Source organism: Tiliqua scincoides, chromosome 8 (genome assembly GCF_035046505.1).
Source record: "Tiliqua scincoides isolate rTilSci1 chromosome 8, rTilSci1.hap2, whole genome shotgun sequence".
Taxonomy (NCBI): Eukaryota; Metazoa; Chordata; class Lepidosauria; order Squamata; family Scincidae; genus Tiliqua; species Tiliqua scincoides.
In genome coordinates this window covers 26,686,634-26,749,211 of record NC_089828.1, presented here as the reverse complement: position 1 = coordinate 26,749,211, position 62,578 = coordinate 26,686,634, and the positions used below count along the sequence as shown (strand labels likewise).

The window sequence follows — 62,578 nt, the reverse complement described above, 5'->3', positions numbered from 1 at the left end:
GGGGAGGGCTGTGAAACATGGTGGGGGGAGGTGGGAGAGAAGGCTGGCTGGGCAGCTGCAGAGGTGCTGCATCTCATTAGCACAGGGCGCACTCCAGGCAGCATTCAAACTGGGAGGGAAGAGTAAGTACAGGCAGCACAGCGCTTTCCTCTGCTTGGGAAAGAGGGAGCCCAGCCTGCAAGGGGGGGGCGGTGTCCAAAATGCCACAGCCTGCATTCCTGTCTTGCCTGGGAGGAGGAAATAAGGGTGGCATCTGCTGGTGTGTATGTGTGTGAGCATGCCCCATCTACTTTGGGTGAGTTGTAATCTTGCTCCGTGTGGCTGCAATCCTTTCCACACTTTCCTGGAAGTAAGCCCCATTGACTCAAATGGGACTTACTTCTGAGTAGACCTACATAGGCTTGAGTTCTGTGTCAGCTTAACCAAAGATCCTCACCTTTCTCTCTTTCCTCCCGCTTCAAAAAAGAAAAAAAAGCCACTCTTGATGGTTTTGTCTCCAAAAATTGATTTAAAAAAAAATAAAAACACCAATTCCTTTTCAGCCATTCCCTTTTTTCTTCTGCCTCCCTGGGAGGGGGGGGGTACTCTGTTGGCTGCTATTGTAAGACAAACGGCGCAATCCTAGCTAGGTCTACTCATAAGTAAGTCCTAATGTTCAATGGGACTTACGCCTAGGAAAGTGAGGTTAGGATTGCAGCCAAACAGTCTCTGGGTCTCAGTTTGCATCAGTTTGCAATTAGCAGATGCACACAAAACAAAGTCTTCCCCTCCCCCAGCAAATTCATCACTTCCCCCCCTTTCCCAAACCCTCCAGGTGTGCTGCTAACAAACTCAGGGCACAAGCCTAGCCAGGTCTACTCAGAAGTAAGTCCTATTTTGTTCAGTGGGGCTTACTCTCAGGTAGGTGTGGTTAGGATGGCAGCCTCAGACTGCTGGCAGCTGTTTTTTGCTTCTAGTGTATAATTATAACACCTTCATCCCCATTTTGGGGGTAACTGAGGTGAGGCATTGTAATGGGGAGCCGCAGCCAATAGCCACAAGAATCAGGGGAGCCGCGGGCCAGAAAAGTTTGAGAACCACTGACATAGAGGATTGCAGCCTGAAAGTCAGTTCCTTCCATTAAGAACATTTTCTTCCCACTAGAAGTGTGCATCTCCTGGAAGGAGGGGCTTGGGGGTCTTAGCTGTCTGGAAAGAGCCCATCCCAGGCAAAGCCTGGGGGATGAGGGGTGGGTAGTCTGGGGTGACTTTTTGAGAAGTCCCTGGCACAGTGGAAAGCTGTTAGGCACCCTCCCCCAACACACACGCATACACAACTTCAGTTGTACACAACTGATACACATTAGAACCAAAGCGTGAACATACGCCTTTTCAGTTCATTATCATGTTTAATGTTAAGCACCAAAAAAAGGGGTGGTGGATTGGGAAAATTAAAGGATGCTTCATGGTGAAACTGCTGGGGGGAGGAGAGAACAGAGGCAGCTCTTCAACTTCTCTTCTGTTGCTTTTGACATGAGAGAATCCCAGTCCTCCCAACCTTGAACTTAATTAGATTCCCATAGCTTCTTCCTGGTGCAAAAAGAACAAATGAATTCTTGCCTGTCGTAGAATGTCACTGTTAAAGGCATAGGAGAGGGGATGGGGCCCAAAGCAGGCTCCCACAGTAAGTGTGGTATGGCCTTGCCGGAGAAGCAGAAATCTGGCTAAGTGATCCTGTTTGGGCACAAGCCTAACCAGGTCTACTCAAAAGTAAATCCTATTTTGTTCAATGGGGCTTACTCTCAGGAAAGTGTGGTTAGGATTACAGCCTTTGCCTCCTAGCCTGGAGTTTCCTGCCAATTTCATGAGTGCTGTGTACATTTTAGGAAGCATGGCCACTCTGCCAATCAAAGCTGTTTGAGGGTTTTGTAACTGATCAGCTGCACCTTTGTTTTGTGTCTGATTTAAATATCATATGAGGGCACATCATTTTCTGGGCATATTTGCTTAGGAGAGATCAGTGTTTATGTCAAATGCAAAACTAGAAACATAGGGAACTATCCCCCAGAAAAGAAGGTTGTGTTTTATGACAGGCTTGCAGAATTAGATGCACTGATTTTAGTCCCTGAAAAATATCCTGTGCAAATGCACCATTCTGAGCATTACGGATTTCATATGATAATGATAACAAATGGTATACCTAACTCTATGGACCCAAACACCTTTGCCTTGTAAGTAAATTTAATTTATTTCAGATCTGTTTCCAAATAAACGTGCTCAGGATTATGATTTATGGGCAACTTCTTACATTGCATCTTAAAGAGACAGAACACTTTAGGATGCAGTTGTCTCTGAGAGAATGCTTTTGATCAGATATTTTCAGAGTTCATAACGCTACTTAAGACAGAACTGCATGTGTGGGAGATGTGCCAAGATTGTAAAATATTCACGACCCTGTGACAACTTAGGGCCCAATTCTATCCAATTTTCCAGTGCCAGTGCAGCTATGCCAGTGGGGCATGCACTTCATCCTGTGGTGGGGAGGCCACCACAGAGGCCTCCACAAGGTATGGGAACATTTGTTCCCTTACTTTGGGACTGCACTGCAGCTGCACTGGTGTTGGAAAGTTGGATAGGATTGGGCCCTAAGGCTGCAATCCTAACCTCACTTTCCTGGGAGTAGGACCAATTGAACACAATAGGACTTACTTCTGAGTAGACTTGGATTGTGCCCTAACAAAGTAATGTGGCACAAGTTTTTGTAAGCTGAAGTTATTTCATCTATCATTTTTACACTGCTATCTTCTATAATACAGTAATAATAATAAATTTAATTAATTAATTAAATCATGGGGGGAGCCAAAATGTTAATTTGCCCTGGTGACAGATGGGCTAGGTACGCCACTGCCTGTGGGCCTATGATGTCCTTGCTGCATTATGCTCATGGTCCTGCCTTGTCAGTTTCCTTGGGGCACAAATGCAGGTAGGATAAGACAACACAAGCACCTGCAAAAGCTTCAGTCTTCAATTTCAATGATAGCTTACCCTTGGGCTGAGAGCAATTATTGAAAATTAGCCATACTTAACTGCCCATCATTGCTCAATTAGAGACCAACCAGCTCATTTTAAAGGAGTTATTTAAATGGATAGTGAATCAGCAAGACTATTATAGTACTTTGCCTCATGTTATGATGATAGCTGCTAAATTAAAGTTTATATATATATGCACTCAGAAGCATGTATATATAAGGATGATAGGTATTGTTTGGCCAGCAAACTGGCCAAATGCACAAGTGCTGGCTCACACATGAACGGGCACACTTGTGTACCTGGGGGGAGTCAGGGGCACAGATGCCCCAGGGCGCCATCCAGTGGGGACTATCCATTTTGTTTGTTTATTTCTTCATGCCTGTTTACAGGGCCTTAGAAGGCCTTCTGAGGGCTGGGGAGCCTTTGCACAGCCTCTTTGGCCCTCAGAAGGCCTAAAAGAGTCACCTCTGGTTTTCTCTGGAAGGGCTTGGGGTCCTGGTTCCAGGTGGCACTGGCCAGATCACAACCAGCATGGCCTATTTCCACATTATGGCATGTAACACATTACAGCAGTGGTTCTCAAACTGTGGGTCAGGACCCACTTGGTAGGTCACGATCCGTTTTCTGGTGGGTTGCGAGAAGCTGGCGGCAGCCATCTTGGAAGATGGCAAAAGGCCTAAGTGGCACCATTTTGGAAGTGGGCAAAGCCTGGGGGTTGCCATTTTAAGCTTCCAAGCATTGAGACGTAACTAAGAGCGGCTTGCACATGTGCAAAAAAAGCCGTGTGCCGCTTTTCCCCAGAGAGCGTGCTGCTGCCTTCCAGCTGGACTTCCCTCTGCACTTGGAGGCTTCCCTCAGGGGGATCAGCCGCGGAGTGCAGGCTTGGATTGCAGGCAAAGAAGGACCGGGAGAGACGTGGACAAGCCAGCCAGGCTTCTCCCCACCAACCTTTGTCAACTTGGCTGCCTTGATGGGATGGGCTGCCTGGGGGTTGCAAGACAGAGCAGCTCCCGCCTCCCCCCCCCACAGCTGGACTGGGCTGGAGAGTGTAGGTGGAGACCTGAATGCAGGGCTTGGGTGAGTAGAGGCAGACCTGTGTGATCTCCCCTCTTGTGAGCCTGACTTGAAAACAGCATCGAAGCCACCACCACCCCACTGCCGTTCTCGTCCTCTGCATCACAACCTCTCTCCCTCTCTGAAATTGCCTGGAAGCCACAATCCTTTCCTGCCCTGGCTAGCACGTCCTCTCTTTATATCTTTGCTGGGGTGACGGGGGATCCCTGGTTGCCTGGCTGCCAAGAGAGCAGCCAGGAGGGGCAGAGGAGGGGGGGCAAGCCTGGCATATGGGGCAAAGCACCCAGGGAGAGTGCTGCTCCCCCAGCCGCTTCTCTGATGTGCACCCTTCCCCTCTTCTTATTTCTCTCTTAGGCTGCAATTCTGTCTACTCTTACCTGGGTGTAAGCCCCATTGCCAATAATGGGAGTCAATTCTGAGTAGACGTGCTTAGGCTTGGGGGAGATGAGGGGAAGTGTCCCTGCTTATCTTTCTTCTGAGGGGGATACTACTGTTTTTATTTCCTTTATTTACAAAAGCTCAGGCTACTTCTTGTACTGAGGTGCATGAGTAGGGTGCACTTGTTTCTGGCTAGTGCTGAGCATAGTATCAATAGCCACATCAAAGTTTGTTAGTTACAAGCGCAATACAAGATGTAGCTTGAGATTTTGTAAATAAAGACAGAAATAAAAACAGCAGTAAATAAATACACAAATATTTTGTTCCAGATGTTTTATTTTTTGCTTGATAGCAATGGTAGCGAGGGCAGGGAGAATTGGAAGAAGCTTCTGAACTGGAATACTTTCTCTTATCATTTACAGTTTGAGTTTCCAGACAAGAACTTCCTGCTTGATGACATCACTTCCGGCTCTGACATCACAGTGATGTCACTTCCTGTTTGATGGTGACATTTCTGACTATGACATCACTTCCAGGTTGCTGACAACTCTTCCGGTGGGTCCCAGATAGTCATTCTCAGAAGTGGGTCCCTGGCTAAAAAGAGTGAGAACCACTGCATTACAGTATTGTGGCAGGTCCCAGATTGCATCCTTTTAATGCTCTCATCGAATTCAGTGTGGCCATGAAAATGGAGCCTGCCCTTATCTGCATGGTTTGTTGGGGGGAAGGAGGGGTCATGCTACATTATGATAAATGGAACAAAACCCAGGCACTGATTTATATATTAAATAAAAACATTTGACAACAACCTTGGCTTTCATGCCTACAAAGCTGTTGTCCTGTTCGAGCAATAAGCATCAAGGCTCTAGAAACCATCCTACAGAATACTGTGCTTGAAGAGAGCCTAGGGGGTGGTGATTAAACAGCAAGAGACTGGCCAAATGCACAATTGCTGGCTCAGACATGAAACTCCAACCACATACTGTACTGTTTGATAATGCCTCCCACCCTCCATTTTGCGGACCCAATGTCCAGGCGTCACTGGTCATTTGACAAACTGAATTCTTCCCAGGACAGGGAGATTTTGCTGTTTCAAAGAGCAGATTCAAACTGCAATTTGGGGTTCATTTTTGGTACAGCCATCAGGTTTGTCTCAAAGGCATGACCAGGGAGCAGGAGGAGGAGAGATGGAGGTAGATGCCCCCAACCCACCCTGAAGTGACTGCCTCAAACGGCTGAATGGCTGAGCGAGCCCTGGTAACCAGAAAAAAGCAAGCAAAATGACCACAGTTCTGTTGCCTTACTTTGCACAACCCCCGGCAGTTTCTTAATCCTGTGGGTAATCTTGAAAGCAGGTATCCCTGTTCTTTTTCATAAACAGAGAGATAGGAAAGTATGTTAGAACTACGTATTTAAATTTTAAGATTCAAAATACTGTAAATATTTCTTGCTAATGTCAAAAATGTATTTGACAGCTGCCATGTTTAATTTTCAGCAGAAACGAGAGCAGTAGGTTCCACTTCACACAAGAAACCAACTCCACATCCAGCCAACAACATTACAGGCTAATTACACTACTCCAAGTAGTAAATAAGAATTGTGAGAGTTAGAAAAGGGATTCGTGAGATAAAAAGAAAGAAAACCCAATCAGAGTCAAAAGCAAGAGTTTGATCTGACCATCTTGCTTGTAAACACTGCAAAGTAGCAAATTTAACAGGGCAATAATGCAGGAATACAATTCATTTGTTAGCAGTTTCAACAAGGTTGCAATCATACATGTTTGTCCTGTCTTTTTTTTTGAATCACTACTCAGATGGTGGAAGAACACACGTTTATGTTTAGTACCATCTAGTGGCAAGTTTGTAAGACTAAAATTTGGAACCTTATTGAAGTCTAGAAGATAAATAATGGAAGTGGAATAATGAATTTGCTGAAGATTAATTTTGTCTGTTGCATATTGAAACAAGAATAATGATTTCATAATTTTTCTTGGAAACTCTAATCTCTTGAGATTTTTCATAAAAACCATGAAAAGAAATATACATCAGGGAAGCAGAGAAAATTATGGCAAATACAGGTGTCTGTCGCTTAACAACGGACTGCATGTATGACGATGGTCTTAATAAAGAGTCTCTTAATGAGTCAGTCAGGACTCCCATAGCTTGCAGCAGAGTGTCCGTTTACACAACAAAGAGGTCAATGCAAAGAAGAGGCAAACTATCTTCAGTAGCCTGTACAGCCAGCTAATTTCTGGCAGGGAGTGTCTGTTTATACAACAAAGGCACTAGACTGGGCTAAATGTTCACTTAACAACCTAATCGCATAACGGGGATTGGAGAACCTATCCTCATCATTAAGTGGTGCACACCTGTACCCCGGCTTGGACCAAGCAAAAGTAGTACAGGTAAGGTGTACACGGTTGTGTACATATGTATGCATCCATCTCACTTGGGGCAATCCTCAATACACTCCCCTCGTCGAAACACCTATTCCTGAAATATTCTGCTGCATTTTTAGTTGGTGGTAACAATTTTGTCTTTTATGCCCTCTATATACAGGCCTTCAAAAATGTAAGTGAACAGCTAAATGTTAAAGCGCTGACAGAAAAATTTGATTTTTAAGAGTTATACATCATACCAGACCTGACTGAGCTCTAGTGGCACAGATTCTGGGGAACAGATCTGGGGTGATGGAGAAGACACTAATTACGCACTGAGTGCATTCATGGATGCTTGTTTTTCATGAAATACCAAGATGGTTCATGGAAGGATAACTGTGTTGCTATTTGCCAAAGGATGCTCTTAAAACCCCAGCACCACTTTTTTGTTTTGTTTTAAAGGTTACAGATGAACACTGCTGTGCTGGAATTGAGCAGTAGAAAATGCTCTACCTTTGCAAAGGATAACTTATTCAGGAAAGACCCACCTTTAACCTTAACATTGTCATAGTTGGGCCAAATACATTGCATTCCCCTGAGCCCAACCATTGAACATTTGTGACAACACCACTCTGGAAGGGTCCTTGGGTATTTTCCTTGAATCATCATACGATATGAGAAAATGAGAGGGCTTTTCATCAAAGCCAATTGAAGCCTCACTCTCAGAAAGTGTGAGATCCCCTACCAGAAAATGTGAGCACCAATGCACATTTGTAGCTTTTCTGCTCTGAGTTCACTTGCTGCCTTGTGTACAGAGTAGAGGAAAGGTAACCTGAAAGTGGAAGAAAAAGTCAGTCGGTTGTCTGCACCATGGAAGAACAAATAAGACAGACAGAAAATGGCCAGAAGCAAGCCCTTGCCTGACGGGAGAGATTGAAATCCTAATAGTGAACGTAAATGAATCCATGCGGAACTGCCTTGGGTCCCTTCAGGGAGAAGGGCGGGATACAAATAAAGTAAATAAATAAAAGTAAAAAACTGCTCTTCTTGTATCTCACACTATAATTCACTCGTATATTGCATGCGGTGTATGGTGGTGTACAGAAGCAGTGGCTTGACCCACTTAATTAGTTCTTGAGTTAGACCAAGTTCCCAAAATTTTCCCCATTGAAATCTATATACTGCTGCCACTGCTGACTAAGATATCTGCAGAAACTGAACCCACATGTGTGCTGGAATGGTCCCACCACAATCAATTCAATTGCTTCTCTTAAATGAGCAATTTTCAACCAATGTGCCGTGAAGGGTCCGCAGGTGTGCCTCAGGAATTTGAGGGAAGATCATTTATTAGTAGGGCCACTGGGGGGATGTGAGCCCCCCACCACAGCAGTGTGGTTTGTCAATTATCCAAAAACTGATGGTGTGCCTTCACAATATTAGCATCTTAGCAGTGGGCTGTGAGATGGAAAAGGTTGAAAACTGCTGCCTTAGATGCAGGTTTTCGACAATGATTTATGAATTGTAGAAGTCATTAAAATGTGTGGACATTTTTTGAGATGCCCTGTGCATGCATGTGCACACACACACACACACCCACACCATGCACTGTGCATTGTTTTTTTCTTTTTATCAATCACTTATGAATATGCGAAAAGTGTCTTTTCTTCAAATAACCACAGGAGTGGAGTGGTACACAAACAATATTCCTGTTAGGGGAGGACTCTCATCTGCCTCAAACTTTCCTTCTTGCTCTTGTTATAACATCATGCTGTAGCCAAGTCCTGCTTGCTCACACCCATGAGGGGAACACAACAGCTGTTCAAGGCTCCAAAAGGTGCCAATGCGGCTTTCCCAGGCAGCGAGGGGCTACTCAGGCCATCCTCATTCCCCTTTGACAGCTCCGCCATTGTCACTGAGGAGGAGCTGCCATTGCTTCCAGGCCTGAGGTGGGACAGGGAGGGAGGAAGCATCCCTGAAGTGAGAGAAGCTGCACCTCAGCCTGGCCTGCCTGCCATGCTCCACCACTGCCCCCTCCTGGGCCTTGGTGGAAAAGGGCCGAGACAGCCTATCCATTGGGCAGGCGGCTATGTGGGAAGAGACTTCACACTGCAGCCAGGAGGCAAAATGACCATGGCCTGCAATCTTCTCCAGCTAAGAACCTAAAACAAGTCCTGCTGGATCAGGCTACAAAGCCTCTCTACTCCACTGTCATCCCACAGGGACCTCCCAGTGGTTTTCAGAAGCAGGACCTGAAAATAAAAGCCAGTGCATCCCCTCCCCAATTCTTGAACATAGGAAACAGTGCCTTGAATCTAGCAAAGGAGGCATATAAATCTTTTAAATCAGTGTTTCTCAACCAGTGGTATGGGTACCACCAGTAGTATTTGAGGTGGTGTCTGGTGGTACTTGTGGGCTCCCTGGACACCTGCCACCCAGCAGAGAGACCAGGATTGCGACACAACGAACATCGACTCAGTTTTCAGAGCTCCAAAGCAAGGGTGTCCAAACTTTTTGGCAGGAGGGCCACATCATCTCTCTGACACTGTGTTGGGGGCCGGGGGAAATTTACATTTCAAATTTGAATAAATTTACATAAATGAATATATTAGAGACGGAACTTATATGAATGAATGAATTTTACTGAGCTTTTTTGTAATACACATGAGATCCTGAAAAGGGGGGGTTGTTAAAATAATTCCTGACACATATAACACACCTCTTCCATGGGATCCACACTTTCCTGGGAGTAAGCCCCATTGACAGTAATGGAACTTACTGCTGAGTAGACATGCTCTCCAGCTGCATTCAAACATCCGGCGATTTCTCCCTTGCAGCGCCCGCCCCCTAGCACACGCAAGCAGCACAAATAGACCCAGTTTCCCATCCCTCCTCAGTGCCTGCCCCCCAAGCCAAACTCAAGCAGCACAAACAGACCCAGGACTTCTCACCCCCATCTGAAGCCTGCACTCAGCTGCAGCCTCCCCAACATAATGGGAGGGTTTCAGATGGGCGGGGCTCCTGCTCTCCTGTGAGTGCTTTGCCTTTTCCTTACTGTAGCTGCGAAGAGCAGTTGTGTCAGCGAGGGTCTCCAGCAGGCCGAGTGCCCACTGGAGATGGGGGGCTCCCTGGGGGGCCAGATTGGGGCCCTCTGCAGGCCACAAGTGGCCTGGGGGCCGGGGTTTGGGCACCCCTGCTCCAAAGCATGCGTTTCCGGGCTTGAAAATGCCCTCCTGTCCACCCTGAGCCCCTTACTGGTGTTGGTAGTGTCGCATGTGGCCTCCCAACCCAGAAGTAACTGGTAAGGAGGTCTGGCTCAGTTGGTAGAGCTGCCGCCTTGTATGCCTGAAGATCTGAGGCTGCCAGTTTGAAACAACTGGAAGTATCTGAGAACTGACAACACGCTGATATACTGATGAGCTGGCCCTCGGTGGCAGAGAAGAGTTGTGGGAGGCGAAGGGCCAGAGAGAGGCCAGATCAGGAAGGAGTCCAGCTGGAAGGTGGAGTTCTATGAAAGACTAGAATTATTCAATTGTAAAAATCTCTACGGGGGGGGGGGGTTTAGAACAGCCTGCCTATTGGATTAAAGTCTGAGGAGAAATCTGACTACCAAGAAAGGCGGTATATAAATACCTGTATAAATAAATACAATAAATGGTGCCATTGCCAGTTACTTCCAGTGGTACTTCCAATAGGTGAACAATGCAAAGTGGTACAGTGGAGGACAAAAGTTGAGAAACACTGTTTTACATATTCATCAATTAGCTGCCTCCCCAGCTATCTATAGAATAGATATAGACAGCTATGCTGGATTGGACCAAAAGGCCCTCGCAATGGCATAGGTAGAGGCAGTGCAGGGGTAGTAATTGCACTGAGCTGTAGGATGCCTGGAGGCAACAGCCTGGCTGCCGCCTGTGCAATTGTATCCTCCCCCGCCTGCAATTGCAGCTCGCACCTTTTGCAAAAGGTGCTGGGGGAAAAGGCACTCTTTGGGAGAGGGGCAGCGGCAATCGCAGTCTCTAGCTGCTTGCACCCCAGGAGGGACTGGGGGGGCAGGTGGCGAAGCAAGGGGTGCAAGCAGCCAGAGACTCCAATCACTGTTCATGCCACTTGGGGGGCAAGCAGGAGGGGGGTGGGGAGGCAGATTTTTTTTCATTTAATTATACGTATTTTATTAAGATTGTTCCCTTGGAATAAAATCATAACACCCCAATCAAGATATTGTGGGGGGAAAAAATCACCAAAACCCCCTACTAATACATATATGTCTTTCCCAAAAAAAAATTTGCATAGCCACAAAAATAAAAGTAAAGGTGGTATCTTGTTCCAAAGGGAATCACACCCTAAATAAGAGACTCCAGCAAACAGCTGAAGAGAACACGATGCTGGGAAGACCAATGCAAAATGGTTAAATGTGGTCCATGGCTTGACTATATGAAGGATTAACATTTTTTTTTGCAAAGAATTGCTTTCTACAATTGCCATTTGCGCCAGGTCAGCACAAATGAAAGAAACTGGATCTGCTGTCAGGCAGGAGGGAGAGCCACCAAAAGTCACCTTACTGAGCACCCCTCTGAGCTGGAACAGGCCATTACAAACCCCCCCTCCCCAAGACACAGACTTTAAAGTGCTGCAACGCTAAGATTTATTATGGCACACTGTCAGCCTACAAAACCTTGTGCTAGAATAAGTGTGTCCAGCGTTAAAAGATATCACAATCCTCTTTATAACCCTGCTAGCTGAAGTTCTGCATCTCTTGAAATACAGCCTAGTTCCCTCAGGGTTTTGTTCCCAAATTGAAGGAGACATTTTTTCTGAAGAGGAAGGACAAGTCTTAAAACTTATGACTGTAGGGCCACGGCAGTATGGTTATACAGTACTTGGCCTCTGCAGCTTCTTGGCAATGCTGCATATTAAGCTGCAAACTGGGTTACAACATATTTCAGATGTACTACTGAATGCTGATATACTGCAGAGGGTTTTAAAAGATGACACCAAACTAACAAAAGCCTGCCAGATCTTCTTGGCATTCACCTGGAAGGTGATACCTCGGTACAGAATTACAGAAGGGAACCCAATACAAGGGATGAAGCAGAAAACAGAGGCAATATCTCTTTGCACAAAGTTGTGTTTTGTTTTTCAAAATTATATCCTACTTGAAAGACCCACGGGGCCTGCAGAAGCCTTTCACAAAAGATCCTCACAATAAAAGTCACATTAAAGTAATCTAGTATCAGGAACAGAAACTACATCTAAAAGGGTGGCAGTAGTCATGTCAGTCCAATAAAAAGAGGCAAATCAACTAAAATATCATAAAGAACAAGCTTGAGTTAGCCAAAACTAAGGACATCTGCAAGAGGGATCTGCGATACAAGGACATCTGCAAGAGGGATCCGAAGGCCTTAGGAATGGACCTCAACAAGCGGGAAACCCTGGCCTCTGAGCGGCCCGCTTGGAGGCAGGCTGTGCAGCATGGCCTTTCCCAGTTTGAAGAGATACTTGGCCAACAGTCTGAGGCTAAGAGGCAAAGAAGGAAGGCCCATAGCCAGGGAGACAGACCAGGGACAGACTACACTTGCTCACAGTGTGGAAGGGATTGTCACTCCCGAATCGGCCTTTCCAGCCACACTAGACGCTGTTCTAGAACCACCTTTCAGAGCACGATACCATAGTCTTTCGAGACTGAAGGTTGCCAACAACAGGTTTCATGTTAAGCAAAACAATCGCGTAGCGGAATAACAAAGTTGGTATGATGGGAAAATGTCAAAATCTATAGTTTCTCTTAAGAAATTCAGGACATGTTATGCAGATTTAAGTAAATAAGCCTCTGCTAGGTGCAAGATTTCACCTTGCACCAAAAGGTACTGAGACAGACACAATCTGGCTAATCCCTCCCCCCATGTTTTTAAAATATACCATTTAGCAGTTACTCAGATCCATCTCCAACACTAAGTAGCACATACAGATACCTTGCAAGGCAAAGAGCAGAAGTAAAATGTGGTAGTCTTTACACAGCAGAGCGGGAGACCCACGTGAGGTGATGCTCAAATTTGGTAGTGTTACCTATTGCAAAATCTGCTTAAGTACAATGTAAATGAAGTTTCATATTTTTTCCGTCTCCTCTAGCAACACCCCCATTCTTCCCTCTGTCATCTTCCACGAGTCTATTTTAGATTGCAACTCCCTTATTGTAGGGGTCTGATATCTTTTAAGAACACCATGCAGAGAGATGCTACAGAAATAATTTTTTTAAATGCCCTACAGTGTTAAGGTCCCTCTCCTGGAGGGATAAATGCCATATTTTTTTTTTTCAAATCTGTCTCACACCTAGCAGAAGCCTACCTAAATTAAGCCTGCACAAGACCTCCCACAGAATATTTAAATTTACATATCCTGCTTTTTCTCTCTTAGCAAAAGGCACACAACACTAAGCACAAGAGAAAATGACAAATTTTAAAAATGAATCTACAGTACTTTGATATTTGGTTTGTTATAATTTGTTACAAATGTTCCTAAGTAATGCCCTTGTTAGGATTAAGCAAAAAACAAGCTACCAAACAAGAAGCTTTAGAATCCTACAGAATTATTCACCCCACTGGTTAGTAAACAAAAAGGGAAGGTGGAAATGGAGACATGATCTCTAGACCATCTTCTAGTTTGATCGAAAATTCTGTAAGATTCTAAACCTTGCCACTGTTTGTTTGACCCTAATTAAGGCCTTACCGTACTTGGGAATGTTGGTTTCTCTTTAACGGGCCCTACCATTTCCTAGTCTCAATGTTGTATTACTCTACTATGACTTTTGGAAATAACATGGTTTTCACATGATGGTAAGAGGACCACAAACAGTTCCTGAAAGTTGATAAGCATTTCCAGCATGGCAATAGGGAAGTTGCTCTATGAGAAACAAATCCAAAGTTCTCTTGGACTCACTGGGCAAATTACTCTGGTCTTTGAATCCTGACCTTCAGTTGTAACTGATGTCAGACATACATTATATGACTGAATTTATGTGCTCCAAATTCCAGACAAGATCTCATGCCTAGAAACCCTGGAGAGCCACTGCCAGTCAGCATAGTCAGTCCTGAAAAATAACTACTGTCAGAGTTCCCCTGCTCCCCACGCACCCTAACTTACCAGGGCAGGGGTCCCAGAAGGCAGAGACCAGCAGCCAGGGCCCCAAACTGGGTCAGTGGATACCAGGATACCAGCTGCCAGCAGGTGCTCCTTTTCAACTCCTCAGGCAGGAAGGGGAGGGGCAAGAGGAAGCAGGAAGCCCCATAAGAGGCGGGAGGCCAGTGATGACAAGCAGGGCAGAAAGAGAGGTGAGGGCAGGAGGTTGTGCAGTTGACAGCTCCTGTCCAAGACCAGGGCAAACCAGCCAGGAGGACCAGGGCGCCCTAACATCCTCCCTCTGAAGCAAGTCTGAGGCCTCTTGCTGGAGCATGCCCTACTCAAATCCCTACCACTACCAATGGTCTGATTGTGTGTACGACAGTTTTGTATCTGTTCAGTGGATGCTTGTGTCTTTAAGCACACACTAGAGTTACAATGCACTACAGCAGTGTTTCTCAAACTGTGGGTCAGGACCCACTAGGTGGGTCACAAGCCAATTCCAGGTGGGTCCCCATTCATTTCAATTTTTAATATATTAGACTTGATGCTATCATGGTATGTGACTGCATTTGGGGAAATGTTACTGACCTGTACTTTTAACAAGCTACTATGTATATGATAGTAAATGGGACTTACTCCTGGGTGTGAGTAGGATTGCAGCTAGGATTGTTAAAAATTTTCCTCCTTGATGTCACTTCCAGTCATGGCATCACTTCCAGTGGGTCCTGACAGATTCTCATTCTAAAAAGTGGGTCCTGGTGCTAAATGTGTGAGAACCACTGCACTATAGAACTAGTTTGATCACAAGGTATATTTCATACACAAACAGAACACTTAAGTATGTAATTTTATTTGAGACGAACATAGTTATAAAAGAGTTCACTTGAAATAACACCCCCCCTTGCTTTTTTTTTTTTTTACACAGTATCAATACACAAATGATTAGATTTTACAAGTTAACCACATGATAAGTCCACATTATCTGCAGGAGCTCTTCCACCTTCTGCCTTTGGAGCAGTGATAAGATGTGCTTCATATATGACAGTAGGCTATTTTGGATCATGCTTTACTTCTCAATTTAGTATACTGTATTAAAATTATAAGCCCAAAGAAGTGTAATTTGCACAGAAAAAAATAAAAGCAAGGCCATAGGAATGCATTCCAAATTCCTCAGAACTGAAGAAAAAAATACATTTATGTAGTCCTGTGTTCACAAGCATTTAGAAATGTAAAATAGGAGACTTGGAACATAGTAATGTGAATTTGGGGCCGCTTTTTTTCTTTTACACTCCTTCCAATCAGGCATTTCCTTAATTATCAAAACATTTGCACAATTTATCTACCATCACAAGCCTTTCAAGTTGTTAACCACCAATCTGTTGTCAAAGCTAAAAAAATCTAAAAATGCATCCATTTTGGCTAGCAGAAGTAATTATCTATTCACTGGAATCTGAAAGTGAGAAGAGGAAATGTACTTGGGACAGGGACTCACCCTATTTATAAAAAAATCTACGCCTCTCAAAAGAGCTGATAAATATTTTACATGTTTTGAACTTGGTGTTCTCTCTGTACAATAAAGGTTATTATTATTTTAGATGCAGGATGGAAGTTCAAATTTGTAGCTAGAAGATGTGTTAAGCTTAAAACCACGAAGTGCTGAGCTGTAAAGAACCCATTCAAAAAGACAATGCTGTGGTGGATCTAAAGATTTAGCAAAGCACTGAGACTATGTTTCAAATGGTATTTCTCATTTAGAAAAATCAGAAGTAAAACTGTGGAACTGGGCAGAAAAAGGAAGAGAGAACATAGACTCTATTCCTGAAAAACACCACATCTTGCCCTTTTAAAAAAATGACCAAGTTTTTACAGCAAGGCAAGGCAAACACGCTGTATTTAGTAGAATGCATCAGAGCTGGGAACCTAATCTTCTTCAACCAGTAGGTGATAGTGATATTTTTAAGAGTCCAAATATGAGTTACAACTTTGTTCTGATGTAAGAAAAGCTTGCATCAACCCACTGATGCAAAGGCAGTCCCATATCATTATCACATGTCTGCTTGTCTAAAGCACTCTAGAAAATAGTTTGCAGTGAAACTTTGTACAATCAGCTGATTTACACAGTAAGATACAGCACATCCCAGTTGTACAAGGCAGACTACTTGTAGAAAAAAGGTCTAAATCAACCATTATGTAAAGCTCAAAGTGCAGCCACAGCACCCAATACTACTGCATGAAGCCGCACCAACCTTTTCTTTAAGACTTTAGTTGTTACTGCATGAAACCTTTTTCAGAACTTCAGCAGGGGACAGACAAATTCTGCCACTAACCTTTTGACAAGAAAAGTTAACATTATGAAGGAACGTGAACTGTAAGTGGCATCATTACACCAAGCTGAAAATGAATTTCCTATGGACTTACTCAAATTATGTACATTTTAGCACAGCTAGAAGTAAGAAAATAGCAAGGTTTTTAATAATAAAAACAGAGTCGATACCCCAAGTTGCTGCTGCTTCAACAAGCACTTCATATAAATTCAACTAGTTCCAGGCTCTCTCAAAGGGAAGTTCATTGAGACTAAACTTTTGTACACAGACCCAAGATGTGAAATGTGATGCAAACAAAGAAGAAAATCTGCAGAAGGTAAACTACAGAACTTGTCAGTTTTGGCTTTCAGACAAACCCCTGAGATGCAGATCAACATGTTACAATACCAAGAAGCCAGAGGAGATAGAGATAGACATTCAGCATCTCAAGAGCATAGTCACTCTTGCTATAAAGAAAGCACTTTTGTTACAAAATAAAAACCACAACACATTAGCCCAAGTGTGAGACAGTTATCAGGCATACTGTTTCTGTTCAATATTCCTGTCCAACACACTCCTCTTTCCTATTGAAACTAGATGGGGGGAACAATACAGGATGGAATCTGGGAGAACACTCTTTGGATTATAAGGGGGGGGGGGCAGAAGAAAAAAGCTCCCAGCATCACAGGAAAGTTTTTTCTAATCTTTTTTTAACCAACTAACAAGATGCTCTCTGCTGACCACCGAGAGCCAACTTATGGACTTTCAAAGATATGCCTCAGATTACAGGAAAATCAGCACTTGAAACTAAAATGAAAGGGTTGTGTCTACTTGGCTCATTAGCAACTAGTGGTGCAAGTTTGAGCCCAGTTGCAGCTACTGCTAGCCTGCTGGCTCCTGAGGTGATGTTGAGTTAGGAGTTGTAACGTGCAAAAGGGCCTGCATTTGGCACATCAATAAACTAAAGCACCTGTTTTTGCATCACTCAACATTTTACAAAGAATTTAAACAGTGGTGGATAACAGATGTTGAAGACTCAGCAACGTGACAAAGGCAGTCAACATGAGTTGCCTCAATACTCAAGAAAGAGCATCATCAGACAAAAAAAGCAACTCTTTCGTAAAGCTCCTTTCTTACTGAAGGGGATTAGAGAGGCTGATTACATACACTGTGCATGCCCTTTCTATCAATATCTGGCAGGTCTAAATAGGAGCCAGAAATTCTGAGATTCAGAAATGGTCATTTCATTTAGCAGAGCCAACAATTTAGCACTCTCATTCAACTGAATGCAGCAAGAAGTGAAGTCATAGGTGAGGTGGATTAAGGAGCAAAGATCAGAAGTAATTAAAGAATACTTTCTGTATATTAAGACTATGAATCTTTCTTTGAATTTTTAGATGTAGTTAACAAGAAAAGCAACCCCCTACATTCAGAAAAAAGGCATTTCCATATGAACAGATTTGTATATCAGCTGAACAAATTGTTAACTGTTGGACAAATTGTTATGCCCGTTATAACTAACATTCCCACTTGAAGCGCCTTAGGCATTAATATGGCTTCCTAACTCAATAATGAAATGTTATGTTGCGGACATGTTTGCATGCCTGAGAAAATACAAGAGGCACTTTCCAGTTCACTATGGGATGCCCACAGGCTCACAGTCCCATTTTTTCTGACTTTTCCCAACTATGCAGGGAAAGCATGATGGGTCACAGGGTGGTCTACCTATGCCTCCCAAATCAAATCCAGACCTTCCTCTTGCCAGCTACAAATAATTTATGTTCCAGTATACATGCATCCTGCACCAAGTGGAGGGAGAAGGATTATGAGAACTGTGTGCTCATTAACAATGCTTTATACTGTCTGCAGAATAAAAGCAAGGAAGAAAGAAAACAGGGCTCTTCTGAGTCTATGGAAACCCTCTGCACGTAGGTGCTCACCCACAGTAGACTGGATTGTGCACAGTAGGATTCAATCTGATCATTTTATACTAAAAGTGTACAAAGAAACATCCAAATTTGTTAAGGAACACCTTTCAGACAAAAAAAGCTGTGCAAATACAAGTGTAAGTTTGCTCTAACAGGCAACAAAAGGCTAGTCCAGATGTGCAAAGTTAAAAAGAAACTTAGCAGCTTTTGAAGCAGGCATGAAAAAGTGATGAAGAAAGAAGAATTAGCTCCTGCACACGTGTGTGTGTGTGTGTGTGTGTGTGTGTCTCAACTTCATGGCTTCCACATTTAAGGAGGAGGGAGCCCAACATGTTGATAAGCAGAGTGGACCAAATCCGTTCTCTTTGTTTAGCACACTCTGTTCAAACAGAGCTCTCAGCAGCAGCCTGGTGGTAACAGCTCTGAGGCTAGATCAGCCTCTGCTTTCTGAGAAGCAAGAAAAGGGTTTTTTTTCTAGGTATGCTGCAGTCTATTATTTGAAGTTCATCAAAGCAGCGTGCATCGAAAGAAGCTGCTCTTCTTTGATCTGTTTTCTGTTATTTTCACTGGTCCACTTGGACCTGCCGAACTGTTGTCGTTCTGAGGAGAAACAAAGATACAAATTGCATCATAATGTGCAAAGAAAATGATGCAGAACTACCTCTTTGCTCCAACATATCAAATCCAACACAAAAATTGGTACAAAGCACTGTGTAATTATGTGCCTCCATGTTTTTACACACCAATAATTATTCAAACTGTTTGCTGAGGCACAACCTGCTAGCAAGGCTAGCAGCCACATGAAGCATGAGGCTCCTGTGACTCTGAAGTATCTTTCCACAGAGGCTGCCTACTGCATCTCTTTAGGATTCATTTTTGTGGCAGTGCCTCCCCTGGAGTAGTACAACTCTGCACCATCTCTGCATGACCAACTGATACAGAGATGCAGTATCATCATTCGTCCTCAACGGAGGAACGCTGTTTCTTCGTGAGTCACTATTATGGGCTTGCACCTTTCCAGTCAGGATTCGCACCCAGATCAGCAACTCATGCAGAGACACAGGGGACAGGCTCTTCCAAAGACAAAAGTTTTTGCTTTTTGCTTAAAGTAAACCTCATCAGGATTAGAGTGAAGCAGTGCCAACAATTTCAAGTCTGGAAATATAATAGTAGAACTAACAAGAATAAAAGTGTTCAGGCAGTACAGTAAAGTGCCTTCCAGAACAGAAAGGTCTTCAGTCTCCATTAGAAGACAGCAAGACGGGGGAGCCTGCCAACTTTCTCTGGCAAAGGCATTCCATAACTGAGGAACCAGTACTGAAGAGGCCCTGCCCCTCTTTCTCACTGCATTTAACTGACTCTTACTTCTGCAGTGGAATCCAAGCAGCATACAAATGGCTCCCAGGCAATCTGCTACCCAAAACCAAACTTGCTTAGACAGTATTGTGTGCCATCATGCCACCCCAAAAGCAGAGCTGCCTCTGGCTCCTATCAGACTTAACAGACTAAAATAAGTCTGGGAGGGGGGGTAGAGAGATAAGTAGCTCATAGGCCTCTCATGGATCAGTCTTTAGAAGTCCTCATAACAGGGCAAATTAATATAGCACAGAATGCCTATATCCTGCAAGGAATCAGGGGCTGCTCTGGATTTACCTTGAAGAGGTAAATGCATATTGCCCGAGAGGCAATTAACCTTGTAATATCTAAAATGTCAGCTGAAAATCCAACACGCATTTTGCAGAAAACATTCAGGAGGCCTGCAAGATAGCCTCCATCTCTCCCGTCTTTCGTTTCATCTTTGAGGCCCAGAAATGGGTGTGGCTGGCATGAAGCCTCCATGTAGGGAAAGGGGAGGATTTTTTTTAAAAAATACACATATTTGCAGTGGTGCTAGCCAAAAGATAAAAGTTACTGGTTCATCCTAGATAAGCCAGTGAAAGCACTGCAGGCCTCCTACAAGCTTTGTAGGCTAAATGAAGAACTTCAGCAGAAACTGCAGAATGGTGCTTCTGAGAATATGGAGCACCCAAGGGGAAAAGGAGCACAGCCTCCACAAGAGCAACATCAGCACATACTACATAATTTTTTCAAAATGTTTTTTTTTTCCAGCTCTGACAATAGTAAGAAGTGTTTTTGCTTCATGTAAGTTCTGTGCCACAACACTGATTCCACATCCCATTTCATTTACTTAGGCACAAAACAGAACAAATGCTTAAATGTCAGAAGGTTCAAGGGGCTTCTTGCAAAATATATTGTCAAGAGTCCAGAAATATGCTCACCACAGTTGAGGCAAGCATCTCTCCCTCATTTTGGCAAGCATGAACCTGAGAGCAACAGGGACATGACTCTATGCTGGGAAAGAAGATGGAAGCTTGTCCTGACAGTCTGGTACCCCCTCCCCTGAACTATTGTCAGAGACGACTCCACTCTTTCCCTCTTCAGGGTCACTAACACACACTTTGACAGGCCACTAAGGCGAGCCAGAAATCAGTGGATCTCCACATTATGTATAAGCTATGCAAATAAGAAAAAAAACTAACCATTTTTCTGTTGAGTTTTGTCATAATATCCCGTGCAAGAGTGAAGAAAGCCTAGAACCAAGAAAAGTACATTAACAGGACTGAAGATTTTAAGATAGTTACATCCCAAGCAGCTAACTTGCAATGTAATCATCTCACTTCATGGGGCCTTGAATAGACACCTTGGAAACTGATCACTCAAGACCTAAATATGCCTCATAGTAGAAGCACCATTTTCACAAACCTCCAATCACTCCTGCCTAAAACCTTGGCTAAAAAATGTCCTCCTTGAGCAGTTCATTCCATTCTCACTGATGTGAGACCCACATCCTATTGAGTAATAGGGGATCTAGTGCAAGTGCCTGAAAAATGGTGCGTGTGTGAAAAATGGTGGACATCCTGTGACTAATGACAAAATTATGGCACTGCTTTTGAAAATTAATGTTTTTGGAGACTGTTTTAGGACAGAGGTATAACAGGTTGCTCAATTATATTTATCTCAATTCTACAAACCACCACACATGGTTAGAATTTGTTTCTAACAGTCTCAGGAACCAACCTGATTCAATATTTAAGCCCTAGAACCTACTATGATTATAAACACAGAAACGAACCAAGATATTAGAGTCCTGTGTGTCAGGACATTTGTTCCCTACCTTGTGCTATACTTCAAGAAGTTCTCAGAGCCATGTACTCTGGGTATGTATTCTGCTCAAAGCTCAGTCAACTGGTTACAGAGGAGCAACTAATTAACAGATGATATCTTTGGCATTTCATGGCCACTTGATTCCACAATTTACAACAATATTTTCCTTCTCTATTTCTGCGCTCTCCTAGGATAACACTTCATGCATCTGATGAAATGGATTGTAGTCCACAAAAGCTTAAGATTGTCCAAGGTGCCATGATACTGTCATTTAACAGAGATTGGGTTTGATTCCACAGTCGAGAATTTCAAAAGGTGCTGATACAGGCTTGTTCCCCCTGAATCAGCAACTTTCTCTGTACAGACAAGAACTTACAACCACACTCCCTTGCTCATCAAAAATCATCAGTTCCTGGCCATGTAAGCAAGTTCTGAGATTCCTGCAGCAGCTTTCCTCCATGCAAGTATTTTATCATCTGAATGGAAACTGTATGGTTCATTTGAATCCATGTGGATCTTTTTGAAAAGCTTCTACAGCCTCTGGTGACACCAGCTTCCTAAAGGTAAAAGCCCTATGAGAGGCACTGTTTATGCCTTCTGTAAGTGCCCCATGAAAAGTGAGACAAGAGCCACTCCTTCCCAAGTTCTCTGGTATCTGCAAAAGGGATGGGGAGGGAGGAAGGAGGAGTGTGCAGGGTCATCTTTCACTTTGCCCCAGGGGAAGAAGGAATAGCACAAGTCCTCCTGGTTGCTTTTGTAACATTTTCACATGCTGTGGAAAAAAGGAGAGGAAGTAACAGCACTTCTAAGACCTCATGTCCCATTCCATCTCTGTGTCATCGGATAATTTGTGGTAGGGAATAGCAATTGGCAACCACATATTGCAGGTGGGTAGTAACTGAAGTCAAAATGCGCAGATCCCCAATGACTACTTGGATCACCTGTACAAAATCCAGACTTTGTTTGGTGTCTATACTATTACAGAGATCCTATGTGAATACTGTAAAGTAGAAAACATTTGTATGACTAATATTGTAACTGAGATATGCCCGAGTCAAACCACTCTTACCTCTTCCACATTTATGCTTGATTTTGCACTTGTCTCCAGAAATTTGATTCCGTAATCAATGGCTAGCTGTAAGATAATTTTCTTTGCGTTAAAAATTCATTAGTACATTTAAAAGGTACATTTTCAACAAGCAGTCAGGTCATTTCATGGTTGTATTATTATCCATAACATGCTAAAATGCTGTATGCTGGGTTTATTGCAAGGTCAGTGCTGCTTCTAACCTCTCCAAGCAACTGAATTCTCTGGTTAGGATTCCAGAGAGGCCAATGCACAAAACCACATATGGGAAGAGTATATTGGCTTGTTTTTTCTTCTGATTGCAGCCCTTCATATCTATTGGCATTTTTCTCTATGATCCCAAAACCTTGGGCTAGGTTTTTTGGTGGTAAAGGGAGATGAATGGGTTGTACTACAAACAGTAGGGCTTTAAGTCCACACAAACATGCACAGCCTTGGATTCACTGAATGCTTTGGATTCTGGCCTCTGCATTCAGATGGTATCTACTGTTCTCCCATGTTATGCAGTTGGACCCTGGTATTCACGGGGAATCCATTCCCGGACCAAAGCAAATCTATGCGTCCAGTCCATAGGACCTCTAGATGTGATCATAGATGTTCTCAGGCCTGCAAAGGCCTCTGTGGGTCTCAGAAAGGCCTCTGGAGGTGCCAGACACAGCTTTTCTGGCATCTCTTGAGGCCTGTGAGGTAGCAGAGGCTGCACGCAGCCTTTGTAGGCCTCAGAAAGGCTCCCAAATGCGAGTAAATAACGCTTCTGGACATGTCCATGAGCTCAGGTCTGGTCCTCCACCAGGGTTTGGAACCTGCAGTGAGTTGAATCTGCAGGTCCCGAATTCATGAATAAAAGGGAGGACCTGTGGTTTAAGTTTTAAGTTGCAATGTAAAAATAAAAATTGAAAATATATTAATGTTTAAGTGAACACAGGGAGCTCTCATGTTGAGTCAGTCCACTAGTGCATCTACTTCAGTACTGTGCATACTTCCCAAGATGCTGGAGAGCTGCTGCCAGTCAGAGGGATTTTCTTAGCCTTACCTAGAAATGCAGCCAGAATAGAGTCTAGGATTGTCTGTATACAAAGCAGGGGCTCTGCTACTGAGCTATAGCCCCAACCCCAATTAGTTTGCCGTCTGCATTTTCAATTCTATTCCATACAAAACGCATACTTATTGAACACAATAGTAAGCTAGAAAAATTATTATTAATTATGCTGAATCTGGTATTCAAGTAGAACACCAGAGCCAAAACTGATTCGGAAAAAAAAAATGTAACCAACTGAATGCACCAACAACAGAACTGACAACTAAAATGAATTTCCCTGAGGTTCTTCTTAGTGGTCTGAAAGCCACAGCCATTTTACCCCAAAAAGGAACACAGTCTGCTTCCTGTGAATATAAACTGGATCCTCGAAGTTATCCATTTCCCAAAGAAAGGCTAAAGCAGGTGAATCTATTCAAGACTGCATGGCAGTGATGTCTTCACCAACAGCTATTGCAAATCAAGCTTACTGATTAGGTCTAGGGCAAATTTTAAGCCTTCAGTTGATGATCTGACTGATTTACAGATTAAAGGCTGCAACCCTCATTTTGATTATTTTATCCCAATACTAGCTCTGAGATCTTCAAGAAAAACTACTGCCTTGTTGAACTTAGGTATCATTTCCAAGTGCAACTCAGAGTATTGGAATGCATTAAATATTTAGTGTGTGTCACCCTCAAGCTGCAAAAAGAAAAATAGTAAGAGAAAAACGTTATTAGAGATCATATGCAATATAGTACTTAATTGAGCAAGAGTTACCTTCTCTCCTTTTTCTTTTGAAACTTGTCTTTTTTCGTTCATATCACATTTGTTACCCAGGATCATTCTTTCTACATCTGAAGACGCATGCTAAGGGGATAGAGAAATATTAACAGTCAAATCACAAAAAGAATTCAAAGAAATCTTGACGTGTGAGACACAACAGAAACCCAGCCAGTTCTGAGGTGAGGGGGTGATATTTACCTACTTCACAAATTTTAAATTAGGTCACAGGTTCTGGCAGGGTTATCTGATTGGAAACACCCAGACAGACAGAATGGAAGTGAGTGACAAGGCGAATAACATTCAGAAATAAGTTTAGGGCCTAGTCTAGACATATAGCTCATCTTGTGGCAATCTATTTTACAAAACAGTTGGCTCCAATTTTTATTGTCCCCACCCCCAACCCACAATTAATAGCCTTTGGTGTTTGAAGAGCACTGGGCCAATTTTATGGCATTGTTGTACAGAATTAGGGTACATGCACCTTTTATAAATTTCTACTACATTTTTGTTTGAGTTGGTGCACTCCTTTATTTTCAATAATCCTACCACTTCAGATTGCAGTAAGAGGAATCTGTCTTGAAAGATCCCTCACAAGCCTGCATGTAAAAAAACAAGTATGGGTGGGGGGTGAATAGAATTCCATCTAAAACAGGAATTCAAAAATAACTTCAAAAAGTTATTTTAAAAAAAACAAATAAATGGAAGAATAGTCAACACTGCTGGTTGAAGGAGCAGTCCAGGAGCAATGTAGCTATTTCCCCAAATTGAATCTTAATCTTATTACCATGAATATTAAGATCCTTATGGCATAGGTTTAATTCTGTTTTTCAGTAGATTAAAACACATTCCCAAGAAAATGTTAGCAACGCAACTAAGAATATGCCTTTGGATAAGTTATTATTATTTATTCATTTGATTTTTTTACCCTGCCTTTCTCCCCAAAGGCGGCCAACCACCAATTAAAATATATAGTAAAATATAAAAACCATAATACACACACTAAAAGCCAGCAAACAGAAGCATAAGAAGACAGTCTTATCAGTAAATAAACTATGAAAAAGCGTGAGTCAGTCTGCAGCCATCATACCCTAAGATCATACAGGGTACCAAAGGCTTTTCAGAATAAAAATGTCTTCAGGCCTTGCCAGAGGTTAATAATGAGGAAGCTGTTCTCAGCTCAAAGCGGAGGGAATTCTATAGTACAGGTGCCACGCTGAGAAGGCCCAATTTCTAGCCCTTCCCTAACCTCTCTTAAAGGTGGCACAACCAGAAGGGCCCTCTCAGATGACTGAAGGGAATGGAACAGACTGTACGAAAGGTGGTCACTCAGATATGCTAGTCTCAAGACGTAAAGGGCTTTAAAAGTCAAAACCATCATCCTGAATTGGGCTCAGAAATGAAACGGCAGCCGGTGCAACTGTTGAAGCAGCAGTCTGCTTCAGTGTCAAACCGCAGACCTCCAGCAATGACATGAGCCACTACATTCTGCACTAGCTGCAACTTCCAGTCCAAGGGCAGCCCCGTGTAAAGTGCATTATAATAATCTTAATGCAAAGGCACTCCTGGCCACAGCTGACACCATGGCATCCAGGAACAACAGTGAGTCCAGGATAACCCCCAAGCAGTGAACCTGCCCTTTCAAGTGCAGTGCAGCCCCATTCAGAGCAGGTCAATAGTTGAGCTTTATTTTACAGAGATCCAAAAGTTAAGCATTAGACCCATGAAGAGATTCTGCTAACATGTTGCTTGTGTGAGGGATCTGGTTGTTATGTTACTGTTACACTACTGTGGAATAATTTCCCTCATTCTACGAGGGAATTGTCGTATCAGTCAGACAAGTCACTGTGTCTCTAGGCCTCCAGATACTTTCTGCAAACTAATTATGGACTTTTCACATCTTTTTTACTGTTTCTTCTTCTGACTATGCCTACTGGTACTCAGCAAAGTCAGTCCTTTACCTTTGTTTGGCTTGTTTTACTGAACAAGAAAAGGCCTCACACTGTGCTTCAGACAGAAGAACTGAATTTAGTCTCAACTAAGTAAGCCACCAGCAACTAACTGTGGATTTAAAAGTGTCATTATGCAAGGATAAAAAGATGAAACTAGCTATGTATGTTGAAGTGATGGTAGACCATAAATGCAAATATTAATATTTTAAAATTTACTGCTTAGTTCTCATTTTATTTCCACTCAATCAGGGGGAGAACTATCTTCATATAATCTCTTTCCAAGGAAAAAGTTGCCAGTTGAAAGCTATTGACAAAATTAGTCCACCCTCTCCCCATTCCTGCTTTACCTTGATGCCCTATGAATACAACACAGTTTGCTTTAGAGAATCTTGAATTCCATGACTGGATCAAAAGTTGACTTTGGTACTACTTGTCCTCAATATAACAATCGTTCCGATTAGTGCCCAAATTAAATCACTTTTTGATATTTCAACTTCTGTTCAAGATTTCATGACCATGACAGTCAAATCAAGCCACATTTTCAAATAAACTTACCTCTTCTATGTTCCTTATCCAGTTTTTAATGTTGTCAAAAGACTTTTCGTTTGTGATATCATATACCAGCATTATTCCCTAGAGAAAAATAATACACACGTCACTACCAATGAACATCTAGATTCAGCATCCCTGAATTACTGTCCAGGTGCAGTGCAGCAGTGGTAAAGACTCTCTGTAACGAAACTGCAGTCCGTTGCCTCAGCAGGCTCTGCACCCAGCTTGACTTTCAGAGAAGATCAGTGATAAAACGAGGCGATGCAGAACAGAATGGAAAGCCTCTGCCACCACCCTGCCCAGATGGTAATTTGGGGACACAGTGGGCTGTGGTTTGCAGACTGCTGTATTACGCCATTACACAATTATAAAAGCTGGCAGATGTTATCCATACAAAAAGAAGCCTGCCACTTTCATTCTATGTCTATTTGACTAATCTCATTACTTCTCTATTGCTTAAAAACCAACAGTTTGGATTAAGTTTTTGTAGCAAACAAGCTTCTACATTTCTGAAAAAAGCTAAGTACCCAACCTAGAATAGTTCAATATCCAGTAACTTAATGCTCTGTAAGATGCCTCCTCAAAGCTCCAACCTTGAGACAGGACCACACACATGTGCAAGTGTACAAATAAGAAAGCCCCCTTATCATTTATTGCATCAATTTCCCCATTAGCCTAGCTACACAGATTTGGATCCCATCCTCTCTCAAAGCTCAGGGTTATAACCTGCAAACTAAATCTCAAGAGGAAAGACTATGTTTAGATCTCACCTTTCCCCACCCCTTCAGGAAGTGCCCAAAATAGCTTAAAATATTTTTCCCCTACATATTAGCAGAAGTTCTGTCCCCAAAATGCTCACAATCATTAAAAAATTTCTCTCCTTTTAAGGAGGCAGAAGCAGATGGAGATGGCAGGTCTTCACCTGCTGCATTCTTTTCTCTTCCTTTGCCTCACAAGACTGTTGGCATTAATATTTAAGAAATTTAGGGCACAATATATAGTCAGCCTTTGCATCCCCCAACCTCCACATTGTAGAATTTGCAGAAGTTTTCTGCTTCAACCACTTCTCACTTTTAGTCTTTGAAATTTGAACCCATAAGAGTTTTATCTAAGAGCTTGCTACCAGGGATTGAGAGTTGTGTGATCACTGAAGTAAAACCAAACCAAGTGATGAAGAAATAAAACTTTGCAAGCAAAGGGAGAAACTAACTTTAGGGCCTATTAGCAATGTTTCTATTTTTATGAAGGAAAAATTTCAACACAAAAATTTTCCAATGATCCTACCTACAACTCTTCCTCACAGATATTCTGTTCCTATCACACTGTCATGATTTCACACCAATACACTCTATTCCAATACCCAACAATCCTCTACTGCAGTGCTTCTCTATTGTCCTGTGACGCCCCCATGTGCAGCAAATGCAACACATGGTTCCCAGAAGTGACTGGTCACCAGTTAAGTCTGAGTTTGTAGACTGCACAGGATGGTACAAACTGAGGTAAGAGACTCAGGGCAGGCAGGAGGCCTCACCCAGTGTGCAAAAACCTTGTGCAGGAGCTCAGCCCACTGGGCTACGCCTCCTACTACTGATTGCAGCGTCCCACACAGTCTCACTGCCAGCCGGCCTGAGGCCTGTGACACCTCAGTGGGTTTAAAAGAACCGGATCTCCCCCCCCCCCAAAAAAGTTTTCACCTGGCATTAAACACTCTTAAGAGTGGGTAACAGGCATGCACAATCTCCCCCATATGATAAGAGAACCTGACACTGCAAACTGTATCTACAATGAAATGGCCAGCAGGTTTTTCGACTCATTTTAAGTGCACTACTGTTACAGTCCCTTGAAAGCTTACATACTGTAAATTTCATGTGAAGGAAAACAATCATTCTATGAACACGGAGGGTTTAAGAAAAACATAACCCTTACCAGTACTGTTTGATTATGAAAACAGGATTTTATAAGTCAGAAGCCTGATCATACTAGGTAATCTGTACTATCAAAGTATGACATCTGGTATAAAATTAGCTAAATCCAGCAAAGTCAAGCCAGAAATAAACACTCACCATGGCTCCTCTGTAGTAAGCAGTTGTGATGGTACGAAATCTTTCCTGACCTGCAGTATCCCTGTAAATCAAACAAACAGGATGAAATTAGAGTTTACAGGGAGAGGAATGCAACGCTTGAACATCAAAAAGAACTGATTTTCCAATTTAACAGTAGCACACAATCCTACAATGCCTTGAAGTTAAAATGCTCAAGTAAGCATTACAACCTCAATCCTGAATACATTTCCACTTAAAGTACCAACTACTCCAGTGGGACTTACAAGCAAGGCAATTCTAGATAGCATGCAATCAACACATTTGTTGTAAACAGTATGCTTTTATTTAACAATAGAACTTGATCCTCCGTGTTATTTACAATGAACCTTCACCTCCATACATGGAGAGAGAGCATCTCTCCATGTATGTGTTCCTTCATGGAAGGCCTTCATAGGAAGGCCATGTGTTCCTTCACTACCCCTTTCATGATATGCATTTCATTAAATGCTGGATCTCTTAGTGTGTCCATTTTCTCTCATGAGTCATGATATCGTCTTCCAATATAGGAGGTCATTAAGCATTAACAAAGTGCTTCAGAGATAAATCACCAGCAAGCCAACTTTATAATCTTGCCTCTGTTGCCAAAGACTTCAAACACAGATCAAGCAACACAACTTACCATATCTGTAGTTTGATTTTCTTTCCATCTAGTTCTATTGTTCTGATTTTAAAATCAATTCCTGTGTGAGAAAAACATTGGGTTAATTAGAATTCAATATTGTTCTTCCATTATCCTTACTTTGGAATACCTCTACAGTAATATCTAAGGTTGAAGTGCAATCTGCAACAACCCACACGAATGTTCAGATTCTCTGATGCTCTACTGCAGTTCTTTCTAAACTCCTACAAAGAAGTTGGGAGCACTGTAAGTTGTTAAAAGGGAGTGGGGAAGGCAGCAATGCAATTCCCAGGATTAAACCGCTGATGGGGATGAGAGGGGGGTTTTCTACTTACTCGCAGCCAGCGTTGCAGTCCTAGGGATGTGGGGAGCCTTCTGCAGGGCTTCCTGTGCCTGCAGAAGTGTAAAAGAAGGAAAAATGGCACTTCCAGTTTTCATGACAAAACCGAAAGTGCCCCTTTTCTTTCCTTTTTTGGGCAACAGGACTTTCCCCAGTCTCCTCTTGCATGGTAAGGAGGCAAAAGCTGGCAAGGGTCACATGACCCTTCAAATTGTACTGATATATAGCACAGGGACCCATGGAAAAAAAATCAGTAGCAGTAAGAGACTTCCCTTTACCAAGCAGAAATGCCTTCTGCATGCACATGGGATTTTCTGAATCCAAGTCACTGTAGCTACCCAGCAAAGTTTAACTGTCATTATGCAAGATCACTGCAGCCTGAAAATACACCCTGTAAATGAAGTCCTATGGATACATGGACAAACTAAAATGTGTCTTGGGAAACTTTTCTTCCTTATTCTAAAAGGCACAATTGTACAATTTTGGTTAAAATATGAACAATTTTCAACTGCCCCAGATGCAAGGGAGGGCACCAGGATGCAGATATCTTGTTGACTTGTGTATGCCCTGATGTATCTTAGTGGACTACTGTGAGATACAAGAAGCTGGACTAGCTGGGCTTTTGGTTTGATCCAGCGGGGCTCTTCTTATGTTCAATTCTGAGTACACTTAACTCTACATAAAATTTCTTTTAGCAGTACTTCCCAAAGAGTGGGTTGCAATCTAGGCCCTCCTGCCCGCCCTTGTGCTGGTTTGGTTTCAAATAGGAGCCATTCCAGAAGCCCCAGTACTTACCAGAGCCCTCCCCCAGCCCATCGACCCACTCAACAGGCCTCAGAAGCCTCCATAAGCTATTTCTTGTTTGTGTCTGAAAACCGGAAGTAGCTTACAGAGGCTTCTTATGGCCATTCCGAGGTCGTAGAAGGGGTTGTCAGGTCAGGAGAAGACTCCAGCACCACGAGGGGCATCACAACCTACCACAGAAAATAAGGTGGATCACGATGCTGCAAAGTTTAGGAACTCTACTAAGTAGCATTTCACATTTACAGTACTTCTTTTAAAGACTCAGTTTAGCTATTGAAAATATGAATCATGCCAGGGTAGGCATTGTTGAATCACTTCAAGACCACCAAAATTTCTCTCCCTTGGCCATACTTTAAGAACCCAAGGAAATGTTTTGCCCTGCCTTCTTGTCAGACCCCAGGCAAACATGTTATACATTAATGAACAAAACACCTCCAGAATTACATCCACATACAGTCCATTCCCGAAGATCATCCCTACCCCCCCAATTCAGCCAACTTAATAGTTCAAAACAATGCCCTGTGTTATAATCAATTGTGTAATTTCCCCCGTCAAGGGCATGAATGACTTGCATTTAATTACACTAAACCTCTCTAGCTTAGGTGAATGCAAGGAAATCACCTGTAGTCATAACATGGCATCCATTCATTGCAACAGATCATGTTTCCAAACCCGGAGACTTGCTGAAGCCCTTGCTGACCCGATGCAACTGCTCTCAGTGTGAGGGCAACAGTTTGACCTCTTGCGTAAGCTGTAGGATGAGGGCTCCCTTCACTGCTTGCTGTTTCATGTCTGTGATGCAGCAGTGGCAGCGAAGAAAAGGCTAGCCTTGCTTTGTGCAGGGCCTTTTATGGGCCTTGAGTTATTGCAAGACCTTCATTCATTCATATAAGTTCCATCTCTAATATATTTATTCATGTAAATTTATTCAAATCTGAAATGTAAATTCTTTTTTTCCCGGCCCACCACACAGTGTCAGAGAGATGATGTGGCCCTCCTGCCAAAACGTTTGGACACCCCTGTTCTAAACTAAAAGACAGAACTTTTTAAATAGTTTTAGTATCAGATGGAATCTTCATGAGGCATCCAGTAATTAAGATTGCATTTTACTGAGCACAGCTCAATTCTGTTATCTTCAGTTTCTTCCTGTGTCCCTCCCCCATAAGAAAGCCCCCGTTGTATCAGACCAAAGATTTATCAAATGTTCTGTTTCCCACTATGGCCCATCAGAGACCTCCAGGAAGGACAGAATGAAGCCATAATAATTAGCCATGTCCTGCTCTTGATTGTCTTGCTCATTAGCAAGCCATGTCCTGCTCTTGATTGTACCCCAGCAACAAGCAACAAGCACTCAGGGTCTATTACCTCTGAACTTAAAGGGTACTCTCTTTATGCAGCCTTCAAGTCAGGGTGAGGGACTGGAAAGCTTGGACTTGCTGTGAACCTTAAAGGGAAATTTTCTTCCATAATAAATTATGTAAATAGGGATGAATGGGTACCATATGTATGTCCATACCATGCATTGTAATTAAAGAGTGGAATGTTATCCCCAAAGAAACAGTGTAATAATAGGGGTAAGAACTTTAGAGTGTGGCATACAATCCTGAACAATTATAAACTACTTCCTGTGACAGCCACAGAAGGAAGGATGGGAGCCCAGCATTCCCTCCACCAGTCAGAGGTGGTGGTAGCTGTGAGAAGGATGAAGTGGGCTTACCACTCCCCTTTGGCTCCAATACTGCTGCCAGCTTCTATGCCTCCTCTAATGGTAGGCAGAAGGAATGCTGGTCACCCAGCATTCCCTTTGTAACCAGTTCAGGAACTAGAGGCAGAGGCACTGAATGCTAAGTAAAAGAGGTAAATAAAATAGACAGGGGTTGGGGTTACTCTCCGTTATTCCAATGAATGACAAGGACCAGTAATGTAGCTACCTTGTTTTCCACTAGGGGCGATCATTCATGCATCAGCCCCCAAGCACATGCATAAGTATTTGGCAGTGACAGGATGACAATGACACCAATTATCTCACTGTACTGCTCCTCCACTTAGAGGTGGCAGCAAACTTAGAGGCAGAGGCAAGCACTTCTTCAGTGTTTCTTTACACACTTAGAAGCAGCAATTGGTGCGATCTGTTATCATGGCCGGCCTCACAGACCTTCTCATGACACTCGGGGTCGCTCCCACCACAAGCTGCGCCACTGACGACAACAACGTCCAAACTGACAATACTATAATAATGATGTCCCTTTAGGAACTGGAAGGGTGTAGGAATGAGAAAGGAGCATGCAGGCCCAGCAACATCTAAATATCAAGAATGTCCCTTCAAGAACTAAGAGGAGTAAGAATATATACATGTGGGGCTACAGAAGTAAAGGACATTAACAGGGAATTTTTGTGTCTTGTTCCTCAAGAAGTTGAGAAAGATAGGAAAAAATAATTGAGACTTATTACAGGGACACCCTGTATAGCAATACAGGTCAATATAATTGCTAATTTTTCTCCATACACTCACTTCCTTCTGAAGCCATGGGCCACCCACCACCACACCCTGTGGCAGTGAATTCTACAAGTTAGTTATGTTAAAATGTACTTCCCTTTTGTCTGTCATGAATCTACTACAGTCCTCCATACATTTTGATTACCTGCAAATCTGAATCCTTTTTCCCTGGCCCATGCTGTTTTATATTCTGTCTTTCTTTAACACATTCAAGGCAGCTAACAAAATGAAATTTGTATAATGCAATTCCACTAAATCAGTACAAAATAATAAAGATGAGAAACTAATGACAAACCATAACAATCGGACAGAAATTGAGGACAGGCATCTCCATCTGTTGATGGTATTTGATGTCAAGCAGACAGCAGGTGCTATTAATGGAAGGGTGTTCTTTGTCCCCTCTCATTGTAACAAATGGAAAATTTTTAACAGAGGAATCTGTACCTCTTGGTAATGTCATCTTTCACACACAAATCCCAAAGAGCCAATCCTATAGGAAATGCTGACGCCCATAAGATTGTTTAAAGCTAGTGTTTGCTAAACACACAAAAAGGAAGTTTTACGCAATCCAAGGAATTAATCAAGTCTACACTTAAGGACGTGTGCCACAAGAACACAACTGCAGCTGCTAAGCTAAATTCCAGTTCAAAGTTGAGAAATGTATACAGGGTTTTTTTTCATGAGAACAATGGAAAGTCTTACAAATGCTTGCAACTCTCTTAATGAGCGGCTAGAATGAGCCATCCACTGTTTCCTCACTTCAGCAACAGGAAGTGGTGAGCTGCACCCAGCAACAGTGCACATCTAGTGACTTGCTGCTGCTTTATGATGAACAGGTTGTATGAAACATGAAAGTAGTAGTTTCCTAAGTGAGCTTAAAAAAATAAAGCAAGATGCAGAATAATCAAGCTAGGCTACTGGTAGAATGACGTGTCTTTAACGATGACAGAAGCCTATCACCTCAAAGTGGTTACATCAGGAACTTCCAAACTGTGTACCGTGAGTAAATTACAATAATAAATCATTAAAAAAGACTCCTGCAAGCCCCAAATGGCTGCCCATAGAGACAGCCATTCATTGCATCACTGCATGATTCAATGGTCTGACCTTCTCTGAACAGAATTCTGCTACCCTTCTGCCTCAGGCATGACTGGCTCATTCAAGCACTCCTGCAGCAAAATCACTGGGCCTCAAGGACACTGCACATTAAGCTGTTAAATATACACTCTTCCAAGAAGCATGTCCAAAACCACTTGTACAGAAAAACTAGGCATGGCCTCTTACTGTTCTGTATTCTAAAAAGCAAGCTTGTCTATTTTAAGCACAAACAAAAAAGTGAATGCCTACGATTTATACAAAAGAACAGTCTGTGTGCCTAGAGCAGAGGTGTACAAACATTTTGGCAGAAGGGCCACATCATCTCTCTGACATGGGAAAAGAATTAATTTACATTTCAAATTTGAATAAATTTACTAAAATGAATATATTAGAGATGGAACTTATATGAATGAATAAAGGTCTTGCAATATTTCAACGATGGTCTTTCCTTTGCTGCTGCTGCTGCTGCTGCAGCATCACAGACGTGAAACAGCAAGCAGTGGAGGGAAAACTCATCCCACAGCTCACATGAGAGATCAAACAGTTGCCCTCACACTGAGAGCAGTTGCACCAGCCCAGTGTGGGCTCCAGCAAATATCTAGAGGGCCAGAGGCTCATTGGAAACTGGGGGCTCCCTGCCTGAGAGTCTGAGGGCCGCAAGTGGCCCCAGGGCCAGGGTTTGGGCACCCCTGCTCTACAGCAGAAGTGGCTTTACCATGAAGCAAGAAAGCAGCATCTCAGAATATCAAACTTGCCGCAGAGACCCGCCTATAAGTTGACCCTACAGATAAGTCGAGGGCAGGTTTTGAGTCAAAAATAATGGAATTTTCTATGACTCTTGGATAAGTTGGAGGTTAAACTTAGGGGGGTGTCTGACTATAGTTGTGTCTGATTTTACCAGAGGCCAGATCCTGAAAAATAACCTACCACTAATTGTTACCTAAGACCTGTAGTCTCTAATTTATTAAAAACGTAGTAAAAGATCATAAGATACATTTTTATTCTTTTTAAATTCTGGTCTTCACCACCTTTTTGTAAACACTATCAGAGTAAACAACATACCAGTAGAACAGTGGTTCCCAACCTGGTATTCATGTACTCCAGGGACACTCAACAGGACCTTTAGGAGTACATGAAAAAGAATGGAATAATGGCACAGCAGAAAAAGGCAGGCTGTGCTCCAGAATGCCTTGCAAGGACCAGCAAGGCAAGAAGGGAGGTAGCTAGTTGACTGTGAAAGCCCCACCAATAGCTAGTTTTTGATCATCAATTCATGTATGAACCAGTGACTGAAAACCAGCACAGTAAAAAAGCTGAAACATAATATGGAAAGTGATCAATCACCCAGAATTTCTCAGGACACTTCTGGTGCAAAACAGTGCAAAGGCAGAGTCTTCTGTTCTTCGAACAGATAAAAAGAGAAAATATGTGATGAATACACGAAGTCTGGGCTTTCATATGGAGGAGATGAGGGCTTGTATTATTAATTACAAACATTTTGCTAATATGAAGGGTACAATTTACGGAAATAGGCTGCCAAAGGATATGCAAGTGAAAAAGGTTGGGAACCACTGCAGGAGATCCATGAATCAAATCCACCTTTAAGGTGTCTGGTGTTTTAAGCCAGAAGCTCTACATACAAATACAACCCATAACTGAGAGTGTGCAATTCAATTCACAGCAGAGAGATGCAGCTGCATATATTTGCAAACCTTTTTACTCAGAAGTAGACCCTCTGCTTTCCATGAGTGTTATTCTTAAGTAAGGGTGCATTGAATTGTAGCCTGATATGAATTGTAGCCTGAATTGAATTTCTGATGGAAAGGTGGATCCCATCCTGGTGCTGGAAAAAAAAGACTTCTGCCAAATGTATGCATTTGCAAAAAGGAAGCAGGTGCAGCAGCAAAAGAGAATGGAGGAGAATAAAAGGTTAACTTTGGCTGGAATTTCCCAGGAAAGTTACTATAGAACAGCTATTTTCAATCTTTTTCAGCTCACGGCACACTGTCAAGGCACTAAAATTGGTCAAGGCACACTCCCAGTTTTCTACTTACATTAAATTACTATACTACAATTAATTTTTAATTAAGTAATACAATTAAATCATTACATGACAAAGGGTACAATCCTAACCAGGTCTACTCAGAAGTAAGTCCTATTTTGTTCAATGGGGCTTACTCTCAGGAAAGTGTGGTTAGGATTGCAGCCAGAAACGGGGGGGGGGGGGAGAGACGGACAGTGGGGGGAAGAATGTGCCTGTGGGACTTAATTCTGAGTAGACATGCCTAGGATTGGGCTTTTGGTTGCACTCTTTTTTCTCAAATACAGGAGCAGGCAATTGGCACTTCTCTCTCCTCCTCTCCCCCACCCCACCCCCTCCCACAGGGACACTCCCCCCCATCTCATAATTGCAGTTAGCACCTCTCCTACTGTCCCTCCCCTCACTGGTCCACACCTTCCAAAGGCCCAGAATCACTTGCCTCTCCCCCCCCCCATTGCCTGCTCCTGTATTTCAGAAAAAAGCCCAATCCTAGGCATGTCTACTCAGAAGTAAGTCCCATTATAGCCAATGGGGCTTACTCCCAGGAAAGTGTGGATAGGATTGTGGCCCAACACCCCTCCTCTGAAAGGCAAAGGCGAGGCAGGGAGGGTCGCTTTGGGGAGCTGCAGGCAACTGTGGCAAGGAAAAGGGACTTCAGCCAGCCCATTCTTAGGCTGGTAGCCTCAGCAGACTTGCTGGCTTCATACCTGCTTGCCTGCCCCTGGCTCCCTCCTTCTCACTCTGCCCAGATCTCCTCCAGGCTTTTCTGGTTGCCCAATCAGCAGGCAGGGCAGACAAGGGACTTGATACACAATCCTAGGCATGTCCACTCAGAAGTAAGCCCCATAATAGTCAACAGGGCTTACTCCCAGGTAAAGGAGGTAAAGGAGGTGCAGCCTTCCTCTTGCTCACAGCAGGATATGCAAAGCAGCTGAAGCAGCTCCTTTTTCGCCTATGCCTCCTGAGAGTCAACTGCTATAGAAACAAATGAGCCTGCTTTAGCAAGAACAGAAACTTCTCAGAGTTGAAAGGCTCTGTCCTCTGATTGAACGAAGTGAAAATTGGAGCTTGATTACTTGGCAAAAATTTCAGGTACTAGATTCCAATGAACAGGACAAAGATGTACCCATTTCCATTGCTCCACTTTCAATGTCAACTGTGTGCACTAACAATGACCTTACTCTGGGAAAAAACTCAAGGTAAATACATGAAGCGACCCACTAAAATGAGACATCAGCGAGCAGCAAAAGAAACAGTTTAAAACAAATAATTTTTCCAGTATAATTTGCAACATGAACAAAGATTTGTTTCAACAGAAGAGATAAATGCAGTTATAGGAAAGAAAGTTTCTCACAAGATCATCCTTTTCTATTTTCCAACACAGGGATATCACAAGGTCAATATACCCATCAAGATGCTTACAGGGAGCAAAATTTGTATGAAAAATTCTACCTAAAACCCAGTTCATCTCTCAAAACACTAGTATCTTTTATAATTTTTCAGGATCGCATCATATTTCTGAAAATTGACAGGTACACATCTATATATCGCACACAATGAAAACTAGTAATAAAGAAGGAAGAGTTGCCATTGTCTACTCCCTCCTCCTGCTGGTGCCTTTTTGAGTTGAATGGTGCCTCTTCCCACTCAGAGGAACTCCAATTTGCTGTGAAGAAAAACAGCCAGAGGGGCATACTCTTTTTTTTTATCTTCTACTAATATTAGGAAAAATATTGTAAGCCACCTTGAGCACCTCTCCATGGGAAAGGAAAGACAGATTATAAACATTTCCAAAAAAAAGTAAACTTGTTCTTAACACTGTCCTGGCCTAGCTGCGGTATTGAAATTGCCTTTGTAGGCAAGGCACAACAAAAACTAGACAGGGGGATTGTATCCGTTGGACCTCCCAGAAGCTTTTGATACAGTACCTCTCTGGCCTTGCTAGGAAGACACTGAAAGGCATGGTTCTGTGCTGATATTGATTTTGTCTGGTGGGGTAGGTTTCAGAAGTTGGTGCTGAAGTACTGCTGTTAATATTTAACTGCCAATTAAAAATTAGCTCTTTGAGCATCCGATGAGGTAGGTTCAAGCAATTTGGCCACTGGTCTATGGAGACCCACGGAGTTTCTTATGCACCAGGCTCTAAAATCTACATGAAACAGCTATACAACCACTAATTCTAGAACTTTTGACAGAGTCCAAAGTTGTTACAGAGTATAGCCAGCTGGACAATTACTAATCTTAGTTTCTCACCGAGACAGACTTTGTATAGTTAAGAATTTATCCATAAACCCTCAACTTTCACAGATGTAACTTCCCAAACTATAACTGCTGTATTCAAATCTCCTCAAAAGTATGAAAGAAGCATATCATGACTTTGGATCATGGAGACTGCCGGGAGACTATTTTTGTCACATGTGACCGGACAAGATAATTGCTGCCAAAGGAAGTGGTAGACAAATGCCACATCCTCTGTTCTTGGTTCATTAAAAAAGAGCTTTGTTCAAGCTTTAGTTTCTAATGAAAATATACTGTAATTTGACTAGAATATAAACTGTTCCTAAATTGCATTTACTTCCATGTGAAATGGGCTCGCTTTTTCACTTCATGTCACATCCTGAAATAGAATGTGACCTAAAGGTAAAGACTATGTAATCAGCCTGCTTGTGAATGATTGCATTATTGACAATTACTTCTGTAGTGAATGGTGACCATGCTTATCATTACACAGAATTTGCATTTGGGTTTTGCAAAGAAGCGTAACAGAAAGTAAATCTTGCATTTCATGGCCTTATGGCACCACCATTTACTTTTTTCCTAATTTGTATAACAGATAAGATAATACTTCAGATAGCATCTAATAATGGTCTCTAGCTCACAAAAGCTTATACTACAATGAATGTTAGTTTAAAGTGGCACAAGACTCGTATTTGCTTTTGTAATGCATTAAACATGCACGTTCACAACAGAATAGAGTTCTAGGTAAATTCTATAAGCCTAAGATACATGTGTAAATTGCATTTGCCATTTTCTTGTGTACACTAAAGACAACTTGATTGCATATTTTAAAGTTATTTGAGAGGGACCACTAGATCTGACTCTTCTAGGAAGAGGGTCTACTCAATTGAACACTTACTGTGAAATGCTCTTCCAGCACCACTCTGATGTCTTTTCAGCAACAGGCAAAGACCATTTCATTTCCCATGCCTTTAAACTTCTGAAATGACTCTTCTATAGTTACAAATTTATCTGCTGTTTAATTCTTTGTTACTTTTAGATGCTTTTTATACTGCAATGCTTTAAGCTTCTCTTGGAGACATTTGTACTAAATATGAAATACAAATTTATAAACATATATAATGGCCAACAGAAAAAACAGTAAGGCATGTTTTGTGGCCCACTAAGAAGAGTTTCTCTCACTATGCGCCAAGGGGAACTTTTTCATTCCCTGTTCTGCAATGGCACTTGGACCCTATTTTTTTTTCCTTCACAGCACTCAGCATCAGCCCTTGTGCCCAGCCTGCAAATCATTCTACTCCCATACAGCTGCAAGCCTCTCACAGCCATTACATAGTTACATGCAACTATAGCCTAATCTGGAAAGCCTAAAATGACATGAACAGAAGGCAGCTGGAAGTCCCCAGAGCAGTGGTTCTCACACATTCAGCACCAGGACCCACTTTTTAGAATGAGAATCTGTCAGGACACAACGGAGTCTGTCAGGACTCAACAGAAGTGTCATGACCAGAAGTCACATAATCAAGCAGGAACATTTTTAACAATCCTAGGCTGCAATCCTACCCACAATTACCCAGGACTAAGTCCCATTTACTATCATTGTTAAAAGAATATACATAGTAGCTTGTCTGTAACATTTCCCCAAATGCAGTCACATACCATGGTAGCATCAAGTCTAATATATCAAAAATAAAATATTGAAATGAATGGGGACCCACCTGAAATTGGCTTGCAACCCACCAGGTGGGTCCCAAACCACAGTTTGAGAAACACTCCCTAGAGAAACCTCATCTGGGAATGGAATGTCAGAAAGCTCACTTTTATAAAGCATGCATGCCAGTCACTTTATACCCAAGAAAATACTACACATGTGCACTAAATTTACTACTCGATAGATATCACTGTTCAACAAAAAAGTTCAAAGTGATTTATAAACAAAATCAAATAATGGTTCCCTGTCACAAAAGTGCTCACAATTTAAAAATATGCAGAACACCACAAGCAAACAGCCACTAGAAAAGGCACTGTGCTGGGTTGAAGAGGGACAGTTACTCTCCCCCTGCTAAATATAAGAAGAGTACCACTTGAAAAAGTGACAAAATAGAACCAAAACCAACACAAATGTTAAGTAGTTTCTTATAAGACAAGTCAAGTCTTTTCAGTTATACTTCACAAAATTTCAAATAAGAAACAGCAGATCCCTTACAGTTAAAGGACTAATACTTGTCATATAGATACACCTACACTTTGCTATGTGCATATATAAAAATCTTCTAAATAAGTATGAACCTTTGGAAAAGTGCTTAAGAATACCCATGCCCCAATATTAGACGCCTAGCATTGTTTATTCCTGGCAGCATCCCTATATTTAACACTGGTTGTTGCTCACCTTTACTTCTCACAGATCTGCAGGCAATGGACTACTCAGCTTAACTGATTTTTGCCCAGCCCACAGATGTACACATTTGATCCCTGTCGCATACATGCAACATTGGGCAGAAGTGGCTTAAATATGTTGCAATGAAAAATATGATTACACAAGGCTTTACATTCTTAAGTCTGAGCTGTTAATCTTCATATAAAACAAGTCATTAATTGAAGTTGAAGGAAGCCTCAGGACTTGTGCTCATTATTTGATAGATTCAAACCAGAGGCTTTAGAGAAATGATTGTGGGAGATACATTCAGAGCACTAGCAGGGGTGGAGTACAATTACTATGTTAGTGTCATGCTGTACAAAGTCAAAGACAACAAATAATTCTGAATGTTAACCTTTGGCTTTCTTCCCCAGAAACATCTGCATGACTACTTTAGCAATTCATGGGTGTGCAGGGTGTACAACTACTTCATGGGTGTGCAGGCTATTAAACAGGGAATAAGAACTGATGTTGTTTGCCAAGCATATGGCATACAATTATTCATCTAAAGCAGCAGTTCCCAAACTCTAGGAGTTTGTGAACTGCTGTAAGTTGTTGTGGAGGGAGGGCGAGGTAGCAATGTGATCGCCAGGATTGCATCACTCTCGAGGGCAAAGGTTTTTTTAGGACCTATCAGGCCAATGCCCACCTTCCGGGGGTGCAGGGAGCTTGCTGATGCCTCTACAGGGCTCCTAAGCCTCCGAATATCTAATAGTGATTGCAACACACTTCCAGTTTGCAATCACAAAACCAGAAGTGGGTCGTGATCACTAATTTTAATTATTCGGAGGCTTGGGGAGCCCTGCAGAGGTGTCAGCAGGCTTCCCGCACTCCCCAGAGGATTGGCACTGTTCTGATAACTCCTTAAGGACTTTGTCCCCTGACAGCAGAGCAATCTTGGGGATCGTGTTGCTGCCTTCAAGATTACCTTGCCCCTTAAGGAGACAGGGATAGGGCTTTTTGGCTGGGGCATCACAAAAGCCCAGTTTGGTAAAATCTGATCTAAAACAAAGGACAGAGTTACAAAAGTATTACAAGACAACTCACATGTAACCTTACTATTGTGTTCTGAGTGAGTAGAACAAGTTAGGATATATGGCAACTGCTCCAAGTCTGCAGAACTGGAGCTGTTTTGGACATCTTGAACTAGCCACTACATAAAAGCCTAAGCAACACAAGGGTATAACTTGCCAGTCTATTACAGGTAACAGTGCCAAAAAAACTCCCCAGTAAGAACTAAATTATATGAGACCCAGGGTGGTGTAGTGGTTTAGGAGGTGGACTTAGACCTGGAAGATCCAGGTTCGAATCCCCCCCTTAGCCATGAAGCTCCCTGGGTGACCTTGGGCCAGTCTCTCAGCCTCACCTACCTCACAGGGTTGTTGTGAGGACAAAAGGAGGGGAGCAGCTGTGTACACCGCTTTGAGCTCTTTCGAGGAAGGGTGGTATAAAAATGAGAAAATAAATAAAATAAATAAATTACTAAAGCTAGGTAATTAAAAAACACACTCTTCCCTTGTTTATCCCATCTTCCCTGTGTTGAATGACGGGTTCCTTGGAAAAGGACTTTGTACTTGCATAATTTGCAAAGTACAATTAGCATGGCACAATACTGTTATTACAGAAAAGAAAACTCTCAATAGACAGACTTTTTGACTTGAACGATATAAAATGGCGTGAACATCATTATTCCACTTCTGCTAGGAGAAAATCACTTCATTCATCCCAGACTATTTAACAGTTCTCAATACAGAGAATCTGACTTCAAGATAGCAACTTTGGGATTAGCTCCATCAGTGGCTTAGGATTCATACACACAAACAGGACAAAGATTAACTCCTATTAAGAGAGCATCCACAGTCTAGACAGTGATGGGGAGAGCTGCTTGCAAATACATCAACATTCAGTAGCGGTTCCTACAATATTCCCTCAAAGTAAAAACATGTAAGGGATTAAGAAAAGATCTGACTGAAAATATTTCCTTAATCTCAGGCCCAGTCCTGAGTTAACTCCCATGCTCAAACATAGGAGTAGGCCAACCTACATAGCACCTAATTTGTACCAACAGTTTAGCATGTATTTAACTTTAGTATCCAGTTAACACATGTATTGAGGGGGGAGAAAGAATCCTACTGAAAGTTGGCTTTCTATCCACAAGGGGTCTATCAATCTCACTTTCATACTTACAGCAGAAGCTTACACCACTTCTAAACCCATAAAACTCAAGCTTACCCTGGAAAACAAAAAAGAATACAAAACAATTCGGCTGTTACCCTAGCTTGGGTCAACTTACTTGTTCGATTCAGAAAATTTCCAGCACTACCACCAGCTGTTCTCAGATGCTGAGCTAAGATACATTGGCAGAAGTGGCACTGGGAAAGCCCAATTATCACACCGATCATGCTTTCAACAGTGTTGAGGTATCACTGCTAAAAGCATGGCCTGTGTGATAACTGGGCTCTCCCAGCACCGCCCCTTCAGCAGCATCACTTCTGCTGAGGCGCTGGGAAGGAGAGATGGAAAGAGGCATAAGTAGGTGAGGAATGGTATGGGGGAAGAAGCAGACCAAGAGGGGTGAGAAAGGGAGAAGAGGCAGACAAGCTGGGAGAGTGGAAGATGTGGATGTGCTGGGAGAGTGCGACTTCTGCAGAGGCATTACTTTGCAGAGTGCCTCTCAGCTGCTGACTTGTGAAGTGATGCTGCTAAAAGGGCAGCACGCATGATAAACTGGGCTCTCCCATAATAATTATTTATAATTATTAATAATTATTATCATATCTTGAAAATATGATCAAGATTTGCATATTGTCTCTTTTGTCATTTACAGCAGAGTTCCTAAGTGAGGAAAAAGTGCTTATTTCAAGTCATCATTTGCGTAATGACAGCACTTCTGACCCTCAACAGGCACTGTGAATGCTATTTGGCCCAAGTTTGATTCCCCTAAGCTGTGCACACCAACTAGACAATACCCACCAACTAGACTTCTCTTACCTGCCACAACTTTGACTGGTAGCATATCAGTGAAAGTTATAAACAGAAGGTGTACACTTATTTATTCCATTTCTATTCCATTTTCTAGCTTAACTTTACATACATACAGTTGTCATATGTATGGCAAGGTAGGTAACCAGAAACAAAACCTTCTCAATGGTGGTAATTAAAAATCCTCCCTCAGAGACCTGTACTTCAGACTTCCTATACTTCCTATACTTTAGGAAAAGTATAATAATTTGGCTTTCTCACAGCCCAATCCGGAGCTGCCCGGAGCTGCAGGACCCAGCAGCTCCTGGCAGGCTCCTGTCGGAATCAGAGCCTCCCGTGCTACCGCGGGAGGCTCCTCAGGAGAAGGGGGCATTTGTCCCCTTCCCACGGTAAGGGAAGCAGCCAATGGGGCTACTCACTTTAGCGCCGACTGTTTGGTCGCCACTAAAGTGAAGGCGCTCATGTAAGGCACACAGCCCTCCACAAGTGCCTAGGATCCTGTGGAGCTCGGCTTTGCAGATCCGCCTCTCACCCGCTCCCTGGAACGCCCCCGAACACGCCTCCCCCTCCCCAGAACGCCTCCCCCACGCCCCTGACCATGCCCCCATTCTGCAGCCTGGCGGTCGCAGGCACTGCTGAGCCGCGGAATATGGGCGCCCACTGGGCAGTGGCTTAGCACTGGCCGGAGCTGAGCCACCTCTGGTGGGAGCCCAGCGGTAAGCCCGGCAAACGTGCCTTATGTGACTGTGGTCTGGGGCGCGGAGGCACGGACCACAGGAATCGGCCCTCATTCTGCTTTTGAAGTGATGTCTGGATAATACTGTAGCTGAATTTTTCAACTGTTAATTGGGTATTATTTTAAATATAAAATATATAAATCTATATATATTATATTAATATTTTAAAAATGTATATTTTAAATCTATCTATATATACACACATTTTTAAAAAATGTATAACCCACCAAGGCGAATGCTGAAGGAAGTTATAGTTTATTAAAACAAATGTTATTTGAAATTTATTTAAATTGCTTTATTATTTTTTGTTCTATTTTTATTGTGACTGTAAACAGCCTTGGGTTGCACCAGACAAGAAAGAAAATGTTTGATTATATTTTTATTAAATCGTGAAATCATTATCAGTTGAAGGGAGAGAAATCCCTTTATCAATCTGTTTCTGCCAGAAATTCCTGAAGACTCTCATAATCAAATTTGTACTATCCTGACCAGATATGACAAAATCCTAAACTTTAAGAAGGGTTAAAAGGTAAAGGAGAACAGAAAGAAGCTGTCATAATTAAGCCTATCATAGGTAAGGAAGACTGAACACAGGCACATCTTCTAATCTTGTGCACTTTAAGACTCATTAATCAGGTCACCCCTGGGGGCTGGGGGATAAGAATAGGCCCTCAGTTTGGCTGTAATTGTCTTAAGAGGTGACTGAACAACCACAGGGTAGATGGGACTCGATAGCCTGGGAAGGCAGCTCAACTGAGAGAAGGAAAACTCTGATCCTAAACCTCCACTGCCTTGTGGCTACATCCAGTTATGGAAAAGGCTTCAGGAGTCAACCTCAAGGCAAAATTTGGAGCTGGAGTCCCTGAGGTAGTTCATGGCTGAACACAGTCATGTTCTGGCAACTCCTGCGACGCTTTGCATTGGACCATTTCAGTGACGTGGAGAGGGGGGATTTGCTGCATGGGAAACAGTCTATCCTCCCTATCTACTTTACCCAGGCATCGCACTCTGGAGAGGACATTCTGTTCCAGAACCACCATTCAGGGCGTGATACCATAGTCTTCCGAGACTGAAGGGTGCCAATGCAAATCAGGTCAGCACTAGTACAGTGTTGCTGATACACACCTTAGATACATTCCCATATTAAGGATGGGGTTACATCTTCAGGACTCTGCAGAATACAATCACTCTTAAGTATCTTCATATCAAAACCCAAGACCCAAATTAGAGAGGTGATTAGAGCCCTAGATGTCCTCAATATGGTATTTCCCATGGATTAAATACTCAGAGCAAAACTTCCAGAAGCTTGCCTCATGGCACTTTTCCAGTATGTGTATTAAAATTAATAAAATAGCTGAATCGCTACTGAAAGGTAAACATAATATTCCCACCATTTAAAATAGCTAGCCTCCTTAAGTCTTTAGGTCCTGGGTTAGACGTACAGCGCCTGTATGTATGTGACTGACTCCTTGAAAAAGTCGTTCTGTATCCAGAAGAACTCAAGAATGACATGAGTCTCTGGAAAGTTGCCTAGATACTCTGGTCCCCACACACACTTCAAGCAAACTGAAAAGAACATTTCAAAAGGAGAAGGAAAGAAATTTATTGTTCCTATGCATGGTTTCCTATATTTCCTAAAATTAGTTAGCATTATGGTATCCTGTGAATCTGAACTACCAGTTATAATAATATGCAAAAATGCCACAAACCACCCGACTCCTAAGCATGACCAGAAATGAAACTGTCATAATAGCAAGGCCAACCCAGAATGTTATTTTTAGTATTCAGAGGAGGCTATTAGCAACCTGACTACTTGCAGAATTAGTCTCTTCAAACAATCAATCATGCAATTGTTACAAGCCGCTATCCTAAGTCAAACAGCACACTTCCAACAGTTAGAGCATTGTTCAGAGAAATTTATGCATGTAAATAGCTTCTCATTAAGATGCATAAGGATTCCACTGTGAGACACCCATTGCATAAGCATTATGGAATGCAAGTATATGAAGTTCATATGGCTAACAGAGGGAACTGAACTAAATTCCATTGCAGCAGTGAAAGCATTTTCATTTTAAGGAAGGTAATCAGAACTGAGATGCAGCCATTTCCAGATAGATACCTATCTATGACACAGGTTCTTAAAGATCTTCCCTTCAAATCTGCTATTCCCAGGATCTCCTCTATTAATGTGGCATGTCCCATTTCATCTCTTTTTTAGCAAAGCTCAGGGCATCATCAAACAGATCAGATTACAACAAGTCCACCCTGCTAGCTCATAAGTCACCTCAATTTAGTTTAATTTGGTTTATCTGTTCTCTTACAAGCAGTCTGAAAATCCAATTAAAGTAAAAAAACAGTGAATTGCACAAAAACCAAACCCATTTTCACATGTCTATTACCGAGCTGCAAAAACAATGCTGGATTTTCCTGCAAAAGAATGCTGAACACCTTGAGATCAGAGGAGGGAAAGTAATTCCCTTGTGCAGTGTTTCTCAAGCTGTGGGTCAGGACCCACTAGGTGGGTTGTGAGTCGATTTCAGGTGGGTCCCCATTCATTTCAGTATTTTATTTTTAATACATTAGACTTGATGCTACCATGGTATGTGACTGCATTTGGGGAAATGTTACAGACCTGTACTTTGAACAAGCTACTATGTATATTCTTTTAACGTTAGTAAATGGGACTTACTCCTGTGTAAGTGTGGGTAGGATTGCTGCCTAGAATTGCTAAAAATTTTCCTGTTTGATGATGTCACTTCCAGTCATGGCATCACTTCCGGTGGGTCCTGACAGATTCTCATTCTAAAAAGTGGGTCCTGGTGCTAAATGTGTGAGAACCACTGCCCTAGTGTCATACTGGTCTATACTCTTCACATTTAAAGGAGGGTACACTCTTCTCAATAGACCTTCAAGCTCTCAGGTTTACGACACAATCCTAACCAGGTCTACCCAGAAGTCCATTTGTGTTCAATGGAACTTACTTCCAGGAAAGTGAGGTTAGAACTGCAGCCTTAATCATTCTCTGCACCCTTATTATCAAAATTCTGGTATTTCCATTAAACCACAGTGATTTTGAATACCGGTTATTAGTTCACCATCCACAAATCAAACAGGCATGAAACAAAACCAAGATCCGAACTATCAACATGTGCATTATTTACTTAGCGAGACTTTCCCAAACTCTGTTAACTGTTGGCTAAAGTTTCACAAGATGCTTATCCATCTTACTAGTAAAAACAAATGGGAAAATGTTGTGCTTCCAATCAGAATTTGATCTGAGATTAGTATCAAATTAGATTAGGGTTTTAAAAACCCAACAAGGCATTTCAGGAACACACATTAAAGCCGTGTGCAGCTGTCAAACTACAATACTTATTCTGCATACATTGTAAGAACATAAACAAGGCATCAAGGTATAGCAGCTGTCTCTCATGACACACAGTAACTTCCTCAGTGTGTGTGATTCAGTCAGGAATTACATTTATGTCTAAAGTCATTAAGGGTTAATTGATATTTAAACAAGACATTTGTCATGTCACTCCAATGACTTAAGATACAATCTAAGAGAGCTCCATCTGCCAATTAAAGAGGAGAATGAAGCCCTCAGACATCTGTCAAGTGAAGAGACAAAGATGCTGAAGCTTTTCCCATACAAGCCAAGCCATTTCAACAACAGACCTGCCAATTTGCAAAAACAAAAGGCAAAGATTTAAAATATTCACAGTTCAAACTCAGTGTTGCATCCACAAGCATAACAATGACTCCAATATCAATATTTAGAATCGGCTGTGTGAATAATCAGATATTTAGCAGGATAGAAAACTTTACTTCCAAAAGTACTGCAACGAAGTTTTGTGGTACCTTAGAGACCAACACATTAATTGTAAGTGCCACAAGATGGTTGTTTATGCTTTTACAGACTAACGCAGCTACCTTCGAAGTGGAGACCCCCCACCACAGCATTACTTTTAGCCAAGATAAGTAATCTCAGATGAAGTAGTCTAATCTGTCCCCTCCTCCCAAAGCCAATTTCCTGTTCACTCAGACATCATCTTTAGAGCTCAAACCAGAGGTGTGATATTTAGGGGAAAATGTCAGGAAATACATGCATACATTTCCCCCATTCTCCTTTATATGAAGTCTGAAATAGAATAAAATGGAAGTTTGGGTGAAACTGAGGAAATGTCTTGTGCAATTATCTCAGAATTGCTTAAGTCTTTGTAAGCTCAATTTAAAAAGAATATTGTTCTTGCCAATCTCATGGATTCAAGATTAAAATGCAGTATTGTGAACAGTAAAGTGTAGCACTCAACAAGCTACACTCCTAGAACGTGATGCTAAAAAGTACTTTCAACTGAGGCAGAGTACAGAACATCTTCAGGCACCTGATCCAAAAGTGTGATGAAGGAGCCTTACAAGTACAGTGGTGCCTTGCATAACGAAATTAATCCGTTCCACGAGTCCTTTCGTTATGCAAGTTTTTCGTTTTGCGAAGTGCGTTTTCCCATAGGAATGCATTGAAATTTAATTAATGCGTTCCTATGGGCAAGAAAAGTCAGAACAAAGTCAAATTTGGTTTACAAAGTGTTTATTAAGTGCTCTTTAAAGACATACATACTGTACAGAGGATTTCAAAAACGGGGGGGGGATGCTGAGTGGGGAGCTTGAAGGCTGTAATCCTGTGCACACTTTCCTGGGAGCAAGCACAATGGGACTTACTTCTGAGGAGACACGCACAGGATTGTGCTCTAAGCTGGGGAGGACAGAGCAGCTGCACTCAATTGCTTGCTTTTGCCATGATCATGGGGGGAAACATGAAGGAAATAGGGCAGTGAGAGGGTGAATGAGCGATGGGGGGATGCTGAGTGGGGAGTTTGAAGGCTGTAATCCTGTGCACACTTTCCTGGGAGCAAGCACAATGGGACTTACTTACATAAACTGACATGAAGATCCTCCCCTTACTAGGGTGGACGGGATCATAAACTGACATGAAGATCCTCCCCTTACTACGGTGGACGGGATCATAAACTGACATGAAGATCCTCCCCTTACTAGGGTGGACGGGATCATAAACTGACATGAAGATCCCCCCTTAAGACAAACCAAAGCAAAACAAAAAAAAATTCGTTTTGCGAAGCATAGGTCATAAAAATTCGTTGTGCGAGTTACCAAACTTTGCAAAACGCTTTCGTTCTGCAAGTTGTTCGCTGCGCGGGGCATTCGTTATGCGAGGTACCACTGTATTATTGTTCCAGGCTGCAACTTGGCAAAGTTTTTGTATGACAAGACCTCTTGCTTCTCATGTGATTCAGATTCCTTCATCTTCTGCAACATGAAACAAACTTAGTACTTTATATGCACATGATGTCAAGGAACGAACGTGAAAATGAAAATTCAGAATCTGATACAAATCACATCAAAATCACAGTGAAATATCTAATTTCACTGTCACTTAGTACAATACTTCCTGAATAAGGCAATAACTTTATTTAGACCAAATCAAATGCCACAAAGCAGTAAGCAAACTTTTGAGTTCTTCAGAATGCTTCTTTTGGCTGGTTGTATATTATGATAAACACTGGGCTGCAGAGTTACAGCCATAACAGGAGCCATAATAGGGCAGGAGGTCTGGTCTAGAGGGTTGAGCCTCCATTTGCCTGAAGATAACATCCGAAGGTTGCCAGTTTGAGGCCACCAGCACCGTGCGACCTTGAAGCAGCTGACAAGCTGAGCCAAGCTATTCCATCTGCTCTGAGCGTGGGAGGATGGAGGCCAGAATGTGTGACCAGATCAAGAAAGAAACATCTGAATGTTGTGGTTTCTTGAAAGATAGAAACCTTCTTTCAAACTGTAAAAATCCCTACGGGGATTTAAATTGCCTGCCTATGTAAACCGCCTTGAATAAAGTCTAAGGAGAAATCTGAGGACCAAGAAAGGCGGTATAGAAATACCTGTATTATTATTATTATTATTTATATCACCACTTTTGCGCAGGTGCAGTTCACTCTGATGCTTTCGTGCAAGGGCAACAGCATTGGGCTGGCAAGAGCCAGCCATTTTGATTTCTGCACGTTCCGACTGCTGGACAAACATCCAGAACAGAACCAGTACGTAACTTGGGAACTTAATATACAGGATGTGGCATAAGTTGCTTTACTGAGAATTCATTAAAGAATTAACTTGGTGGTCTTCAACTTGCCAAGAGCTGTGGTCTATCACAAACCCCAACCTGTAACATGGGACTCACTTTAAAGTGCTCAGTCAATTTGTGAACAAAGGGGTGAGTGAGTGACCAGTCATGCTGCCAGAAGTGCCTCTTTTCCTGACTGGCAGCAGCAAATTAGTACACCCTGCTATGTGTTCTGCCTTTCTTTTCAATTTCCAAGGAAACTGAAAAGAGAGGAGAGGTAGATAGCGGAATGGCAGCAGCTTGTACTCAGGTTTGAGAGGTGAAAGAGAAGCAAGGTAAAAGAAGGAACTGAGCAGAGAGAATGTCACAGAAATGGAGAGTAGACAAGTTGATGGGAGACCCAAGGAAGATTTGTTAGCTTGGCTGCTCCAAAGCTAAAATCAAGAGTACCCCAACAGAGCCCCTTAGCCCTGGTTATGGTTTAAACCATGCAGGCCTGAACCTGAAAACAAAATGGCAGTGACAGCACTGCAGTCGCCCATTTGAGGTCAGGTTGTGACCAACCTGTTGTATACTCATGTTAAAACAGAGGTCTTCTGCTACTGTACTAAAGTAGAATTTCTAAAACATAGAGAGCAATCCTAACTTGCCCTTGGGCCAACGCCAGCCCAGGAGCATCGCAGGCGTGCCGTAAAGCACATGTGCGTCACCTCTAGAGTCAGCTAGGCTGGTGCAGGGATGCACGCCAACCCACAGAGGCTGAATCCAGCTTCTGCGCCAACTTAGGCAGGGAGCCTTACATTAGCCGAGCTTGGCCAATGCAAGGGTCTGGGGTGGGAGGGGAGGAGGCAGCAGGAGGGCATTCTGGGGTGGGGGGCGGTCCTGGGGGTAGTGGAACTGGGACCCAGCACATATGCCAGATCCTAGCCCCCATTTCCGAGCAGCGTGGAGCGACTACACCACTTCCAGAGGTGGCACAAGTCTGAGGAGACCCTGGCCTGCCTATTTCAGCACAAGATAGGATTTTCGTGGAAGTCCACTTTGCTTTAAACATATTTTATATTAATTTCTAATAAAAGAGTTGTCTCAATGCATTTAGTAAAGTCTAAAAAACTGACACTGCACTAACAGTGTTTTTCAATCAAAATGGAGCCCCATAAAATGAAACCAGAGAAAAAAGTTCTGATAGATTTTTTTTAACTCATCTGTTCCAGCTGTTTCAATCACAAACAGCCTTTGTGGACACAGTGCCAGATGCTGACATCATCTTGGATAAGATTGTAAATATTGCAAAGTTTTTTTCATAGTCAACAATTTTTGCAGTTAATTCTCAACTCCTCCCAGTTCATCATGAAGACATTCACACAAGTTCATCTTACATTAATATCACCTGCAGAAGAGCCTTTGGAGAGAACAATGACAATAAAACTGACTATGTTCTACCTGAAAGCACATCATATGGCAACAGATTAATTCAAGGTTATCAAAGCCAGAACTATGATGCAGCAGTTAGTACTTTGTGGTACCCCAGCTTTCAAGTATAAAAGCAACATATTATACTGGTACATTAAATGCTGATTAACTTTCAAAGTTTGATGCAATAGCACAGCGAATTGTTAAGAAAGCTGACTCTGTACATGATCACACCAAGTTTTGCTTCCCTTTTGGATGAGATCTGCATTAAGGGCAAGAATTTCCACTCAAGGAAGCAGTAAAATCCTGACTGCAAATACCAGAGTCAAATTTTTCCACTAAGTATAGACATGTGCAGATATACAAGCATACAAGAGCAAATTCCTGCTATAGATTAATTAAGCATAAGACAATTAGTTGTAAGCTTCCAGATGTTCGTATCTTGATGTTGAAAATGATACAGGAAAAAGCAATGGAGTACCTGAAGAACTATACAGGGGAACAGGCTACTTCGAAAGATCAAGCGTCCATGATTATATATCTTCACTTTCCTTGCAATTCAGTTCATGAATCATCACATGCAACTCAGTTCAAATACTGGAATCAAGGAAAGAAAATAGAGAGAGCAATCCTGAGATGTACCCTTTGGGTTTCCAACCCCTGCTTCACAATGAGTTACTAAACAACCTTTGACTTCATTTCAAAATGTAAGCCTGTACCACAGAGTTCCAACCAGGTGGCTATAACTAGACAGATTTTTATACAACACTTTAATCAAGTACCTGTTGATAAGTTATAGTTTTCCATCTTCTATGGCAGTGTTTCTCAAACTGGGGGTCGGGACCCACTAGATGGGTTGGGAGCCAATTAATTTCAGGTGGGTCCCCATTCATTTCAATATTTTATTTTTAATATATTAGACGTGATGCTACCATGGTATGTGACTGCATTTGGGGAAATGTTACAGACCTGTACTTTGAACAAGCTACTATGTAGATTCTTTTAACAATGATAGTAAATGGGACTTACTCCTGGGAAAGATTGCACCCTAGGATTGTTAAAAATTTTCCTGCTTGGTGATGTCACTTCCAGTCATGACATCACTTTCGTTGGATCCCGAGAGATTCTCATTCTAAAAAGTCCTGGTGTTAAATGTGAAAGAACCACTGTTCTATGGAACTGAAATACAAACCCACACAACATTAGTTGCTTTGTAGCTGAACCAGAAAGTGAGAACAAGATGCAGAACTGTACAGTATTGCAGGACAAAGGTGCCATCACAGCAAAGGTAACATAGTTGAACAGCCACAAGTTAAAGGATAAATAAAGCATTCAATGCTCAAGTAGTTGCCTGGGTTAAATCTTTTGCTCAAAAATCCTTTCCAAACTTTGACTTCCAGTTGCTTTACACTGTTCTTCTGCAAACATCATGTTAGTCATAAAATGAAAGGTTAATAAATACTGGGGCACTTTAGAGACGAACAAGAGAAGAGCCTACTTAATCAGATTCATCATAAAAGTGGATCATGTGTTGCTGTAGGCACCAGCAAATCACACTAACAAGGCAAGAACTCAAGGCAACAGAAATGAAAAGATACCATATAATTTTGGGAGTTGCTACTAACCCTTTAAGCCACAAAAACAACGAACAATAACTTCTGCCATTATAGGCATAAACAACTGTCACTCCTAGGTACAGTTTACACACACACATTTATTTCTCACTAGACATCAGAAAATTTTCTAAATGTGCAAATAGGCATCAGACATAAAAAAACCAAACAATTTTCATATCTCAAACTCAGGACTTTTCAGAGGTATTCATCCACTTGTCCAGTTGTAATCCATCAATCACTGAATAATTCAGCAATGTGCATGACTGTTTGAACTGCCCCACAGCTGCACCACACACACAATTAACATCACAGACAAATTTCTATTTGGTCTGACACCCATGAATTGCACAGAAAGAAAAACAAAACAATAAATGAAATTCCTCAGCCCAGTAAGTCAAATATCAAATCTCCAGGTGCTATTAGCCAGTTATTAGATGCCCAGGACCAGGGAATGTCTTCTTCTCTACATTCAGCCATGCATCACACTGATAGAGTTGCCCTCAATGTTTAGCAAACTGTCAAGAAATCATGCATCCAGCACATGGCACTATGTGACTAAATGTTATCCAGGGCCTTACTGACTTCCAATTAATTTAGATTCTTCAATCACTTCTGAAGACCTTTAAAATATTCAGACATTAAAGCAAAACATTCTGCAAGGCTTCCCCTAGAGCAGTGGTTCCTAATCTGTGAACCATGGCTCCCTAGCATGTCATGGAAACCAGCCAAGGGAGCAGAACCCTACCACCCTATACAATGTAGCCCAATGATGGTAGCCCTAATGGGGAGCCATGGCCAATGGCCCAGTAGGTCAAGGGAGCCACCAGTCAAAAAAGTTTGGGAACCACTGCCCTAAGTTTGAGAACCACTGCTGTGACACAACACTAAAATGCCTGGGAGCATCTTTCCTGCGAGCATACATGTGTGAATGTTATTCACATGGGATTAAAGCAGCAAAAGAACTATAAATCAAAACATTCGTTCACACTATTGTAGGTTTTATAGTCACATTACTGTACATAAATAGCACCTTAGTGTCATGAGAAAGATCAATTTTAGTTCAGAAGAGCACCCACAAAACAACTTTTCCATGCAGAAACCTTATGACATTGGCTCAGTAATTAAAACTTTCTTGAAAAACAGAACAGTAACCCCAAATCTAGAAGTTTAACACAAGGATATATACTTCTAACCTGAAAGGAGTGTAACATAAGCCAGTAAGGTCAGAAAACCGCTGAGCCTTTGAGCATACAAGCACTCTTGCTCAAGGTTAGTTACAACTAATTAGAGTTTTGTACAATACACATGACATCCAGCTTGAGCAGTTTTTCTTGTGGTCTCACTTCCTGACCATTTCTGTACACTCAGCACACAACATTTAGTTTGCAAGCCTGTTACTATGACAGTATTCTGACATTTCCCTGACAAGCAAAAACACCCTGTCTTGAATCAACCTATTCAGAGTTCCCTCATTCACTGAACTAAGAGGAGTCAGATCTCAGGACACCTTTAGGACCTGTACTCTCTCTTGTAAGCTATGTGGATTCTCATGAACTTCAAGAAGCTGGTTAAAACTCCTTTTTTTGAGAACCCTTGATTTTCCAAGCTAGCTGATATGATATTATGCTTTTCAAGTTTTTCTGCTTCTAATTTCTGCTGGGTGTGGGTTGAAGCGTGTGCTTAAATTATAACTGTTTTTAAAATTTGGTACGCCAATACAAAAGCCTCTGAATAAGCATATTAAAATGTCAAAATAGTATTTTAAAACATTAATAGTTTCACATTCTGAACTTGACTTTCAATTTATCTGACAAGCTTAAAATGCTTCAGCTGTAAACAGACTGCTGCTTCAAGAAAGCAGTAATCAGGAAGATCCTACTTCTTGAAAATGAGCTGTTGTCACAAGATTTTAATTCAGATGAAAATGCTGCATTCTCAAATCAGTTAAGCAAACCTAGGAGCTGCTGCTACACATACCCTATTACAGTAGTTTACACTGGTAAACTACTTCAGTATCACAAAATATACCAAGCATTCTGTTAAAGCATCCAATTTAATGAAACACTTATATACATAATCAAATACTAAGCACTGTAATAGAATTTTTGTCATCATCAAATAATCTAAAAGCACCACAAGTAAACAAACATCAGTATCCTTAATCTAAATAATCTAAAATAATCGTAATAATCTAAAAGCACCACAAACATCACTATCCTTAATAACTGCAGCCTAATAGCACTGAATTCAAAGGAAAAGCTGAAAAATCCCTCTGGAAAAATGCTGTATAATTTTTTTTGTACAAAAATAATTTGTGAAATAATACAAGTTGCAACCAAGTTCTACAGGTTGTTCAGAAGTTTTTCAAGGGCGTTCCTACTCTGTTATCATACATGGTTATCTATCACCTCTGGTCATGGAAATATCCTCTTCCATTTATCACAGGTGCTCCTATGCTTATGCATGAAAATATTAGCTAGATGTTAAGTTCAGAAATGACTCTCTTCCTGGTCAACTACGTCATGCTAAATGGAAGATAATGATATACAAGGTACCCAATCTCATAGCAGGAACTTGGTCAGACTGGAAACATATCATCTTCCCATATTTAACTCTGCATTTTAAAACTCTTGCCTTTCCATTCTTTCCGTAAACCTTCTGCCTTTTCCATAATTATGAAGCTGTAAGATCGCTTCCACACTTCCTGAACAATTGGAATACAAAAGTCTACAATCCACCAGTCATGGATGGAGCATAACAAACTACCTTGGTTTGCTGCATGCCTGGGGTTGGAAAAATTGATGGGTTGTTGTGGCTGATAAGACAAACTGTACAACTTGTGAATTTTGTCTGGGTCACAACCACAGAAGCAAGTTAAGCCAGAAGCAAGTTAAGCTACAAATAAAAAATAGACAAACAAGGCTTAAACCGTAGTTCCAGAAAGTATCTGACACCAGGCTTTGGTCAGCTCAGTTACCTAGACCAGTGTTTCTCAAACTGTGGGTTGGGACCCACTAGGTGGGTTGCGAGCCAATTTCAGGTGGGTCCCCATTCATTTCAATATTTTATTTTTAATATATTAGACTTGATGCTACCATGATATGTGACTGCATCTGGGGAAATGTTATAGCTCTGTACTTTAAACAAGCTACTATGTATATGCTTTTACCAATGAAAGTCAATGGGACTTACTCCTGGATAAGTGTGGGTAGGACTGCAGTCTAGGATTGTTAAAAGTTTTCTTGCTTGATGATGTCACTTCTAGTCATGACATCACTTCCAGTGGGTTCTGACAGATTCTCATTCTAAAAAGTGGGTCCTGGGGCTAAATGTGTGAGAGCCATTGACCTAGACACTACATGTTCCCAAAACAGTTCATGGCATTTCCCAAAAGGCAATTAAAAATTTTCAAGGGAGAAGGGAAACAGGGCACCATGACTTTTGAAACTGAACAGGTCAAGACCTGGGAATACTGACAGTCTCCTCATCAGAACTAAGCCAAGCAGTTAATAACACTAGTTCACAAATCAGGTGCTTCTCCTCCCAGCCTGAACCATGCAGGTAGTTGGCATCTTTCAGTCTCGGAAGACTATGGTGTCACGCTCTGAATGGTGGTTCTGGAACAGAGTGTCCTCTCCAGTGCGCGAAGCCTGGGTAAAGTAGGTATGGAGGATAGGCTGTTAGCCATGCAGCAAATCCGCCCTCTCCACGTCGCTGAAATGGTCCAATGGAAAGGCAGAGGCCAATATGGTTGGTTCCAGCAGCGTCGCAGGAGTTGCCAGAACGTGACTGTGTTCAGCCATGAACTGCCTCAGGGACTCCGGCTCCGGATTTTGCCTCGAGGCTGACTCCTGAAGCCTTTTCCATAACTGGATGGAGCCACAAGGCAGTGGAGGTTTGGGATCAAAGTTTTCCTTCTCTCAGATGAGCTGCCTCCCCAGGCTGACGAGTCCCATCTACCGGGTGGCTGTTTAGTCGCCTCTTAAGACAAGTACAGCCAAACTGAGGGCCTATTCTTATCCCCAGCCCCCAGGCAGGTATGAACCATGCAGGTATGGCTAGCAGAAAGGGGCAGAAGATGTGTATCCAGAACAGACGACCACTCAACTCCCAGGCACAGTCAGGGGAAGCAAAGATTACTAGTAGCACCAAGCATAGCCCAAGAGATGCAATCCAGAATAATCAGCAATGTGACAAAATATGGCAGGGTCTGATAAAATCAGGAGGAGGGTGGGTAGGCCAAGTTATCTTGGGGCATTTAACAGCAACAGTTATTTCTATCATGGTGAAAGTGACAGTAATGAAAGTACTTCTGCTTTAACCCATTTCTGTCCAGCCCACAAATGTACACATTTGATCCCTGCTGCATATATGCAACATTGGATAGAAATGGTTTAAGGGAGAAGGGGGACCAGTCTAGTTCACAAATCGGGTGATGGCCAAGATTTAGAGCAAGCACCAAAGCGCTTCTCATTCCAGCCTGAACCATGCAGCAATGTCTAGCAGAAAGGGGCAGCAGAGGTGTGCATCCAGACCACTCCACTCCCAGGGCACAGCCGGGCAAAGCAAAGTTTGGGAAGGAAAGATGACTAGTGGCGCAAAGTGTTGCCCAAGAGATGCAATCCAGAATCATCAGTACTATGACAAAATATGGCAGGGTCTGATAAAATTGGGGGTAGGGGGTAGGCCAAGTGATCTGAGGGCATTTAACAAGAACAGTTATTTCTATCAAGGTGCCAGTGGTGGTAATGAAAGTGCCTCTGGGGGAGGAACATAAGAAGAGCCCTGCTGGATCAGGCCAAAGGCCCATCTAGCCCAACTTCCTGTAACTCACAGTGGCCCACCCCATGCCTCAGAGAGCACACAAAACCACAAGAGACCTGTATCCTGGTGCCCTCCCTTGCACCTGGCATTCTGAGACTCTATACTTCTAAAACCAGGCTGCTGCACATACCCGTCACAGCTTGTAACTGGTGATGGACTTTTCCTCCATAAATCTGCTCAATCACCTTCTAAAGGCATCAAGGCCAGATGCCATCTCCACATCCTGTGGCAAGGAGTTCCAGAGACTAATCACATGTTGGGTCAGAAAGACTTCTCAATTGAAACCTAAGATAAGAAGAGCCCTGCTGGATAAGGCACAAGGCCCATCTAGTCCAGCTTCCTGTATCTCACAGTGGCCCATCAGGGAGCACACAAGACAATAAGAGACCTGGTGCTCTCCCTTGTGCCTGGCATTCTGAGACATCCTACTTCTATAACCAGGAGGCTGCACATACTCATCGTGGCTTGCAAACTGTGATGGCCTTTTCCTCCTGAAATCTGCCCAGTCCCCTTTTAAAGGCGTCCAGGGTGGACGCCATCCCCACATCCTGTGGCAAGGAGTTCCACAGGCTAATCACATGCTGGGTCAAGAAATATTTTCTTTTGTCTGTCCTGCCTCTCTCAACACTCAATTTTAGTGGATTTCACCAGTGGTTCTGGCGTTGTGTGTGTGTGTGTGTGGGGGACACACATCAGAGCACCCACTCTCTCCATCATCACATCCTGTGGCAAGGAGTTCCACAGACTAATCACATGCTGGGTCAAGAAATATTTTCTTTTGTCTGTCCTAAGCCTCTCGATACTCAATTTTAGCGGATTTCCCCTGGTTCTGGTGTTGTGGGGGGAAGGGAGAACATCCACCTAGCCAACCACTCTGTCACCACATCCTGTGGCAAGGAGTTCCACATGCTAATCACACGCTGGGTCAAGAAATACTTTCTTAAAGGGAAAAGAAAATAAGGAGAAGGAGCCCGGGGGGGGGGTCTCCAGGCTCCCCTCTTGGAACACTATGTTGGGGGCTCGCCCAAGGAGAGCCTCGCTTCCTGTCACCAGCCCCCACACTCTCCCCACCCCATAACCCAAGGCAACCAGGGAGGAAGAAGAGGGAGGCGGGGGGGGGAAACGGAACGGAAAGAAACGCGTCAGGGGTAGAGGGTTCGCGCCCCCCCCCACGTCCTGTGGCTGCCCCAGCCCCCCAGCCACGGGACATTGGGGGGTAAGAGACCCCCCACTCCACCCTCAGCGCCCCTCTCTCCGCCCCGCGGCCTGAGCTGGAGGGCTCGTGAGGGAGGGGAGGGGAGGGGCGGGGGCAGCCCCCTAGCGCCCCCGGCCAGGGGCGGACCTCACCGATGGTGGAGATGAAGGTGGTGTTGAAGGCGTCCTCGCTGAAGCGGAACAGCAGGCAGGTCTTGCCCACGCCCGAGTCGCCGATCAGCAGCAGCTTGAAGAGATAGTCGTAGGTCTTCGCCATCTTCGCCGCTCCGCTCGCTCACTGACTGACTGACGGGCCGGCGGGCGCGCGGGCGAGGTCGCGCGCGGAAGGAAGGACGGGAGGGGCGGGGAAAGGGGAGGAGTCTTTCCGCCTCCGCCGCCGTCGGCCTCCCCTCCCCCCTCGCACACAGGGCAATCCCTGCCTCCGGCCACGCCCCTAAGGGCTCAACCCCGCGCGCTGGAAGCCCCGCCCATCTCCCGCCCGCGCCCCCTGGGAATCGTAGTGTTTCGCCAGCAAGAGTCCCTTCCGAGGATGTCACGTGGTGGAACGTTGCTGAGGCTGCCGCCCCGTCATGGGAGGAAGGAGCCCCGCCTTTCTCCGTCGCCCGCCCGCGCAGCCCCCTGGGAATCGTAGTCTTTTGCCAGCAAGAGTCCCTTCCGAGGGTGACTTGGGGTGGAGCTTTGGGGGGGGCACAGAAGCCTCCTCAAGGTAAGGGAATATTTGTTCCTTTACCTTAGGGCTGCATTGCCCTTACCTCAGTACTGGAAAGTTGGTTAGGATTATGCTCTGCCAATTACCCTGCAAAGAGCTCAGCTCTTGCAGTTTGCAAACATGTATAAATATAAGGAGATAAATGTTTGAGGGACTTTTTCTGGTTATTATTACTTATAAACGAATAAATTTTTCTTTCTGGATATCCTTTTTTAAAAGTCTGGTAAACCTAGGTGGGTCCCAGTAAAGGGTTGTTTTTAAAAGTGAACATAAGAACAGCCCCACTGGATCAGGCCATAGGCCCATCTAGGCCAGCTTCCTGTATCTCACAGCGGCCCACCAAATGCCCCAGGGAGCACACCAGATAACAAGAGACCTGCAAGGCTTCCTGGGAATTGTAGTTAAGAACATAAGAACAGCCCCACTGGATCAGGCCATAGGCCCATCTAGTCCAGCTTCCTGTATCTCACAGCAGCCCACCAAATGCACCAGGGAGCACACCAGATAACAGGAGACCTCTTTCTGGTGCCCTCCCTTGCATCTCGCATTCTGACATAGCCCATTTCTAAAATCAGGAGATTGCACATGCACATCATGGCTTGTAACCCCTGATGGATTTTTCCAAGTGGATTCCAGTGCTAAAGCATTTGGTAAGGACCACTGACTTAGGGCCCAATCCTATCCAATTTTCCAATGCCAGTGCTGCTCTGCTATGCCGATGGGGTATGCACTGCTTCCTGTATTGGGGAGGCAGTCTCAGAGACCTTCTCAAGGTATGGGAACATTTGTTCCCTTACCTCAGAGCTGCACTGGTGCAGGAAAGTTGGATAAGATTGGGCCCTTAATTGATTATTTTTTCATAATGATCAGGGTCCTGTGCTCCCGAGGCTGCTAGGTATGTTACATACAGTATGTGTGTGTGTAGGCATTTGTTAAACCCTTGCTAGAAATGGAGTTCAAGAACTGTTCCCTAAGCTTTTACAGTCATTCTAGGGTACCCAGAATGCTGAACTAGGAAGCAAGATGTGCAGTTAAGGACTTACTCCCAGGTAAGTGTGGATAGGATACAGCATGCCAATTACTAGAGAAAATCAGAAAATGAGACATTTTAATTTAGGGGTATGGAGATCACTTCATACCACAGGTTAGCATTCTAGCTAACAATTTCTTCTGAAACCAGGCAGGGGTGCTTACTAAGTTTATGTTTTTTATGTTTCAAAAACTTTTCAGGACCCACCAAAAATCAACTCATGATCCATTGGTGGCTTCTGACCCACAGTTTGGGAAACACTAATTTAGAACATTTCTGTTCTACTTTTCTTAAAAAAAACAACACAACAACAAATACTGGACATGAGCCCAATCTGTCTCCATAATGAGATAGATCTGTACCACACAATATAACAGATACTTCCGCATTAACAGGAGCTCTCCTGGTGCATGAGGCAGGAGCAAAGAGGTATAGGATAACAGCGTGTGTAGAGACAGCCTGCATTTTTAATTTGAAAGCAAGTAGCAGATGACCTGATACAATACAGGTGCATTGGTTCTAATTCAAGCCCAATTCTGTTGCAAAGCAGATAAAAATGACCCAAAGTGGAGACAGGCACTGATACTTGTCAGAAGTCTTGGGCATCTGCTCTGGCAGAGGAAAAGTGGGGTAAAAACCTTTTAAATAAATAAGTTCTTTCTGGACCCAGATGATGAAGACAAGCAGTTCATGTCTTATCCCAATTTTCCCTATTCTGCCGACTACGCCAATTTTTCCCATCCAAATATTCCAACTCCCTTCTAATGCCCACTTTTTGGCTAATTAACAGCCTCCTTTTCTAAGAGCAATAGCTGCTGTGTGCAAAGAAATGAACAGAACTCCTTATCAGTTGAGCAGTTAACAAGAATTTATTACTACAAACACATACACTCCCTGCAAGTCCTGTTGTCCAGAGGCTTTCCCTCCCAAAACACCACTTAACTCAGTGGGTAAAGGTCTGAAGCCTCCAGTCCAAATCCAATCCAGTCTCCAAAGCACAGTCCAGTCTTCTGCAGCAGAGTCCCTCCTCTG

At 42.8% G+C, this 62,578-nt stretch overlaps 1 protein-coding gene across 1 annotated transcript; it reads right to left on the bottom strand.

The window, feature by feature from the left end:
* Positions 1-14,779: 14,779 nt before the first annotated feature.
* RAB8B (RAB8B, member RAS oncogene family) lies at positions 14,780-60,114 on the bottom strand. The gene is made up of 8 exons (XM_066635797.1): positions 59,940-60,114; positions 29,457-29,517; positions 28,799-28,859; positions 26,739-26,816; positions 24,229-24,318; positions 22,416-22,481; positions 20,722-20,772; positions 14,780-18,781 (listed from the first exon to the last, which is right to left on the bottom strand). The coding sequence occupies exons 1-8, from the start codon at positions 60,061-60,063 to the stop codon at positions 18,689-18,691; spliced, it is 624 nt and encodes a 207-aa protein (XP_066491894.1). The 5' UTR covers positions 60,064-60,114; the 3' UTR covers positions 14,780-18,688.
* Positions 60,115-62,578: the final 2,464 nt, after the last annotated feature.

Bases quoted from the DNA above. Each gene is read 5' to 3' on its own strand.
- RAB8B (XM_066635797.1), bottom strand. From the start codon at position 60,063: ATGGCGAAGACCTACGACTATCTCTTCAAGCTGCTGCTGATCGGCGAC. The intron at 29,518-59,939 runs GTGAGGTCCGCC...TTTCTCACACAG, and splicing joins CACCTTCATCTCCACCATCG to GAATTGATTTTAAAATCAGA. The intron at 20,773-22,415 runs GTAAGAGTGGTT...TCTTGGTTCTAG, and splicing joins CAAGCATAAATGTGGAAGAG to GCTTTCTTCACTCTTGCACG.